This window comes from Ischnura elegans, chromosome 8 (genome assembly GCF_921293095.1).
Source record: "Ischnura elegans chromosome 8, ioIscEleg1.1, whole genome shotgun sequence".
Taxonomy (NCBI): Eukaryota; Metazoa; Arthropoda; class Insecta; order Odonata; family Coenagrionidae; genus Ischnura; species Ischnura elegans.
The window spans coordinates 88995759-89067847 of record NC_060253.1 but is presented as its reverse complement, the minus strand read 5'-3'; the positions used below and the strand labels follow the sequence as shown (position 1 = coordinate 89067847).

Genomic DNA, 72089 nt, shown 5'->3' with positions numbered 1-72089 from the left:
TTCAGTCCTCTTTAGATATTGACCTACGAAAATCGGCGTTAAAAGGCTTTCGGCATTGTTTGACAAGCTCTAGAAAAAAGGAGTGCATTCTCAGTTCTAAAACTTATACTGCAAGTTGTTTTTTTAAGTATTAAACTCAGAAATAAAATTTTACTGGTGAGCCTCTTTTCCTTTATAAAAATTCATGGCTTTAAAAAGTTAGTATAGACAAAATTTTCCCGAGTTTTTACGGAACGATTTTGACTGTATTTTATGATAAAAAAATTTAAAAAATTGTTTCAAAAGTTCTTTTCATGATGAACCCACTGGTTTTTATTTTTTTCTGATGTCTTTTAACATAGCTTTGAAATTAAGCTTTATGCAAACCACGTTTTTCATTAAAATTTTCCCAGCCGCCCTTTTAAAAATGGTTGCCAAAAATAGGTATGGCTGGTAAATGTTTTTCCAATGGTGTTTTGTGATTGTCTACAAGTAGCAAACCATTGATAAAAAAAATCAGGATAATTAAAGATGTCGAGCAACAAATTTCATTCATATTGGGTGATTTGAAATGGAATGACCCATACGGCTTCTACTTGCACCCGTAAGTGATTGTAGGTTACTCTGGGGCCCCCAGGGTTCTTTGGAAGGCGAGACAACCATTCTGCCGTAAACCAATCCACCTCTCGACATCGTTGAACCATCCCCGTAACGATTTTCATCACTATTATTGCCCCCCCCTCTCCTTTGGGAGTGGAACGGGTAAGAAAAAGGTAAAGGAAAACTTTTCAATTAACTCCCATGCCCATCACCAAGACCACGAGAGACTTCCCACCCTCTCGTGGGGACAACACCGCCAACCGTTCGGGGTGCGCGTCTACTACTCCACGACACGTGAACGGCTGAGAGCGAAATTGAAGCACGTAACACAAATAGGAGCGTGGTGAGGGACGAGGCGTGTGACAGGGGTTGTTTTTTTTGTCGTCTGGAAGATGGGACGATTAAATCAGCATGCGAAGGTCTCAGAACTGGGAGTAATGATAAAAGTCGACAAGGGTATGCATTTGTGGTTGTGATGATCTTAAAACTGCTTTGGTTTCTCAAGTAATTCTGAGCAATACTTTTATGCAATTATTCATGTTAAACTCCCTTAATCATCAGTATATTTATGAATAATAACAAATACGAAACCGTTAAAAACAATAGAAAGGAGAGCGGCGATATTCTGCAGCGCGTATACTGCTGCGAGCGAACGATGAGCATATTTAAGGACCTTTACAAAAATTTGGTCGAAGCCCATCGAGACTGGGAAGCTACGTGCTATGTTCAAATTCATCGAACAATTACGAACGGATATTTTTCAGAGTGTCACGTAGAAAATTTATCGTAGAACAGCGAAATATTTTCAGATACGATAGAAATGTCATTGAGAAAGGAAAGGTCGGTATATTGATGAAATGATAGGTGTAGGAATACGTTTTCCACAATAAAATGAAGGCCTTTAATACGTAAATATAGATGTAGATGTAATAAATATCTTTAAGAACGACACGGAGTACAGGAGATACTCATTCCTGTTAGAATCCCACTGCATCGCCAGGTCCGATAGAAACTAGAAATTTAGAGAGATATTTAGCCTTACGGATATGTAAGTGATTTTTTTTTCTTCGGAACAGTAAAGGAATTTAATAAATGGAAAGCGTAATTTCTTTAGAGCATTTCCTTTTTCTTTGTGAACAGGTGGTGTCCTAACAGCCTCCGCCGCATGCCTATTGAGGCAGCTTGGGAGGTAGTATGTACGACAACAAGCTGTTGATGAATTTCAACCGATTTGAAACCACGGGCATGAAGAAATTGAATCACTCCGCGCACAACAACTCGAGACGGAACAGGCACCGAGGTGGCGGGACGCGACGTCGAGGACTCCATTTCAACGAGTTGCTTTTACTCTGTTTTCAAGGCTACAGAGCCTATATCCCTCTCATTCTATTCGGAAGATTCCCCTCGTTTGTACAATGTAGCCACATGTGTCAAAAAGTGCCTCTAGCGATCTACACACCAAAACGGAACTTATTTTCTGAATGACCCTCGTAGATGAAATCAGTAGCGTGTCTAAGGATAGGGTCTGGGGGGGTAGAGGGGGGGAGGGTTGGCCTGGGGTGGCGACCCCAGCGTATACGATCCGGTTCAGAAAGACTTAATCCGCGAACTAAAAATAAAATACGAATAAAAACATATCAAAATACAAATACTAAACTACGAATTAAAAATAAAATACAAATAAAAATAAAAACGAAATAAAATACAAAGGAAGGCTGCGCGGTTCGTCAAAAACTGCTACGGGCGTACAGACAACGTTACCTTGATGTTAAGCGAATTAGGCTGAGAGCCACTGAAGACTCGGAGGCCGCACGCTAGCCTTAGATTGCTTGAACAATTGAGATTGGATATCTTTAAGAGCGACAAGGAGAGCATAATATTCGAGCCCAGTATACATATTTCCAGGTCCGATAGAAGCGATAAATTAAGAGTTTTGCCGAACGAATAGATATGGGAATTCGTTTTTCCCCCGAACCATAAAGGACTTTATTAAATGCTTGTCCTCAGTGGCGTAACTATGGTGGGATGAGGGGATGTATCCCCCCCAAAGACTCAAAAATAAAAAAATATTTTAAAATCTTGTCTGGATTTGATATATAATAACTGCCCCTGCTTAAAATTACATTTTTAAGTGCCAAAATGATGTAAAATACATTTTCAGACATGTTGTTTTTCAAAACTTTTCCTGAACTCTCGGTTTCCTGGAGCGGTAGTCCCCACTAACCCTCCTCATCCCCCTCCCCCAAATCCCCCACTTCTCCCCCAAAGCAGATCCCTAGTTACGCTGCTGCTTGTCCTAACTTCGTTAGAGCACTTCATTTTTATGTGGTAACGGCTGGTATCCTAACACCCCCTGCCACACGCCTGTTAGGCAGCTTGCGGGGTATTATGTAGTTGTAGATAAAGCGATAGGTTTTTTTAGGGACAAAAAGAGTAATCGTTCGACCCATAATTTTCTGGATCACACGTACATTCACACCATTCCCTTTTTCCATCGCTTATTCCGCCACTTTCTGTATTTACAGCTGCCATTCCTTTAGAACCCAAGCCATCCCGAAAAATTTAGTTCAAGTCGCGCAAAAACAATAATTTTTGTCCGCCGTCATTGGAACTATCCCTGTAGCTATCCCTTTAAAGAGATGAAAAAAATGATCGTGGTATTCAGGCTTAATAATACGAATTCGCGTGGTCGGTTTCAATGCTGGCCTCGGCGCTTTTCATCGAGCGCTCTTCTTGTGTTTATTCAAAGGCGTGGATGTGCAGTGCAAAATGAAGGGAGCAGTGGACTCGGGGTTAGGTTGAAGAGAAATAAAGATCGGGTGAAAAGAGGGGGGGGGGAGAAAAACGACGTATTAACTGGAAGTGCTCAAAGAATTAATCATCCCGACGTATATAAGGGTGGGGGTAGGATTTGAGCGGGGGAGGGAGGGTGGGCACGAGATGACTGAGGCAAATATTGACCTCGCATTACGTGGAGGCCAAATTAAGTCCGTCGCCCCTCTGACCCCACGCACGACCTCCTCCCCTCCCCCTATTCCTATAATCTACCTCACGTCGCCCACCTGCCCCCCCTTTATTTGTCCGCACCTCACAGTTCGTCGCGGAGAGGGGATGATAGGGGACGGAATGGAAGCTAACCATCGACGATTATGTCTGGATGGGGATTCCTGTCGCGTCATGTGAGGGTCTAAAATGGTATATGTTTCTATGAGAATTAAGGAGTTTTTTCTTTTTTTTCGACCTCAAAATGGAGTGTTATATCAGTTTCTTGGAGAGTAAGGTCACGAAAAAATTGAAATTCGATTTTTGTGAAAATGTCGTGTTATTGTTAAACCTTTATCGCGGCTTGAAAAGAGAATGGATATATTTTTGATGTAAAAACAGCATATTATAGTCATGCCATAGTCTTGTTTTTTTACAATAATTTAATGTGAAATAAAATAAAAAAATCAGTTGCGCATTAACATAATACTTGAATTTTTAAAAATCAGAACTAGAAATAATCAATGAAGAGGTCGCATATTTTTTCCTCGGTCCTTTTTACGGCTTTAAGGAATTCTGTTCATCGCATTGTGTTTGGGCAGACATGTGCAGATAAAAGTAAAATGGTGGTAAAGTAAATTAAATTGGTATCGCAAACAAAAAAAATGTTTTTATACGGGGGGAAAACTGTGGTGAAAATAATTATACTGCCTTGTATGCTATTGTAGTACATTTAATTGGAAGGGTGAATTTAAATGTTTTTTCTTACCCTGATGCTGGTAAATTTGCTTTCGGTGATTTAGATATTGATTTTCATAAAATAATTGTTTTGGAAGAAATCGATATTCAATTCCATATCATCAGTATGTTAAAAAGATTGTTAACTTAAGTTTTTGCATTAAAAAGAAAGAAACTAGTAATTTGTAAATGTACGACTGAATTGGTTTATTTTTTGATTAAGCTATAGATAAGCGTATAGTCATTGTTTTATCCCTTTATTTTGATACTTATTTAAGAAAATTGTATCAATTTTTATTTTTAGCCCTAATGAAGCTTTAAAAATATACTGAAACGTTGGCAAAATTGCATTTCAATTGTTTCAAGACCTATTCTACAAGAATCTGATTTAATATTAAGGAGTTAGGTTTACTGCTGCTAGGTTCAAAAGAAAAAATATTCTCATGTGCTATGGAAAAATGTTCAGCCATCATGGCCGACGTTCATCGAGGTTAAAAAAGAGAAAATATGGTGCACGGAAAGATGATAATTTAATCATAACTTTTACAAGTTTATCCTTTTTACAGCTAATTACACCGAGGATAAAGTTCGCCATGAAAAAACATTTGGCTTAACCGGGATTCAAACAATGCAGTTGCACAAAATTTCATATAGGTAGTGCTTGCTTTACTACTTTTTGAGTCGACCGCAGCGCCATTTTCATGTTATTGTAATTTGTCGCCTGTGACGAATAGATTTTTTGATAATCAAAATGTAGCTTGGTGAAGTATAAGCAATAGTTTTCTAAAATTATTCGACAATGTTATAATATTCATGTTTTAGACATTTTATTCTTCGAAGAACGGCAAAAATGTTAATGTTATTTGCATTAAACTTTTTATTACCTACCGGTGTAATTTTAATTATGTTACCAAACGCTGAGCGTGCTGAGGTTGTGCTACAAGTCGAATGCGATGGTGTCCCGATGGTCGTTCACCTTAGTGGACGTGGACGGAAGGGATTAGCTTTGGTAATAAAGGAAGTTAATCAAAAGTTCACAATAAACAAAATGAGATTTTTTTCTGTATTGTTTCAGTCATTGCCTATCTCAGGAAAGAAATACTATGGTCTTTGGATATTCATTTAAATCAGTTTAATTCTGTTATTTTTTGTCGACCCCATTCATTATACTTTATTACCGTCATCAATGTTTGTCCGCATCATGAGCTGATTTAAAGGATATTAACTACTGGATTACAGCCGTACGGAAGATTCATGTAGATTTGGGTGAACACCAGTTTTTGGATCTTTATGAGGTAAAAATCTTTTATCTAGACTACATCTCCTTGAGACTAACTTAAACTTAAACACCTACTTTTTATAAGTGTATATATATATGCATAATTGAGTTCCCATCTCGTGATGTCCAGTCGCATTATTTCATTTCTTTGTAAGCGTTGAAGGCGGTTTATAAGAATTTTTTTAAATAAATTTAAATCAAGCACTTAAAAAAAATTGGCTTCACAGCTATTGTCTGTTTAGGAAACAAATTAGCATGGAGTAGCCGCCATCTATCATTTCACACGCACAGTCTTATTGAAGTTGAGTGAGCTGTCTCTTGGCCTCCAGGGCCGGATTTTCCTATAGGCCGCCTTCAGCCAGGGGCCTCAAGATCAAGAGGGACCTGCATTCAAATTGTTAGAAACTGAAATTACACTATTCTAAACGCAGTGAACATAGAAATACTGAAGGGAAAACAAGAATTACGCATACGAGTGATTTAGACGTTCATACATTTGGACATTGTTAATCCTTAACCATTGACGTGTAATATTTGACACACTACCAGTGACGTGCGGTCTGAGCGACCGCAATCAAACGAAAATTCGTATAACGTTGCAAAGTCATTTTTATTGCTTAGTTTACTGTTTCTTTGACTTCTCAACTATTAAAAAACTTACATTTAATATTATGCATTCCAAATACGAACCAACTTTTTCAGTAAAAATTGTTATTTGAAACAGGATCAAAAAACTGATATAAAAAAACACTTCAGTTATTATTTTTACGATGGTACTTTTTTTTAAATCAGGTACTTAATTATCCACGTTATGCAACTAGAAATGCTTCCTTATAATTTTTTTATTATTATTATTCTTGAAAAATCACTAGGAATTGTTTTAACAACTTTTTGAATCATTTCCACCAGCATTACGTTTATTGGGTTTCCAATTTAGCGACGTGAGGTCTCACAGACCGCAAATCAAATTCAATTGCAAATTTTCAGAAATAAATAATAAGAAAGTTAAATTTTAAGAGTGCCATATCCTTATCATACAAAATTATGACGCTCACTAGGCTCATAGATATTTTGAAACAGCAATTCTGAAAATATTCATAATTTGAGAAACGCAGCGGTCTCTCAGACCGCACGTCACCGGTTAAGGGTTAATGAAAAACTAAGTTCACGAATAATAATTATGTTGAAATGGCATCTAAATTTTAATTTATCACAAATTAATTCATGCTCATAATTTTCTTATATTTCAGTGTAAGGATACTTGTAATCAGATGTACATTGCTCCTCAAACTTATCCCGTTTCGCTCACTCCCGAGGTAGTTCCCGCGTTACCTTTGGAGGAGAGTGAATAGGGTGGTTTCCTTTTATTTTTTTATTGCCTTAATCGAAAGATCCTGGGGTACGTATTTCACGCTTTTAGATTTTTAAATGACGATATCTATTTTTCGCGATTAAATGAAAAGTGAAAATTTTCAAGCGCGCGAAAACGCGACGCGTAAGTATGAATGCCGGGAAATCTCTCCGCGTGACGTATTTCTGGTTCCCGTTGCCGCCCTGCGAGGTGACCTTGAGGCGAGGCTTAGCGCTGATACGACGCAGGCTGCTAGCGGGTAGCCTAGTACCTTGCTGGCTGGTAGCGCTTGGCTTAAATAAGGATTATTAATAACTTATCAAACGAGGAAAACTTTCCGACCTTAGCCAGTTTTAATAAGTGATTGTTAAGACATATTTCCCTGAGCTCTGCGCCTCATGCATGCATTGGTAACCTCAGACGATGTATAACTCCTATCTTCTCCTATAGAAACTAGGTCTCTGTGACGTCACGTGTAGTGGCATCGCATGGGCGCCAATCTGGCCCTTTTCAAATGAGGATAAAAATGGACCATTGCCATTCGTCTAACCCGGTATTTCTAAAACAAAATAATTTGTATATTATGAATACACTAATGGTGGGTAACGAATCGCAATCAATGCCTTTCGTTTTCTTTGATGAAGGAAACCACCCTCGGAGCGAAGGGTGATAGCAAAAGAGGATGATAGGAAGCCGTGATACAGGTTTCTGAGGAGGATCCTTGGTGTTTGCTTCCTCTGGATCGGAGCCGGAGACTCGGGAATCATTGAATTGATTTCTTCCGCATATCCGTCTGCGCCTACCTCCTCCTCACTGATTCGATTACAGCAGAGGTGAGGAAGAGGGTGTCATCTCCTCGGAAAGATATCATTCATCCCTCTTCCTTCGCTCCCACACCAGAATACCTCGACTAAACCGCCTTTGAGCGCATTATAAAGAACTATTACAAGAAAAAATAAATACAGTGATACCTAGAGATACGAGTTTAATTCCTTCCGTAACCTTGCTCGTATGCCATGGTGATATGCCATTAATCCGTTCCGACCCCAAAAAAATAACCTCAATTATTTTTTTACGTATTTTTGAATAAGAAAAATTTATTCATAAATGACAATTATTGTAAAAAAACATGATGAAAGAGAATGTGAAGAAAAAAACTTTATAGAGTGCATAAGTATTTTGGTCAACTAAATGCAGCTTACCCACAACTTAAATGCTACACTATGCTTTATTTTAGTCACATCTCTTCTCTTCACTGGCCTTAAGCGCCGTGTGCAGTGCCACAGCCGGCCGTTCCCCGTATCTCAAATTTCGCTTGTATTTCAAAGCGATATTTCGCTCGTTCAACGGCTCGTTTCTCAAATATCTCGTATGCTATGGTACTCGTATGTCCAGATACCACTGCATTTACAAGAAAAAACTTATATCTCTCGACAATTTTTCATAAAACTTTGATTTAAACAACTTTGTTGCAACGATTTTCTATCATTCTCCTTCCTTTTATGGTCGCACCGCTGCCATCGGATTTTTGTGGTCATTTTCAGAACTAGTCTCCGATATTTAGTTCTAAATAAAAATCGAGACATAATTCCAATCATAATTAAAGTGCTTGGATATTGTATTGTCATCTGGCTCTGAGTTAACCTGAAAAGTTAAGTTTGGTAACTAATCGGAAAATGGGTAGGAGTTGAATAACAAGATTTAACCGGGAAAAGGCGGTAAACAACAAGGCGAGTTTATAAACTTTGAAATATAGGCCAGATAACAGGATGCATAAGCACGGGCGAGTTAATGCGAGAATGTATGAACGTGAAAAAGAATGGAACATGTGCGAATGGTTGAAAAAAATTAGAACTGGCGCTATTTTCCGTTAAGGGGACACATCTCCTCCTCTCTTCCGGGCATATTTTGCTGTTTTCCGCTACGAATTTCCACTTGAAAACTTGTTATACTTGTGCTGCTCCTAACACACTGCAGCAACACCTATTTAGGAGGTGTCTTCTCGTGAATTTTGACGAAATTTTCAAATGGAAAATGGTTCATTTCTTCGTTGTTTTCTTTACCTACTTTTTAATAAATAATTTTAGCCTTTATATTTTAATAATTATTTAGTAAAACTTGCTATAATAAGGTACAAGTTTCCACGAAAGTAACTTTTGATTCGACCTGGTTTTAATTATCACGTGGAGTTCAATGTAGCCAATACATACATATGGTGGTATATATGTTGGTCTAACGTGATTTTTTTTGTGGCTTAGGGCTGGGTTGGAAATTAAATAAGCTAGTAGTAGAGAGTTGATCAGCATATGTATGCAATGGCTACATTCTATGCCACTTATTCCCTGACGATGTAGTAACATTGAAGGCCGGGTCAAATTAAAAATTATTTTGGAGGAAAATCGCATGTCATTACTTCAATATGGACGTATTCAGCTCCATATCGCTATAAGCATCTGATTTTAAATGAAATAGAAACTTAAATAATTTATTCGGTCGAGCTTCAATAGAAACAGAAAAATACCTCAGTCAGTATTTGGTTATAATACCTAAAACACCTTCGTCCACGCCATTGCTGCTCTGTAGAATAAGATAGTAGTGGGCCGTTGTCTCTATGGCAACGCGGGTTTGTCCATATCCGCTACCTTTCTCTCATCCTATCCTCACCCCGGAGGCGTCGACTAGCTCCTATCGCGGCGGCGCACAGTGGGCTAGAATCGAAAAAAGCTAGCCAAAAATCGATTTTTTTGAGCTAGGAAGATGAAACTTCGCATACATATTTTCAAATAAATTGTGAATAACTTTTATATTATTTTCATCCTGCGTTTTCACGTTAACAATATATGTGAGGTCAAAGTTGAACAAATTTAGCGAAAAACGACCACCCTCGATTTTTTTCTGAAAATTGCCGAATTTATCCTCATGCAGTGGTTTCATGAATATTTTTATCGAAACTGTTATACCATCTTAATTGACACTTCTTTTTCTTTCATTTGAAGGGTTTTAAAGATTTGGTTTCATTAATAACCATAGATATACTAAAAAATGGCGGGGCCTGTTTTCAGCCCTTTTTTTACATAAACGTAGAGAAAAAGTAGACATTACCCCGGACTTCCGCCAAGTGACTGATACCACGTCGTTCTATGAAGCTTGTACATTAGGGATCTAAAGTAAAACCTTGCACCAACTTGCAACCCCGAATTTTAAATCGTTTTTTCGAGTGTGCGGTCGACTCCAGTTCTGGCCGGCGCGGCGGCGGCGGAGAGAACGGCGACGCGGCAAGCGTGTGGATGTAATATGGTCTCATTCACTTTTATATGCAGATAACAGATATGATAGTGATAGAAAATAATCACCAGAAAGTAAAATTAATAAATATTGCTACGAATGACTCTTATTATGCAATCGCTGGACACTGCAAGAGGTTTTCTTATCTTTCTTCGTCTGTTTCTTTGTTTCACCGATGAATTCTTCTAATATATTGAAGGTATGTATATTTAATCTTTGAAAAGTTTTGTTTTCGGTGTCTTTTATTTATCGCATTTGATCACAAATCCTCATTTACGAGTCATCGGCCGATTTGAGAACTATTCCAAGACAATTATTTAACTGACATCGAGGGAATTTTTGTTCAGCGCAATGCTCTGTTAAAACTGAGATATTTCGGGGTTCAAAAATATAAAATAGTTATTAATTTCGCGGTTTATTGCAGATGGTTTGATTGTGATTCATCTGAGTTACGTACCAGGGCTCTGGAACACAGGAACATATTGGTCCCGTTCCTCAGCACCTGAAAAGAGAGCGATTGCATCATGGTCTTGGGAGAAAGGAATCGATATCGAACATGCGATATGAGTTTACCGTCGTAAGTTTTCGTGATGATGGAAAATTCAATTACCGAGTATCAAAATTAATTTTTCACCGTTTAACTCTTCAAATCTTCAAAATAATTCCGGCGCTGTAACAATATGATATAGGTACTTAGGCGTGAATTTTCAATGTAATTAATTTATTTTCAAGTTTTACGGGTTACTCGTAGAAAATTTTTCAATGCGTAGATGGAAATTTACGGCCTCGGTAGCGGCGTAAGTAAGTCCTTCCCTGCCAACTCGAAGGTCGTGGGTTCGAATCTCGCTTGCGTGGGATGTCCCTAACCGGGGCTAGGGTGTTTGTGATCGTCCTGCGTCAGTGTGCGTTGTATTACCTCGCTTTAAATGGCCTTAAATGAGCTGTTTTCAGGGTGATGAAGATAAATTTAAAAATAAATTAATTGAGTGTTTAGTACATTAAAATCCATCATTCTCTGCTGTAATTTTTCAGCATGAGCCTTATGGTTGTACATTTCCTATGTGTGCAGGGTAATCATCAAGAATTCCTCCTGCTTAATGCGTGTTACTTAAATGCGTTTTCTGCTCAGTTTAATGCTGAAACCATCGCTTTACATTCAGCAGGCATGTTAATTAATTTTAAATACTAATTTCGGACACCTCTTCATATATTAATCATGCATATCTTGACCCTCGTAGAGAGGCTGAGTTGCTCATCATATTTGAAGATTTATCACTTTTTCAAAAACATTTCTGTATTCGTGGTAGGTAATTTTATAGACCCTATTACAATAGTTTTTCCTAAAACCTTAATAGAGGACGGGAAAACTTCACATCGCGAGACATGATGGTCTGATGATGGAAATCGTCGTAGGGTAGGTGGACAGGAAAAAGGGAAAGGATGGCCCCAATTCAGTTATATGAAAAAGATTACCAATCAATCATATCAGTGTTAAAATAACTGAAAAACTAATTGAAAAAATAAAGCTTATACGAGTTATATACAATTGCTAGCAATTAGTTGAGAAAGGAATGGCAATGGTAGGTGCCAATATTATCTATTGATCCGACCGGAACCGCACTGTATTTTATGGGCCAAAGGCTACGAGGAAAATGAAAAAAAAAATAAAATACCCTCTAGAATGAAATAATTCAATGAATGATGAGCAAGACCATGGCAGTAATTATCCGTGATTTAAATTATTATTCGTACGAGTTGAAGCATAAAATACTATGGAGTTTTTTAGCTTTAGATGAATTGATCTAGCTTACATTGATTTTGGGCCCCTGCTCATTATGACACGTCGCGAAACCCTTCACATCTTTCATCTCAGAAGCGTATCTATCTTCATTGATCGAGGAAAGTCATGCGGTTACTACGGAGCTTAGCCTTGCATTCTTTTAATATTTATCCTGAGGTTGCGAGCAAAAATGCTCATCCTCTTTACACGCTTTTTCTTAACTTGCGTCGCGACATTGTCTCATCGATGAAATATTGTAATTGATTTTTAACTATTGTCCGATCGGCTTGAAGAAACAAACACGCTTGGTTGCTTCAGATGGCAATACAATATTTAATAATTAGACACTTGAAATATTGTCCCCTTAAGTTTAATTTCTCTAATTAATTAAAGAAAGTTCCATATGGATACATAGTTCTAAATTGCCTCAGTAGATTGCGTTAGATATATGAGTATTTTGGCAGAAATTTCTTTTCCAGCTCTGGTTTAATGGATTACACGCTTCACCTCGGAAAAGCATAAAGTAAAAGTTAAATATAATAATTTAAAAACTACTCTTTTCCAAAAAACAGTTACAAATGCTTTAATAGTAAAATAATAAGCATTTCATTACTAGAAGAATGAAGCGTGAGTGCCAATCCTTCAGGCCCTTCTACACTCATTTATAATACACCAAATCAGCCGGAACCGCACTGTATTTTATGGGCCAAAGGCTACGAGGAAAATGAAAAAAAAAATAAAATACCCTCTAGAATGAAATAATTCAATGAATGATGAGCAAGACCATGGCAGTAATTATCCGTGATTTAAATTATTATTCGTACGAGTTGAAGCATAAAATACTATGGAGTTTTTTATCGAATAATAAACGAATTTATTATTATTATTATTATTAAATCAGCAGTTTTTAGAAACGCGTGTCATTAAAAATCTCCCTTTATCCATTAATTTATATTAACCCTGAGGTTACCAGCACAAATGCGCATCTTTTTTTCAATCAGGAAATCACAGTTATCTACACTATACAATAACACCTCCGAGACACCCTGAATAAAAGGAAGAATCCGAAAGGTCAGATGGAGAAACAAACACGGTGCAGATCCCTTTCGTCGGCAGCTAGGAGGACATCAAATGCCGCACAAAAGAGAAGTCGGCCTTTTCTTTCCGCGGTGGCACTCTTTGAATGGGAGACGGTGACAAGCGATTCGTCATCCCTCCTTTTCACGATTACCGCGTCACACTCGTCCTTCTTTTGCTGCCTTGTCCGCAACAATTCTTTAGATCTCACTCACCCCCGGGGATTGTTGTAGCCTCGCACCCCCTGCCCGCTCTCCCTCCCCTCCGTCCAACCCTCAGTCGTGTCATCCCTCTGGCTCGCCGCTCAAAGAGCCACATTACCGAGATTGGCCGTGTCGCCGTGGGAGATATCCACTAAGGGGTCGTCCCTTGGGGAGGAGTCGTGAATGGGAGGGTGGGCTAGGACATGCCCGCGACCGCGGTATTCTTGTGTTGCATTGTCGTATGAGTTGAGATAAGAGTGCCGCGGTAAAAGTAACAAGAATTTGATGAAACTTTGGTCACACATTCTTTGAAAGATTCACTTTCAATGATACAAAGGAAAAGAGATTCGCGTTTGCCGTTTTTGAGATAATTGACGGTAAAATTAAGAATATTTAACATGAGCTATTATGGAGAAATACGGTTTATTCGAGCCAGCTGTTTGTAACAAGACGTTACAAGATATTTACGAAAAACTGCCTGAAACTGGCAAGATGGACTGGGATTTCTGATACCAACATCGCATAACGACAACCACGACACCGACTTCGCTTAAATTACTCAATTATATTTCGTTTCCCGGCTTTTTTCGTCTTACATGTCTTTTGTTTATAAATAAATGTATATATATTTAAGATTTACCACTTAGATTGTGAATGTTTGGTCAAAGTGTGTCATTAACAGTTCAGTGTGCAAAGGTTCGAAGCAGTGTTGAAACTAGTCAAGTTTCTTTATTTTATTCTCAAACCACCGAATACAGCTCATATTGGCCATTTTACATCGGAGTATTTAACAAATTTAACAAGTAAACGTTCATGAACAAGCATACCCTGGACAGGGGAAACCAACCTAGGCGGGACTCGAATCCTGCCAGGCGAGGACGTTACCCCGCCGCCGCCGAGGCCGACAGATTTATTTATTTATTTATTTTATTTTTGTTTTCCGTATTTATGGCCTTTATAACGGGGAATCAACAATCAAAAAGGGAAGGCACTCACTAACGCCCATGCCCTGGATAAGTGCAACTTACCCAGGCGGGACTCGAACCCGCGACTTTTGATTTGGCGGGCGAGGAATTTACCCCGCCACCACCGAGGCCGGCACTACTGTAAATATGTTTACTACAGAAAATATGTTTAAAAAATAATTTTTGACGTTTTCATTCTGCTGAGGTGCAAAATCGTACTCACATTTCATTCCTAATTATGTTTTCTTTACATTTTTTACGACTCTTTTGCGTAAATAATATGTAGCCCGATTACATCACTTGACAGCAGCCGATGCCGCCCTAACTACCTAAACGGACTCTGCCGTGGTCTGCTGTAAAGTGAAGACCTGAGAAATTTTACCTAATGAGCGTACTACAGACGAACGTTTCAAAATGCATCGCGTAAAACGGTGAATTGCTTGGAGGCATGCGCAAGCCTTCATTGTCAACGACGCAACGTGTAAAACAGCCCCTGCGTAATTGTTTTAGGTCCGTCTAGCAAAAATATGCCGCCTGAAGACTCGGCTTGAAAGCCAAAATAAGGCATTCTTTTCGGCGATTCAAAAAAGCCCGCGGCGCGGAGATGAGCGCTATGTGATCCACTTTTTTCCAATATTTTGCAACATAATGTCTCTCATTGCAAGGTATAGCATTGAAATGTAATGGATTTGATAGGCCACGTCAAAATGCGTGAAAATTTCGGTTAGCATCCCTAATTATACCTTATTTCCCCGTGAAACTCGGATCAATTTGTCCCTAAGCGACACTAATGGCGACTTTTGTAAACCCATTTAAATGCGCGGTGGGTGACAGCACTTGAGTATCCTCTTTTGTAATATTCGAGGCAAGAGGACTGCGTAGAGGAGGACCAATTCCATCCAATAGAAGGCTCATTTCTATTGCCACTTCGGTTGCATTTTCATCGGCTTGCAATAATATCCGTAGCGCGGAATATGAGTGCATTGCAATCCACTTTTTCCAATATTTTGTCGTAAAATGTTCGTAATTGCGAGGAGTAGCATTGAAAAGTTATGAATATGTTATATCACATCGTCAGGAATATAAATGTCGATGAAGATTCCTTGTTTTACCTAATTTCCCCGTAAAAACTCGGATCATTTTGTCCGTCTGCGAAGCAAGTGGCGAATTTTGTAAACCCATTTAAATGCGCGGTCGGCGACAACACATTTAGAGGCCTACTTAAGGATGCTCTTTTTTAATATTCGTGGGTGAGTACGTGGGTCCAATTGCAATCGTAGGCAGATTGGTTCCCCTGCAATACCCTCTCTCTATCTGCATCGCTTTCTTCCCCTCCGTCTCTTCCATTCACCCCTTCCACGTCTATCTGCCCTCCCCTCCCCACGCGCATGACTGCGCCAGTTTCTTTTGCGATAGCTATACTCACTATCAGATAAGGAACCACACAATGTGATTCAGCTATGCGCTGAGATCATGTTTCCCGGAACGCCGACCGATAACATTTCCAGGAAATGTTCGCCCAGACATTACGATTTCCTATCACGCAGATAACGTCACAAAATAAATCTCACGGACGGTCTTTATTTTTTCAAATAAGTATCTATCTTTATCAGCGACTGTTGAAAATGTCTCCGTGGTGTAATGGTAGCACGCCAGCTTTCAAAGTTGGAGGTTTCTGGTTCGAATCCGGGCGGAGGCATTTTTAGCTTCTGCCAATGAAAATTGGTAGTATTTTCTCATGATTCAATTTTCGTTGTTTAGATGCCAGATGAAGTATGAAGATTTTGCTGTGGTTATTGCTCAGATAGGAATTGTCTATGTCTTAAAAATCTTCTCCATCACTTTTTTTTGCTTATTACGGAATGTAGTGCAGATAAATTAAAAGCAAGTTCAAGAGGAAAAAAGATGGGCATAATTCTTTAATAAAAAAATCTCTTCAGAATTATATTATCGGGTGTCTTATTATATTCGCTTCTTATTTCCATTGGTGGAAGGATTTTGCCTCGTGACAATATTTCATCGGTAATATCCAGCTAGCACTCCAGTAGCTATTTGCTCGAAAGTTGTCGCATTATTAAATTACATAAAAAACATCACTCGGTGCGCAAATAAAAATATATCAGTGGAAATGATTTAATCATTTGAAGTTTTTCTTTATGCAGCATCGAAAACTGCTCTTCAGCTGTTATTATTGTCCCCTTGGTGGTTTTTCTCTCCCTTTATAAGTACAACTCAGAGAATTATTTGGATAATATAGGAGAGTATTCTTCTGTGGTGAGTTTTGGGCCATGCAGAAATATAAATTTATTCTAGGAGCTACATTGTGGAGGAGGCTTTATCAGGATTGAACCTGGGACCCTTCGATATGTAGCCAGTAGCTGTATCCTCTACTAAGATCAAAATGGCCCCTCATCCGTAAATTAACCCGGTAACGCCTGATTTAGACAGTTTCTGCGATTGTTGTGGTGATCGTGTACCTAAATATCAATGAAATTCGTAGGCATTAAGCGCAAAATTGATTCTTTTACCACTAATAATTACGCCTTATGGTAAGTTTCCACTTAAAGCGGTACCATGTGGTACCAATAAAATGTTTTGCATAATTACATCCCAAATATTAGGCCCACATCAAATAACCATACTTTATATGAGATGTACATGTTATAACAACCATAATTTCATAATAAAACCTTTGTACGTATTAACAGTACATAAGGCGTAAGTAAAGAAAATGGAAATGCTGGTCTAAAAAATCCGTTTTTTTGGGCTAGTCGATAATTCACAAATTTCAAACGGCACTAAATGCGTTAACTACGGATTTAAAATACCAAACTTTTTCGGAAAAATGTTATTAAAATATTCTTATCAATTTAAAACCCTAATCAATTACGATGAATGACAAAAAAGTTACGTTTAACACTGCACTACCAGCCGGTACCATTTGGTACCGCTAGGCGTGTACGGGTTAACGCCTGATAGAAATAAAAAAATCGTTTAAAAAGGCTATAAGTTCAGTTATTGTACATTTGTAAATATTATAAAAGTAAAAAAGAACAACATCTAAACCTATGCCGAATGAAAATGATTGCAATACAACGCTGTGCAATGTATTTTTTAAAGGGGGGTTTAAAGTATACCGGGACTAGGCGCGGTGATAACTTTTACGGGAGTCACCCGCAATGCGCAATCGTGCGAAAGATCCACAGAGAAAAAATCATTCGGTCAAGGCGAATGATTTTTTCTCTGTGGATCTTTCGCGCAATATTTTTTAAAGAATTTTTAACAGCTCAAACGGTTATACATTTATTCCCAACGTTTCCGCTGTTTTAACGTGCTCCTTTTTCGATTACATTCCATTAAATATTATTACTTAAATATTTTTTACCATGAGGTGTTTAAAAGGAACTCTTAAAAAGAAGATTACAGAACGCATCAAGAAAGAGGTAAATGGAAACGATACTCGAATAATTTGGTGAGATATTATTTGTGAATGGTTATAAATTTACCAACGTCATGTGGAATGAGAAAGCATATATATGGATCAAACATCTGCTCCGAGTTACTATAATCGGGGTTGGGAACATTGGGTAACCGAGAGCCGGAATTTTAAGTTGGAAAATCCACGCGGTAAGCAAATAAATATTGAAAGTATTCTTCCTGGCATTGTAGGTTTGTATGGATCATTTTTCAATCAAACCCTTTTATTCAAATAGGACTTCCCTCTTTAATTTACAGTGAGGCTAATTCCCCATCATTCTACCGGTAAACCTTATTCTACACAATATCTTGAACTCGACCTTTGACTGCCCTGAACTCCTCTCTCTGTTGAATTTTAGAATACCGACTCGCTCCACCCGCTCGCTCTCCCTACTCCATCTGCCTATTCCCAGAATTTCCCTGACCAAGCGCTCACCTTTATATCGCCTCTCCTCCCTTATAAATTCGCTCCCTCCTTCCATAGATCCTTTTTACCTGTCACGCAAAAAAATTACCTCACAAGCTCTGACCCATGTGTCTGCTAATTGAATGTTTTACTTCCTTACTGGTTAATTCTTTGTTTGTTTTTATGTTGTTATCGTATTGTGTCTAATTCATGTTATTGTTAAAAATTTCACTGTAAATTGGCGTCACAGCTGTATGTGAAACTTACTTAAATAAATTTAAAAAATAAAATAAAATTCTCTTCCTCCCCATGCCCCGTTTACCTAGCATTATCCCTCCAACACTGCTTTGAATATCCCTTTCTTGCTAAGTCACTCCATCGAAACCCTCAGTTTCCTTGGTATCTCCTCAAGACTTTTCTTATCCTCGCCCGCCATGTTTCTTCGTCATTCCTCTTCCTTTCTGTCCTCTTCGTGTTCTCAATTTTTCTCCATACCAACATCTCGTGAGCCTATAGTCTTATTGTTCTCCGTCCTCAGCCTCCAAGTGTCCTGGATAGCAATCGAACCAGAGACCTTTTGCCTTCCGGACCACTACTCATTGAGTAGTACTCATATTATTACTACACACTATCACTACCCAGTTAATTCTGTACTAAAATTTCAATGTTACTTAGGAACATTGATAGCATAGTGGCCTGTGCAGTTTCCTCGGATGGCCAATGGGTCATGGTTGGATCCCCAGTCCAGGATACATTGTATTGAAATAAATATTCGAAAATTTCTACGACTATAAAATTTATTACGACCTTGGTTTCGATGTTACTATATCAATTTCGAGGGTCATAATAAATTTTCAATTCGTGGAAAATTGCAAATATTTATTTCAATATGAAAAAAATCACTCCATAACGCTGGCCTCTTCGGATTTTATTCATGATACCCACACTGCATTTTATGAACTCAAAAACAGAAGAAAATTGATTGCCGAAGAGATTATTGTTTCCATGCATGCAGTGAATGCGGCATGAGTGTGCATCCATCCACTTTTCGCATCTCTTCAGCGACCCATCGGTGCACTGGGGCCTCCTTACGGTCACCTAAGCCATGATACTCGCCCCACCCTCTCTCTTGATCTCACCCCCTGCGTCCATCTCGGGGCACTTAGCGGGTAGACGGGGTGTTCTCGCGAGGGCTCTTCGGATCCCTGGGGACTTCAGGGAGCAGGGATTAGCCATGGAGGGTGGACTCACCCTTGTTCCCTCCCCTCGCCCCACACGCTTGAGTGGGCTAGAATGTTACTCTGTCGAGGGGGATTGATACGCGTAATAAGGATCGGCGTCCGTGAACAGAACTTTTGAATGAATGGAGGTTAGCGCCCCTCTTTAGAAGCTGTATGAATTGGGAATCATCAAAACTCTTTGTAGTGTGTAGGGGCGGATTTTTTTGGGGGAGGGGGGCCAATATATTATTATTATATATTATTTTTGTAGGTAGGGAACTGGCCCCTACCAACTTAAATGTTAATTTGTCCGAAAAAAGTACGAACCTGCATATTCAAGTACAATGCGAAAAAATATAAATAAATAAATAAATTCTAGTCTTAGACAGGACTTAAATTGCTGTTTTCAGAGGTTAATTTAAACAAAATTTCCGGGGAGGGCCCCGGGGATCTCATTGTTCAACCGGGGGATATTCTATAGCCCCTAAAACTCCGGCAGGATTGTGCCCCCCCCAACATAAAACTCTAAATTTCGCCCATGGTAGTGGGGAGATTTAGAATGGGTTGACAAAGAAATACCTGGGGTCACTTGATTTTCGTGAATGCGAATTATCGCGATTCATTGATGCATCCAATTTTTACACAATTTTTATTAATTTTGCTGGAATTTTATGTTATATTTATACAATATATTATATAATTTTTCTCATCGATTTACAATGAAAACGTTGAGATAAATGACTTCATGGAGCAAGAGGACGTGCATTTTAAGCCACTTTTTCGAGATTTCTTCTGTGGGAAAAATTAATTCTTTTAGTAAAAAAAAATTCATCAATTAAATTATGATACGTGGGATGTTGAAATGTGCTATAGTATCATAAAGTTTACGAAGCGGTTCATAAACGTTCCAGTTCACCTGAAGAAGTTAAATTGAATCTTGCTGCGACGTGATATGCCTTACGGCATTTCTCTAACTAGGTACAGCTAATGACGGCATTCACTGGAAAAAAGTTGCAAATTTAATTCGAGAGCATTAGAATGACGTCTAAAAAACTTTGTGCGGTAAAATTCGTGTGAACAACAGCGGGGCCAGATCCAAGATTTTTTCTGAGGAGAGGGCATTAGGGTCTGACAAGCAAAAGATTTTCTTATGTTCAGCTTATTAAAACCACTTGTCTGTTTCCACGAACTTTTATTTACACCGACCATGGTTTCGGCAACTGGTGCCTTGATAATGGACCTCGATAATGGCACAAGTTTCCGAAACCATGGTCGGTGTAAATAAAAGTGTGTGAAAACAGACAAGTGGTTTTAATAAGCTGTATATAAAAAATTTCCACCGTATGACGCCGGACACAGTATCTTTTATTGATTTTCTTATGCTTGAGATTATTATAGAAGCTATCGAGACTTTGTGCTGGCGGTGGAGAATGAAGATGAAATAGATGGAAAGGGAGGGAGAGAAACGAGGAAGCTTCGTGGAGAACCACGGGCAAAAGAAGGAACTGGTCGATAGGCCATGTGAAGAGACTTGGTAATTACGTGAGAAAAATAATGGAGGAAAAAACTGACGGAAAAGTCCCACCGATAAGGGCAAGAGATAAGTACTTGGGGAGAGTAATGAAGGAAACAAGATATAAGAACGCCAGGGAACTGAAGAACCCTTGCTTGGAATCAGGTGGAATGGGCTACTGTTGGCCAGTCTCAAGATTGAAATCCTGTGAACGAATGATCTACTGCTTAGGTTGGAAATCAGTGTCATTTAGCAAACGGGTATTTTAGATCACTCATCAAGTCAAGATCAAGTTCGTAGGTAAGAGCTTCAATCTTCAATACTTTTAAGCTATTATGCTGGAACTCTTTTTCTCACTGGCTAGCTTTACCAAGTCTTTGTAAAAATTTTATTATTGTACAGCTTTACATGGATATTAAATATTATTTCATAGCACAGTTCACTGTCTCTGACGCCAAATAGCGAATAATGAACTTAATCATGAAGCCTCGAAAGGTCTATTTCCCATGCGATGTAATCTATGAAGTTATATTTTCAATTTTAAAAGCAGAATATTTTACCGAAAGGGCGTAGTACATTCTATAATCAGCATTGAGACATTGTAGCATTTTTATTTTCGTATGAAGATTTTCACGGCTTCTTTTCTCAGTGCTGGTGGTTGCTTTCGGGAAATGCTGCGTAGGTAATATTATCTGCTTGACGTTTCACTCCTCCTACTGGGAGCGTATGAAAACCATTCTCTTGAAAACGATCCCTGTCGGAGGAGTGAAACGTCGAACAGATAATATTACCCACGCAGCATTTCCCAAAAGTAACCACCAATATTGTAGCATAATCTCGAAATATATGTAAGTAAATGATTCTGGCAACTTAAGCTTCAGCGCTTTACATTTTGTGGTTCTTAAACATGACGACGGAGAGGGCAGCTAAATGATAAATATATTGAATTGGTATTAATTTTGCGAAGGTATGAACTTGCAAACATTTAATACAGTTCATATTTTATTTATGTGCTAATTATGATCATTTTAGCGGGATGCTCAAATTTTCCATGTGAACCTACTCCTGTGGATTAAGTCGCGTTGGGGTAATTTTGAGATCAATAAATCATTCCGTTTAATAAATTCATGCATCAAGTCCTCCCTCTACTGCATCGAATGAAAACCAATACTTCTGCTTGGAATATCGGAGCCCCGTGTTCCTCATACCGCTGTTAGAATCACGGCTTGCGCAAGGGTCAAGCCATCGTCGTAAACCGCTGTTGTGCTAAGGAATTCAGGTCCTGCGATCATGTTTGCGGCAAGGGTAAAGACGCTCTTGTATGAACGTTCATTGTCGAAAAGGATCTGTTGGGTTGGATCCAGATCTTGACGATCAGCTTCTGAGGTTTCCCATTCACTCCATTATCATTTCCTGGTGGTTCGTCCGTGGGCTATGCACTGCTTGAAGGGATGGGTTGAGAGAAAACATCATTCCCTCTCGACGAACGGTGGGCTGAAATCGAGAATAAGCTGGCCAAAACCTTAAATTCGATTTTTTTGTGCCAGGAAGTTGAATATTCGCATATATACTTTAACATAAATTTTGCATTACTTGTCCGATTTATTCTTTCTTGTACTCACGTAAACAAATATATGTGATACTTAAACGATTTTAATTTTTCCTGGTGAATACTTCTGACGAATATTTCTCGGGTTTGCATCCATGTTAAAGCTTTTATACAAGCCGACGTTTCGGAAGACGACTTGTCTCCCATCCTCAAGGCTGTGTTACTTTATGGAAGTCCAATTTCACACTGAACTGGATCGACCGTTTACCGAGGACAACAATACGGCTCAGGTGTCGTCCGATTGGCTGTAGGTCTTTTGAAATTCTTCACGTTCAACCCTTATGTTTTTATACGGCTGATTACAGGTCTCCATATATTGCTTAGATGAAAGCCGGTGTCCCGATTGAAATTTTTGGGATTGAGGCGGATCTCTATTGCTTCCTTAATTACGCGGTCCCGGTAACGTTGAGTGTGGCAAAGGATTTTAGTGTCTTCCCATTTAATAGCATATTCTTCATTAATGCTGTGTTCCGCCACGGCCGACTTTTCTGGTTGCGCTAATCTGAAAAATCTTCGGTGTTCTTTCAGCCTCATCTCAATCGTTCGTTCGTTAAATATTTAATATGAGGTCAAAGTTGAACCTTAGCGAAAAACGACCACCCTCGATTTTTTCTAAAGATTATCAACTCTTGCATTGGTTTCATGAATCATGTGAATGAAGACTTCTTTGCCGATTTTTTTAGCCAAGCTGATGCGAAGGTTTCTGTTTTAGCTAACTATTTTTCGCCGTGAATCAAAGCATTTTAAACGAAATTTTCGAGATATCGTCCTACCCGAACACTCCCTTTTTCATGTGTTATGTGTAATCAAAGTTGAAAAAATGAAATAATTATTCAGCTAACTTAAATAGTTTGTGCAAATTGTCAAATCTTATATGTTTCTAAGCATGCAGATTATGAGGTAGGTGCTATTACACTAACTTTCTACGTAGCACTCAGGGAAAGTGCACGACGAACAATCTTGAAGTTTTCAGCGTTTATAGAATAGATAATTAGCAACATTTTCCAGAATTCCAAATATTTAAAATTTTAACCCCCGAAAATGATGAGTTGCCACCTTCAAACTTAAGACGCAGTCATATGTTAACAAAGGTTTACGCTGAATACACTGAATGTTAAAAGATAATAGAGTATATTTTCAAATCAATCCCTCGCTACAAAAATACCAGACAAGCGGGAGTCATGCAACCCCCTTAAGGACGTCGTTTTGGGATTAGAGAAGTTACTGTCTGTAAAAAAAGCAAGATACTCGAGTTTGAGGAGCTCTAGCGTCTAAACGGAGCAATCGATTTCAATGCAATAAAAAGCATACGAAAGAGAGTTTAGTTCTACGTTATATCATGTACTTTGAAAAATTCTTCGGCTAAATAGTATTTCCTGTACTTAATTTTTTCTCAAAAAAGTAGGCCCTTTTATGTACACCTGGCTTCTATCATCCTAACTTTCTCCCAGTATAAGTCTGCTAATCCTTAGCAGTTTTTATACTATCGGACCATTCTCCATTGTATTTTATATGGCTCACGGATTATGATTTCTGTTGACTACATCCTGAATACTTGTTTCGTATTCCTTTTTAATAAAAATCTTTGCATATTTCACGTTAATACAACTATAGCCGACCGGTATCGTCGCGGTGCGATATCATCTGGAACGAAAAAATAATCTATTGTTGTATTTATGTGACATTTACCAAGTTTTTTTAATGAATCAATTTCTCTTTGTGTCGCCTCAAACAATTAATTATCGTATTCATGACTCGTGTTGTTATTGAAACCGGTGACGGCGGGGTAAAGTCCTTGCCTGCCAAACGGAAGGTCGCGGGTTCGAGTCCCGCATGGGTAAGTTACCCTTATCCAGGGCATGGGCGTGTGTGAATATCCTTCATTGTTAATTGTTAATTTCCCATTGTAAAGGCTATAAATGTGCTGTTTATGGGGTAGTGGAAATAAATAAATAAAGCACTCATTAGCCTTAAAACCATCTTGCTGGGAGCTGGGAGAATGATGTAATCGAAGTAGCTGCCATCCCTGAAGCAACTTTTAAGACTGCTATTGCCTGCAGTGTAGGTGCTACTAACTTTGGGACGGTGAGGGATGAAGGGTTTTCAACAACCTGTTTGCTTTATAATAGTTGGCTTCCGTCTTCTTTGGCTACCTATCTTCTTACGAAGTTCTCGGAAGGTTTACCTTAGGGTACTCCGTAACATCTGGCCTGCAATATAAGCTGGTGAACTTCTTCTCTGCTCACAAATACTCAGGATCTCGCGCCAAAACATGACTGCGACTGTTTTGTTTATTTATCCCTTTTCCGTTTTCACATTCCTCCTCGCCCCTTACGAAATAACTCTCTGCTTCACATTCCGCGATTCCGTATTTCCATCCTTCAACGCTCTCTTTTCAACCGAACCCCACCCTTATTTAACTCCATAGCTTCAAAAATCCCTTCCCTGGAATATTTTCCTCTGCCAATAGTTACAAATCCTCCTTAAAATGCTATCTTAATAATTCACCATTTTCTAATCAATAGTGCCCCTTCTTATGTTTAAAAATTTTGTTTTCTGTTAGTTTTTATTTATTGTGCTATTGTTTGTTATCTTTTAGGTATTATTTATTTAAGGAACAGCCAATGTAAAAACCTGTGTGCCGTTTTTGGTGATGAAATAAATAAATAAATTAAGTGAGAAATTTTCATGGCTTAAAAGTCAAAGATTAGAGTAAATATAATTCGACAGCAACAGAGTTCCCGAGAAGGGAAAGCCACCCTGAAGAACCACCCCAACGGGGTCCTATTTCTTATTTCGACCTATTTCTTCGGTCATGACACAAACCTTACATCATCAGAGATATCAATTTTAAGACGCAACTATCTTCATTGCTATTCGTTAATTTCCAAAGGAATTGGAGCTTTTCTCAAGCAATCCTGAACCGAGTTACGCCATTTTAAGTTACTGTGGATCAGCAAATGTCCATTTTCAATTTTTCATCTCCGCAGTTACGCTAAGTCAAGTTAAGTTGTTGTGGACTAGGCTTAAGGGTGAATCATGAGTTAACTTCACGTAAAGTTAAGCCTTGTTCTCAAGAACTTAACTTGACACGGTTCAATTAAGGATAGTCAATATTTGGTGAAAACTTCAATCTTTATTGAAATTAACCGTTACCAAGGATGAAATTTTGTCTACCGAGAGATACAAAAACTATTTTATTCCTTAAAAATCGATTTCACGATTGATACGATATTTATACCGTGATTTAAGGAATGCGTCATCCACTGGTGTGGCTTATAATAAGTCAAATTACGACAAGTTAAGTTGTTTTGAAGGCAATATAGAATTATGCAATTACAAACCAAATTTCATTGAACTGTACGTATAATTTGAGAAGTTATTCAAAAATTTTTCCCGTGGATAATTAAAAATGTCATTTAACATAAATAATCTGCGTGAATGCACAGGAAATTTCTATCGGAGTAAGAAATCTGTAAACTGTGATGACACAAAAAATGTCATTAATATGCACGTAATATGCTAGAAGTTATTAAAAAATTCTTCCTGTGAATATTTAAAATATCACTTAACATGAATAATCTAGTAATAATACACCAAATTTCATATAACTGCACGTGATATGCCAGAAATGATTCACAAATTTTTGTCGTGGATATAAAGAATTTGAAAAATGCCACTTAAAATGAATAATCTGCCGAAGTAAGAACTCTGTGAACTGTGATTACGTACCAAATTTCATCGATATGCACGTAATATGTTAGAAGTTATTCAAGCATTCTTCCCGTGGATATCAAGAATTGAAAAATGTCTCCATCATAAATGTTCTGCGCGCACGTAATGTTAGAAGTTATTCGAATAGTCTTCACGTGAATATCAAGAATATTAAATATGTCACTTAACATAAACAATCTGCGCGCATGCATACGAAATTTATACCGGACTAAGAACTCTTAAAACTGTAATTACATGTTGGAAATAAAAGAATAAAACTCTGTAAGGTTCACTTATATATTTAAATAGGCACGACCCGGGTTTCGCAACGTAGTTACATCTTGTCAATATAATATCATATATATACAAAGGTTACACCTGAAGATGTAACCACGATTTCTTATTCTGAAGATGTTACTACGTTACGAAACCCGGGTCGTGCATATTTAAATATATAAGTGAAAATTACAATGTTTTATTATTTTATTTCCGATATGGAGATTCCGATAAGGTATCAGTTGTAATTACATACATTATTTCAAGTGAATACACTTGAACTCTGATCTATGAAATCTGTAAACTGTAATTGCACGTCAAATTTCATTGACCTGTGCGTAATATGCTAGAAGTTATTCAGGCCTTCATCCCGTTGTGTTGTGAAGGGGTGGTCAAAATTCGTCCGCCGGTTTGACCAAAACACGGCAGGGTGGTTCATTATCATTCATCGTGGAGAGACCTCGGTCGCGGTGCGCAGACTCGGTAGCCGCGGGCCCGACCGCACCTCATGAATCCGAGCGAGGACGACGGTTACCAAAACCAACACGACTCTTCTGGGGAAAATCCTTATCCCAAACTCCCCCTTCCAAACCAATCTAGTTGACGGCGCTCATATCATCATCCCCCTTCCCCTCTTAACCCGCAACGCTTTCTCCCCATGCCTGGATGTGGCCGACGGCCCAACCTACCCCGTCGACCGCTCTCTCTCTCTCCAACTTAACCCCAGCTTCCAAAAGCCACCTTCGTGCGGGGCGGAGGGTTCGTTTTCCTCCCTTCCCACGCCACAGGAACGCCTTAATTAATTGGCCACAGGTGATTCTGCGAAAACCGGGACGCTGAACCCTTAGACTACCACGGTAAGTAGATGGGTTTCCTGGTGGCCCTTCACGTTTTAGCTTCATCCCGGCTCACGCTGTGCCTTCTTCTCGTCCGCGTACTGCTATAGCCGCGAACGAGATAGAATGATTTGAAAGCGATATTGATGCCTTCTTTTGAGAAGGTTACACTAACATACTTGGCAAATTTTGCATAATAATGACACGGTCGCAACCGGAAAATACCAGAAAAATCCACTGGACCATGACCCAATAACATGTACTGTCTGTAAAATGAAGCAAGGCCCGGGCTTGTTTGAGGAGCTCTGGCGTCTAAAGGAAGAAATCGATTTCAATGTAACTAAAAGCATACGAAAGAAAATTTATTTCTACGATGGATCATTTACTTTTAAAAAATCTTCGGCTCCATAGAGATATGTACTTAATATTTCCTCATAAAAGTACCTCGACGTCATTTTTTTGACCGTAAATTTGATTTGCACAACTTTTAACGCTTGGAATTCCCGTAATTTTCGTTTCAGTAACTTGTAATTTTGATATAAAAAAGATAAATCTATTTAAAACACTTTTCAGAGAGCAAATTGTTTATACCACTAAAATTGATGGACTAGTTATAAACAACGCAATTTTCTGCTCACTCAAGAAACGTTTATTTAGAAAAAAATGAAATACAGGAAATACTATGGAGCCGGAGATTTTTTATAGTAAATGATCCAACGCTGAAATAAATATTATTACGTGTGCTCTTCGTTGAATTGAAATTGAGTGTTTCGTTTAGACGCCAGAGCTCCTCAAACTCGGGTGTCTTGCCTTTTTTACTGTCAGTAAAATGTGCTTCTCACGTTTTAATTTCTACGGGACTTTTCTCCTAATAAATACTATGTTCCCTGGCGCATTAAATGATTTATTTTAAAAGGCATGATTCATTCTTTTAAACATCAGTCAGACAAAATATGCTTTTTATGATTTCACAAACGGTAGTGAGAAAACGACGCAAAGAATTTTTAGAACATGATCACAAGTAGCACTACGGGCTTTGTAAGCATGAGATGCGCCTACGTACAAACTCTGGTTGTAATCCTTGCAATCGTATGATAATGGATAGCGGACAAACAAACATGCATCCCTTTCATGTATATATATCTAGATATCGTATCTAAATTATTATTTTTCGCTTTGGCCTTAGTTACGCAATCACTATCCTTACACCATGGTAGTCTAACATTTTTACATTGATCACTTAATTTAACTTATTTTGATCGCCATTGTTATATTCCTACATCAAATCGCCGTATTATGAATTTAAATGGGTTGAAACCCCCCACTCCGATGATCTTTTCACCCCATTTCTCCCCCTTCCTATGTTTTACTCTTCGCCCCTCCTACTTAACCCCCAACCTTTCCACCGATCGATGTTCATCGCTGTCCATCTCGCTGCTTTAAATGCCTCTCTCCCCGAAATCTCCGGTTTGATCGTCCAAGCCAATTAACAGCGGTGACTTTGCGGTCGGATTGAGGTCTGGGATTAGGGTGGCCTTCGAACCAATGAAAAGCACAACCGTTCTGACAGTTAAGACATAAAGGGCGCTTTCAGCGTAATTTTTTACCGGCACCACCTAGATTTGTTTGTAATTGATATAGTCAATGTTATTGAAGAAAAAAGTGGATGTCCATGTTGTTAGATACAGTAATTTTGCAGGAAAAATAGAAGGAAGTATCCCAGAGGATGAAGAGGAGATAAGTACTCGGGGATGATAAAAAGGGTGATAAAAGGCAGGATTACAGGAGGGCACTTATGGAACTAATGGAAGGAAAGGCAGGAGGGCTGCTGTATTCCAGCCTTAAGAATTTAGTATAATGAATGAAGTAAATACAATTTTTAACACTCAGTGATGGTGGTTTTGTATAGCTCATAGATTTCTGTTAAGGATGTTGCACCGTAAATTTTAATGAAAGTGTTATAGTCGCTTGTAAGTGATGGATTTGATGGGTCTGATTGCCAAACTACGACGAATGCGTTTGTTTTCGTGTTTTTTAAATTTCTATTGGAAACTTGTTTTTTTTTTATTAAATCAATTCTCGTCAATGCAAGCAAGCATCAGGGTATTCATAAGACGTATACATAGGCAGGTACTTCATTTGCTAACTTTTTGCTTGTACCGTAACAATGCGTCAGTTGGGGTTTCACTGTTGACCTCAGGATTTGGTTACTACGCACCTTGAGCACTTTTTTCCATACATTTACTCTGAGGTTTTCTTCTCTCGAATAAAAAAATTATTCGTACTCATCCCACCGAAAATACCACATTTTGTTCATTTACATCAGGATTTTTCAAAAAGTTAACAATTACTCGTGCACCAACATCTATGCTCTGGATAGGGGCAACTTACCCAGGGGGAACTCAAACTCGTGACCTCTTGCTTGGCTGGCGAGGACTTTACCCGCCGCCACCAAAATATGAATAGAATCATCCAATTTAAATTATACCTACTTATTTTACTTAAGCCAAATCCCTAATTACAAAAAGTAGCGTGTTTCATGTATAAAATAATCTCTTTATTAAGCCATTTAAATTATCTATATTCACAATAATAAAAATATTGATTTCATGAGCTCATTGATTTGATCTCTATTAATCGCTCGGGCATGAGTGAAGCCATATTTATTAATCCCCTTCTCAATGCCGTCTTCCTCAAGCTCTTCACCTTCCTTCCTTTGAATTTCCTCACGATGGTTGAAGACGTATTGAGCAGCGAGGGTTGCGATTATTAATACGTAATGGTGAAAAGGCTGTTTGGTAAGCTGGGAGGGGGGAGGTAGAGAACAGGGTTTATGCATGGGTTAAGAGAGGTTGACCGCTTTCCATAATGTGGAATGAAATAGCGTCAGAAGGCAAGTTTGTACCGTAGTCCAAAGCACAATATGAACAATGAATGGACTCTCATTTGCTATTACAGTCATATTGAAAAAATACAAGCTAATGGTAACTATGTTTGACAAGTTTCTAAGCAGCAGTATCTTTGTAATGTTGTAACGCCCAAATTTTATGGTACAGGTTTCCGGCTCCGATTGTGATGTCTTTATGCACTAGTAATTGGTTATGAATGTAATATTGAAAATAGATAACAGTTAAAAATGAAGAATGGGAACTTACCGTCTGGAAGCCATGAACCTTGCACATGGTGGAAGTCGTCAAGGAATAGATCTGTAAGGAAAAAATTGAAATTAATCCATCAAACGGTAGCTAAAACAGGCATGTGTGTGGAATTGATTCTTAAGTTAATTAACATATTAAATATTATATACATTCTATAGGCATATCTTCGCACAACCTAATATCGTGCCCATCCCTCTGTTGAGGGCGGTTTGTCCTAAAAAGCCCTTTAGCTGTTATTAGTAATGCGACACACACAATACACCTGATTATCACTGTCGGTGCAGCATCCTAATTAAACTGAATACGATTGATTTGTTTTTAAATCGGCGGGCAAAAACACTTTGATTTTTTAATCCGAACATTCATACTGCCGTGATAAACGTATTATGCCACCTTAATCATTGATTATTTGTCAGATTTGGGTGCATGAATGCCTAAACACCTCAATCAAAAGAGCGCCAGCCAGTTTGGTGAACAGAGAGTGTGAGTTTGTCCCATGTTAATTTTTTCCCAATTTTCCCAGAAAAATGATACTTGAATCACCATTTTACTTAAATTTTTGCGGTCTCGAAGGACAAGCAGGCTGGAAGAACAGTATTAGAAAGCCTCTCATGAATTATGTTGAACAACTAATGAAAGATGTGAAAAAGAAGGCATTACTGGAATGCGAATAGATGAGCTAATTGGAAAGTAGTGGAGAGCTTCTTCCAACTATCTTAGGATTGCTGATAAATGGTTGTGACGAAAAGCAAATATTAGTGAATACTATCCAAATAGTTATAATACGTTTTATGTCTACCAAGCTCAAATTAATATACTCCCTAAACTAAACTAACTTTATGTGTTGGTAGGTGTGCCAAGAAGGTACTCGTTCACTTCATAAATATTGACATTCACTTGTGGAAAGGTCCATAATCCCCACCTTAGAAAATCTGCCCCTCCTTTCCAGGCATATTCTATCTGTGATTCCGATCTTGGTAAGCGATATCCGGTGTGCTATTCCGTAGACTTCGATGGTTTCGACGGACGAATTCGAGGGATCCTGGGAAGAAATCCTCCGTCCAAATATCTCTGGTGAAACTCCGGAGAAACGGTCGCCGCGTACATTTTTGATGAAGCCGCGACAATGTCTGATAGGGAAAGTTGATTCCTTGAACCCCGAATTTCCTCTTCATTCCAGATGATAATCCTCTCCTTCGGCTCAAGAACCAAGAGATTGCTCTCTCGCTAAACTGGAGAGGCCGAGAGAGTATATGTATACCGATTTCAATCAGATCAACTTGAGGAAATGTGGTGTCGCGATGCGTTATAGTGTCCGTCCGGGACGTCTCATTTGCCATTCCGCTGACCAATCGCGTATGCATTTGGGGAGAACGGAGGGTTGTGAGGGGGGTAATGGAATGGAAAGGACGGGGAGGTTTCGAAGAAAAGGCGAAGATGGAATTCTGGGGAAACGGAAATCTGGTCGCTGGGAAACAAGAAAGCGGTCGGGCGGTCGGAGGATGCGTGTTTCGTTGGGGAAGGTTTCCAAATGTCATTCGGACAACGGCAAAGGGACAATGCGACCCCGGGAAATATTGATGGGGTACATCGTTCATCAAACGCCTCGGCCGTCAGTGGTCCTCGATCCGTTTCCTAAACATCCTTGTCTCTCTCATCGATTTCGCGATGTCGTTTTAATTCCCTCCTTAGAGGAATGGGGAAGGATGCGGTATATTGGCGTGACGAAGGTATTGCTACACGGGTTGGATGGCAAATAATTGCCGGCCTTCCGTTTACTAAGAAATATATTGCAATAGAGTTACGATTTATGAGGAGACCATGAGTACATTGTGTTTATATATATGTCTCGATAATACTGGAAAAATCATAACCAATTAGCTTTTGATCTAAGTTTTTTTTGCATTGCTGAACCATGAAATTTACGCTAATAAATGTGTAAAAGTAGTGTCTTTTTACAGATTTTTATGAACTCGCTTTGCTGTTTGTTGTCACTTGGTGAAATGTCTCCACTTTAAAAATAAAAAACTTAGAAAATTACACATGCATGCAATGTTGGAAAAAAGAGCAATGATGTGACTTTGCCCAATTCTATAGGATCGTAACACTGATATTAATTATGTAAGGTATTCCACCGGTTAAGTTTGGTTTGCAAAAAACATTTTGCAATCACTCATCCAAAAATTGATCTTTCCTTTTCAATTCGCTGTAAGGTGTACTCTTTTTCACTCAATCTATGAATTCTATTCTCTTTCCCCTCTTCCTCGATTACTTCACATTGTTCCCTTCAACACGAATTTTAACACAGCACCCCGCTTAATGATCGAGCCACCTAAACCCTCTCGTCTTTTCTGAATCTCTTCTTAAGGTTTCCTTTCCTTGCCCACAATGTCCACAACTTAGTAGTTTATCTTCCTCTCCGTTCTCTATATCTTTCCATTATCCTCCATGCCAGCATCTTGACTTCCTTTAGTATTTCCTGTTTCTCTTTCCACAGCGCCTAATTTTCCACCCCATACAGCGCTACACTAGAACTTACTCTCTTCACTACCTTCTCTATTTAATATTGCAAAAAAATATTCCATATACTGTTTCATTTTCACAAATGTTTTCTATGATGACGAATTTATATTCCTGATACGCTAACTGCTGTGTCCTTTTCCTTCTAATATGCTGCCTAAACCTAATCAACCAAAAATACTGCTTAATACTGAAATATGTCGTATACATATACATGTATCGTATATAGTATAGTCGGCGATGTCATAAAAGAGCATAATCTTATCCTAGTGATTACTCTTGACAACTTCAGATATGATTTCCACGTTTTTGACTGCAAAACATCTCTATTTCGCGTCATTTATCGCATGCATAGAGTAAAATGAGGCGGCGTGTTGCCTGTTTCCTACTCCACATCACTGCTTTCGGGGATACGATAAAAGGTCATTTTTTCGATAATGAAAAGCAATAGAGCTGACGTATTTGATCCAAAATATCAAGCAAAGACCAATATTATACACCATTGGAAAAAATGAGCGCTTGCTAAAACCAAATTTAAATTATTTACATTTTTAACGTTTTTCGTTAAAAATTTGGAAATTTCAAGACAAAATGATGAGCAGAAGATATTAACCGATTTTGAAAAAAAATCATATCTGTAATACCCGCCCGGGTACGCAAAACTTGCTGGGTATTACGATTCGCTCCTAAAAAAAGTGGCAAAACGAGGCACCCTAGTGATTACTCGGTGCATTTTGGCGTTCTCGCATTCATACATTTAGACATTAACATGTGTGAGCTGATGTACCATGTAAACAGGCCTTCATCCAATGGATGTTGTAACTGGAGTCAAATTATGTCAGTTACATGAAAATAGCTCTACTGTCGGTTCTAACTGCTGGAAAAAGTTTTTTTTAAACGTTTGCGGACTATTTTATTTCTAGAATCGCGCATTTGTGAATCTAATTCCTTACAGGTGAAGCAATTTCATTCAATTTATGTGAAATTTTTAAACTCGCCTCCTGAACATCGATGAATTCGACAAAAATTGTAATGAGATGATACTCGCGTCAGGGTTTGAGCCACGGATGATGGCTGCCCCTACTAGAGTAAATCTAATAGGGTAGTTAAGTTCATCAAAGAAAACGAAAGGCATTTATTGCGATTCGTTACCCACCATTAGTGCAGTCATAATATACAAATTATTTGGTTTTAGAAATCCCAGTTAAGACGAATTTTTATAGTCAATTTTATCCTCATTTGAAAAAGGCCAGATTGGCGCCCATGCGATGCCACTCCACGCGACGTCACAGGGGCCTAGTTTCTATACGAGTAGATGGGAGTTTTACATCGTCTGAGATTACCAATGCATGCATGAGGCACAGAGCTCTGGGAAATATGTCTTAATATTCACCTATTAAAACTGGCTAAGGTCGGAAAGTTCTCTTCGTTTGATGAGGTATAAATAATCCTTATTTAAGCCAAGCGCTACCTGATAGCAGCCTGCATCGTATCAGCGCTCGAAGCCTCGCACCAAGGTCACGTCACTTGCGGCAGCGGGAACCAGAATGACGTCACACGGGGTTTTCCCAGCATTCACACTTAGCCGTCGCGTTTTCGCGCGCTTTAAAATTTTCACTTATCATTTTACCGCGAAAAATAGATATCGTCATTTAAAAATCTAAAAGCATGAAATACGTACTCCAGGAGTAATAATCTTTCGATTTAGGCAATAAAAATTAATAGGAAACCACCCTATTGTAAGGGTTGCTGAGGATCAGAGAAGATAGGGGTTAGAGAGAGAGAGAGAGAGAGATTGAAAGTGCTTGGGGTGAATTTCAGTCGTACATATTTAGAAGAAGGGCCCTGCGTGCATGAATTTCGGCAGACGGACCAACGAGGAAAATAAACGATGAGCATTAATTGGTTGCAAAACACCCCTTTGCCCGTGGGCAACTCTGCTCTCTCGATCCATCTTCATTAAGGATTAGACACGTTAACACGGACCGTAGGGACTATAAATGAAGGCGGGACCGAGGATTAAGAGAACCGGTTTAAGCCAGTTTCGGATTGCGCCGTTGAGGGGATGGATTCATTAGGGAGCGCAATCGAAGAGCTCCGATGGCGTCGGCACGCTTGTTCGATTAGTCGAAATCATTTAATCTATCGATAGTTTGGACTAGTTGGCGGTAGATTTTTTATGAAATCATACTGTATGTTCAAATAGATACCTGTCCATGGGCGTACCCAGCGAGGGTACGCAGCTGCTGCCCCCCCAGAAGCAAAAATCGCAAATGCCTTTAAGGAAAATAATATTTTTTCAAGCAAATAATTTTTAAAACTAATAAAGAGCGGTTACAGTTTCCTTAAAATGTTGGTTTCATTCACCATTTCCATGCTTAAAGCTTACCTATTACTTGAAAAACCTTAGATTGACTCCCCTCCTTAGTTTTGACAGGGGCGCACCTAAGAATTAAGGCTGTGGGGGTTTTAGATGCAACTGATACCGGGGTGTGTGGTGGTATGGAATATCCACCAGGATAAGCGGTAGGTGCAAGATTAATAAATTACTGAATTTTAAGACAAATGGTTCAAAATTGTGAGTTTTACAGCTTTGTGAGGGATGTTTTATTAATCCTTACACTATTCTATAAGTAATATCAATCCAATTAAGTAAAATGGATTAAACTTAAAAATTTCTCTGATCTCTGGGGGGGGGGGGTTATCCCCCAGAACCCCCCTCGCTGCGCCACTGAGTTTTGATCCTGGGTACGTACTTGTACTTGCCCACATCTACATCTACATAATACCCTGCGAGCCACCTCTAGGGTGCTTGGCTGGGGGTGAAAAATCACCAACATGCAGCATTCAAGTGGACCGCCACATGCACACCACACGGTTGTAGAAATATTACACACGCTAGAAAAATATACATGCTTACTCATTTTAAAAAAAATGCTAATGGTTAGTAATTCCTAGAGCAAATACATGCAAGGTTAGAACTATGAAAAAACATGCAATGAGTGATCCTAGCGAGCGATGCCATTAATCCTATCAATTAAGGCAACGTTGCTATCCTTAACAGTACGAGGGAAAATGACATTTTAAATCTCTCTGTTTTGCAGTCTATTTCTTTTATTTTATTCTCATGATCGCGTCTACTATAGTGCGATGGTAACGAAGGTGATATAATTCACGTCGTCTGATAAAATATCTTCTTCGAGTTTCCTAAGTAAGTTAAGCCTATACTTCGATCTACGCTCCTGTAAAGATTCCCATCGTAACTCGTGTAACATACTTGAAACGCTGCACTTTTTGTCGTAACAACTCATCACAAATCTGGCCGCCCTTGCGCTGTACTCGATTGATTTCAGCTATTAGTCCTACCTCCTAAGGGTCCCACACGCTAGCAGCGTATTCCGAGTGAGGCCTCACTAGAGTCAGGTAGCTTATTTCTTTCACCTTTTTTGCGTATTTACCGAGAATTCTTTTTACAAATCCAAGTTTACGGTTAGCGTTCCCGCTTAGCCATCCACATGAAAGGTAATTACCTGCTTTTATTTTCACGAGAGTATTTTTATGAATGAAAAGTTAACGTTGAAAAATAATGTGCTCTCTCGTGGAATCCTTCCATTTAAAGTCGAAGTTTGCAACAATTTCTTATCTTGGGGCCACACTTGCAACTAGAAAGTGCTACGCGGAACGAAAATTCTTTGTTTAAATAACGAGTATTTATAACCACTCTTATAGTCACATGAGGTTTACAAATCGATTCTATTATTTTCCGTCCTCTATCATTTCATCTTAGGCAAAAAATAAATTGGAAGGTTTCCGTGTTCTATAACTTTTTTCTCTATAAACTAATAATGCGCTGTAATAATTTTCTTAAAATGTTGGTTTTATCCACCTTTTCCATGCTCAAGTATTAAGTCCGTTTTACACGGGGCACGGAATTGCGCAGGCTAGAGCAGCATTAATTTCTAATTTCGGGGCGTGGAATTGCGCGAATGCATGAACGAAATTAGAACAGGGGCTATTTTGCCGTCTCGCATCCACGCATTCTCGCATGTGTTCCAGCAATTCACCGCTTTACGCGACGCAATTTTGATTGCGCCTTCGCACGTACGTCAGATTGCGTAATTCCGTGTACCGTGTAAAACGGTCTTTACAACTTGAACGACCATGGCTTGCCCACCCCCCTAGTTTTGATCCTAGGTATGCCCTTGTCTCCATTACTTCAAAAATAAAAACACCCACTCAATGTTTCAACCCATGAGGCTCGTTTGGTTTGGTGAAGTTAGAGTTTACCCCGGGCGAGGCCACCGGCGTGTGAACAACACACTTTCAGGGGAGGATAGTCGACCTTTCCTAAGACCACCTCACACACCCGAGGATATTTGATTCGAATATCTGAAGCCTTCAACCAGGGAGTCGAACCCCGAGATCCCTCAGTCGGCAGCCATGTGCTGCGCTACCAAGCTCTCTTGAAAATAATGTGACATGAATTAATGAAACTAGTTGATTGACTTGCCTTCTGGGTTTCCAGGTGGCGGTGGTGGAGGGGGCGTTCCTTTGGCTCTACTCTCAGGATGCTGCACACTCGGAGACTCGGAGGACGAAGCTCGGGCATACGGTGAGCTCTGGAAATGAACGGAAATCACAACATTGCTCATTAAACTCAGTTAAATTATGCCTACAGCATAGGAAAAGTAAAGTAGGTATTGGCTTGTCACATTTTTGTAGAAAATCTAAAAATCGCAATTATTTACAAGGCACTGAAACTCGAAGTTGGTGATTTGAGGCGTCACTTTGTGGAATTTACTCATGATGAATGAAAATGAACTTTGTTTTTCCACATTAATATTTATTTAATCACGACCGCGGTTTCGACGCACTGCGTCATCCTCAGGCATGATGAGGATGACGAAACCGCAGTCGTAATTAATTAAATATTTATGTGGAAGTTCATTTTAATTCAGTACTGAAGCTCGAAAAAAGAGAATGCAGATACTCACTCTCTTATTGGAGCCAAGAAAATGCGTATCTAGTCATCTTGAGAGGGAACTCCAATGACTGTTTTACACGGGGCACATAATTCCGCAGTGTAAAACTGTATTAATTTCCCTTTTATGGCGTGAAATTGCGAACGTAATACACGTGCGAAAATAGAACACGGACCTACGTCCATGCATTCTCATATGCTTTCTTGCAATTTACCGCTTTATACGACGCAGTTTTGACTGCGCCTTCGTACACAGATCAGATTATGTACATACGTGCCCCGAGTAAAACGGTCTTGAGAGTGAGGCACCATATAAATACATGGACATAAAAAGCAACTTCGAAAAAAATTTCCAGCTCATATATTTATGATTAAACTGTTATTTTATTATAAAATACAAGTAGTCTATGCCATAGTGTAATCAATTAAAAATTAATACCGTTTCATTCAAATCATACGCATTCTCTCAATTAAAATCATGGTGCCTAGGACTACATCCGGCCTGGCTCCAACCGAATCCGTGAGTGGTGTATAGCGAGCAGGATTGTATTGTGTAGGATTCCGTGATATGAGGAGCTTTTTGAAGCCGAGTATTTTATTACCCGGAAGTTCATCGGCAAGCTTAAACGTAAGAATTTCGTGACATATAAATTGGTAATGTAATAAGACCTTCATTCAATTATTTTGTGCCCGATATCACCGTTGTGAACATCCATGTTCACATTACAATTACAATTGTAATGCTTGTTTTGCAAATCCCAACCTAGAGTAAAGTCACAATTGTGAACGGCTGTCATTGAAAAACCTCAATTTTTTATCACAAAAATCTTTAGGCCAAGCGTTAGTCTATAAGTTACAGACAATGAGACACAGAATACATAGCAAAGAAAAATAACAACGGCATTACTGTTTTAGTTTTAAGGTATAAAATTTTGTTTGAGATCTTATGAAATATTTTCATTTGACCCAGGTTGGATGATATCTCCTTTACATCCATTTATCTGACTCGTTATCTCCATGATTCCTATTTATGGGTTCCGTGCACTTTTCCATACTGTGCGCTTTAAAATTTCATATAACTCCTTTGGTTGGTATTTAACATTGGAAAGATTTGGTTAAAGCTGTTTTAGATAGTTACCCTGGAAATACAATCTTGGTTTTCGCTAGCTTTTGAAAAGAGATCTGTATCATAAAACACATCGACGATGTTAGAGTAGGAAATTTGAAGAGGCTCTGTCATTTTCACGCGATGAATATTTTATGTATAATTTCCTGGAAATTTTTAATTTATTATTTTGATAATGAAGAAAAATGTCATGATGTTGTTATTTATCGTACCATTTTTCAAAATTTATTTATTATCAGTTTAAAAATTCTTTAATAAATTTGCATCCCCACTTCCGATGCAGGCGGTCCGGATTCGATTTTCAGTCATAGCTAATATTATTGCCGGCCCCGGTGGCGGCGAAGTCGAGTTACCGCTAAATAACTTGTTCTGGTCTTCTCATCATAGGAATGAATTTCTCACGAGAGTGTGATCAAAAGCAAACAATGTAAGGTCGATGCGCTACTCTCAGAAGTAGCTGATTTCTCGGGAAGAGTAGGTGACGTCATCAACTTACCCGCGAGTAGGTTAAGGCCGCCGATTTTTTCGTACTGGCACCTAGAGATGTATATAAAAATAGGCTTATACGAGTCTCTTTATTTTTAAAACTGTCTGAATCAAAAATTTAAATAAATGGTAAACCTGCCGGTTAACCATTGGTTAAATAATGGCTTGCCGGCCTCGGTGGCGGCGGGGTAACGTTCTCGCATGCCAAGCAAGAAGTCGCGAGTTCGAGTCTCGCCTGGGTAGATTTCCCCTGTCCAGGGCTTCGTTGCTCGTGTACGTTTAATTGTTAAATTTGTTGAATAACCCGATATAAAATGGCCAATATGAGCTGTATTCGGTGGTTTGAGAATAAAATAAAAATAAAATAAACATTCAATGCTTTGTCTAGAGAAGTGACTTCTATGACCTCCTATCCCATCTCAAAACTCCGATAAAATCTTCGACCCTACCTCTCAGCCCCAGGAAGGGTATGAGAAGAATAGGGTGGTTGGAACCCCTCGGAAAAAGGGTCTCACCCCACTTTCGATTCGGATTCGAGGATGAAATATTCAAGTCAGGAAATCCAGCCGAGGTTTCGCAGAGAGGCAAAATAAAAGGGGAGATGAAGAATTAACATGTTGCTTGTTCTCGAGTCTTTCTCGAGAAGACATTTGAGACGAGGCAGGGAAAGAGACGGAAAAATGACTCCAAGTCCCCTTTCAAAGTTACCCTAAATACTCCCGTGCTTGCTCACGTTTTTCAGTCCAGAAACCTCATTTTTTAATTACGGAGCTCATTTTCGTTTTGATTGACGTTGATTGCGGCCTTCATTTCATTAGTTGAGCAGTCTTCGTGGCTCTTTTCGTCATTCTCTTCCCCTCGCATAATTAACTTTTACCTCCGCTTGATCCTTCAAAATCACCCAGAATGTAAATAACATCATTTGCGGTTGATGGGTCAATTTGATAATTACAAGACGCACAATTTTTTTGAAAATCCTGGAGAAATTTGCTTCTGAGACATTTGTGCGGACGGCAGTAAAAATCTGAAGGTGGGTCTTAAGGCCATTTTACACGGGGCACGGAAATGCGCAGGTTAGAGCTGCATTAATTTCTAAAATGGCGTGGAATTGCGCAAATGCATGAACGAAATTAGAACAGGGGCTATTTTGCCGTCTCGCATCCACGCATTCTCGCAGGTGTTCTAGCAATTCACCGCTTTACACGACGCAATTTTGATTGCGCCTTCGCACGTACGTCAGATTGCGCAATTCCGTGTACCGTGTTAAACGGCCTTTAGAGACATTTTTGCGGACAGCAGTCAAAATCTGAAGGTGGGTCTTACGCAGCCCTCGTACACGGAAAAAAATATTTGTTAAAAACTATCAAACTGGAATGATAGAAAGGAAGTAGGTGTCTTTCTACTCATATACTTAAGCTTGTATGCAAATAATGAAGCACTTGATTAATTTTACCAAACGTTCTTGGTCGAACATTCGACTTTTATCGAAGATTTCGACATTTCATAATTTGGTCAATTGTAGGAAAGAGTTTGGTAAAAATAAATGCAGAAATTCGATACGCTTCAGAGTTTGGTAACTTTCATAGAAGTGATGATTTATTTTACGAAAGTTTTTGCTTGTTTGGTAACAATTATCGAACTATATTGTTTGAATTTACTAACCGTTTATCGTAATCTGTCGAAAGGACTGTCGTTCCTGTTTTGTTTATACCAATACACAATTACAGTTGAGGGATTCCTAAACAGAACTTACTAAAAAGATAGGTTGGTAGAAATGATTTTATTTTCATTAAGTGTAATGGCGAGAACGCTTTAATCTTGTTTACGTTCAGTTTTCTGTATATTTTTGTTTTAATGTGCAATGTTATCCGTAAGCTGGTGCATTAAAGAAACTGAATACTAGAACACGTAGGATACGTGCAATGCTGGGTTTTTCATATTCAATTATTTGCATGTATGTATGTAGACAAAGATCACGTTTCATTAAGTGACTAAGTTAAGTAGCAGTTAACATTTTCAGAATCACAACTTTAATCAGAATATGATACTTGTAACTAAGTTTTTTTTTTCAGTGCATCAATACTGCTATCAGCTTATCTTTTAGCACTTGCATAATTTTTTTAAAGTATCCTTTGTCTCCTTCATTAGATATCTCATTCGTGGCCTTCCTGTGTCGTTCTTCCATAACGCGAATGTCCTTCTCTCCCAATAATGTATCTCACAGAAGCTATTGCTGCATGATGTCTTTCTATTCATTGGCTCAGTTATGAACCATTTTACTTCTGCTGCAGAGCATACTAAATGCCTTCAGCCAGTGACAAAAAAATCAACTTTTTTGTTAATTTCAGTAGGATTTTGTGTTTAAAGAGGGTCCAAAAGTTACAGTATCTCACAATAGGGTGGTTTCCTATTACATTTTTAATGCCTAAATTGAAAGATTATTACTCATGGAGTACGTATTTCACGCTTTTAGATTTTTAAATGACGATACCTATTTTTCGCGATTAAATGAAAAGTGAAAATTTTCAAGCGCGCGAAAACGCGACGGCTAAGTGTGAATGCTGGGAAAACCCTGTGTGACGTCATTATAGCTTCCGCTGCCGCAAAGTGAAGAGACCTTGGGGCGAGAATGTGTGTGCCGCTGCGATGCTGGCTGCTAGCAGGTAGCGCTTGGCTTAGATAAGTATTATTAATACCTTATAAAACGAAGGAAACTGTCCGACCATAGGCAGTTTTAATAGGTGATTATTAAGAGATATGTCCCTGAGCTCTGTACCTCATGCATGCATTGGTAACATCAGACGATGTAAAACTCCTATCCACTTGTATAGAAACTAGGTCCCTGTGACGTCATCTACATCTACATAATACCCCGCAAGCCGCCTAAAAGGCGTGTGGCAGGGGGTGTTAGGACACCAGCCGTTTACAGCTATTAAAAAAAAAGAAGTTCTATAACGAGGTTGGGACAAGTGGAGTGGAATCGCATGGCCGCCAATCTGGCCTTTTTATATGAGGATAAAATTGATCATTGCCATTCGCCTAAACTGGGATTTCTAAAACCAAATAACTTGTATATTATGAATACACTAATGGTGGTTAACGAATCGCAATCAATGCGTTTCGTTTTCTTTGATGAAGGAAACTACCCTATTAAAACTCTTAAGAATGTTCAATGGTCTTGCGGAAGCAACAGAATCCTACTGATGACTGCTACCTACTTCGGCTTTTGTTAAGGTAAAATGATTTCAACGAAAAAACAGTGCAATCTTGAGTATCCGAACAACATTCACTCTGTGATTCGTCATATTTCATGTGGCCCGGATACGCTTGTGCCACAGCCTCCACAGATCTTAAGCACGAATCACACGATCATTTTTTTCGTCATTTCCGAGTGATCACTCGCAAATGATCGTCGCCGGCAATTGTTTTTCGCGATCACTGCAATGATGAGATTTCCAATCACTTTTTTCATCACTCGTCTGGTCGCTTTTTCTGTCTCTGAAACCGTCACTGAAACACCATATCAGCCAATCAGAACGCACGCCCGTGTGGAGCGATTGCAGCGCAACGCTTGACGATCGTGGGAACGACAAAGGTAAAAATAAACACGTTATATATTTTCGTGATGCGGGTCCTATGGCAACGAGCTGTGATATCGGAAATGATACGAAAAGCGACGGCGGGAGGGACCGTGTGATTCAGAAAAATGATCGTGTGATGCAGGCTATAGATACGGACGACAATGATGACATAGATTCTGTACAGAGACGGATGATAGCTAGGTACTTAGTTTGATGTAGTACCTGTAGTTTTACTCAATCAGTACTCACAATTAGTAGTTTTCTCACGTTCACTCAGCTAGGTACACATTATTTATCCCGTGATCTGGGACTGGCAAAGGATGAAGAAGAGTTACTAAGATCGATATTGAGGGAAAGACGTTTAAATTTATCAGAAAAGACACTTGATATTCGCAAAATAATTTCATCTAATAACTTTTTACCGTACTACACTGATCTTAAATGTTTGATGGGTCGGATCAACATTATGTACGTACCGGAGGATGCTCCTCAATTCGTTAAACCATAAAAAATGAATATTAGCTTTTTTATCTTTCCCGATTTTTTTTGCTGTAATTATGGGGCTTGAAAAATCTATTACCTTCATGCGTAGAATCGAGAATTTTTATTTCCCTGTGTGTCAATCAACCGAATATATGGAAAATATTCCTACAATTTTTCATTATGTTTAGCAATGAAAAAGTATGATTTTAAGTTTATCCGAAATTCAAGAAAGCTGAAATAACACTTTCCCATAATATAGTGACGTGAGAAGTAAACATAAGGTATTTAATGTACGCATAATCATGTGTGGAATATTATAAGGAAAAAAAACGGAAGAATCGTCGATCCATAGAGAAAATTGCGGCAAATAACACACAGCTATTTTGTGTATTTATCAGATGCCACAGTGTTTCACTCAGGTAAAAATGCCTTATTAAATAGAGGAAATTTAGAAACTGATTTGCCACTATGTATGATAATTAATAATTCATCTAAATTTATAAACTGATTTTCCATAATTTATGACAATTACGATATTTAAAAAAAAATTGTCCTGTATTTATTTAAGAAAGTTTAGCTACTTGAATCAGCCCTTTTTCATGCCATACCATAGCCGTGAAAAGTAAATATAAAGCTTTTATTATGCATAATTTGTATGCATACATTATATTATCAGTAATGTTTTGAATTGCAAGGAAAAATAAATAATTATATAAGTTGTGAAAACGGAGGAAAATAAATACGGCTGTTTTAGTTATTTTTCCGCCTTAGAAGCTATCGCAAACTCTTACGCGTGAGTTAAAATATCTCCTGGAATACTACAGAGAAGGGGAAGAGGTGGAGGTGGTGGGGGAGATGCAGGGTGGTAGGGGTGGGGAGGGAACGCTCTTAGCCTCCCCCCCTCCCCTACCTCCCCCTCGCACTCCCAGCCATCCTCATTTCCGGTTCCCAAGAGCTAGTGTCGCTCTTCTTCCGGTTCAAACCCCATCCTACCCTACTCCCAACTTCTCCTCCCTCCTGCCTCTACTCAACCTCCACGGAGTCGCTCTAAACCTCCGAGGGAGGTTGCAGGGAGGTCGCAGGGAGGTTGCTGGGACGTTGCCGAGGGAATGGGATGAGATATCACTCCGCCCCTCCCCCACCAAGCCCAGCACTCCAAAGCCAACCGACTCATGGCGTACACTTCACATCTCCACCTCTCTCTTCACTATCTATCATCCATCTACACCTCTCTCTCTCTCTCTCTTGAAAAAATGTAAATAAAAACACTTCCCTCCACACTCCCTTCGTTCTGTACGCGGGAAAAAATGCCTTATTCGCTATTCCAGAGAAAACCAAGCCTCGGGAATTGCGAAAAAAAATGAGTAAGCGTGGGTAGGGGGGAGGGGGATAACAAATAAAAATGAAGGTTTCATGAATTTCTACGTCGCTCGAAAGTTTTTTTTGGCTTGTCTCTTTCCACTGTGTGCCTCCCCTTGGCTTTTCTCCTGTTTCTCCCCGTGAAACACTCCGGCTACGTTGCGTTTCCTTCTTTCCATTCCTCCCCAACGGTTTGCCACTAGGGTTGCCGATGTGATGGTGGCAGCGATGTCGCTGACCCAACGTTCAATCAACAAAATCCACTCAAAACTCATTCTTAACTGTGCGGTATTCCTTTATAAGATTTCTTGAGATAATGCAAGGATCTGATAGATCAATTAGACAGATGCGGAGTGTACTCGCAATTGCAATAATCGCGTGTAATTGCAATGGTATGTACGTGGGGCAAACAGTAAGAAGCGTCGATGTTAGATTGGAAGAACATTTAAGTGCTCACAGAAACCACAAAGTTAATAAAACTAATGTTACTAAACACTTAGAATGCAACTGCCATGGGAGTGATTTTAAAGTGAATATTTTAAAATTATGCAACGACTGCCGCGAATAAGATTCAAGAGAGCAGTTAGAAATTTTAAAAATTATTGAAAACCAGGACAACACCCTGATAAACGAATATCTTTACGCATCCCTTTTCCCATTCTGGCGTCCGTTTCAAAATTCATCTCTTCCTCCGTTAGGTAACTAGGTTACAATAATAAGATAAATAAATAATAATTTACGCTTGATAATGATGATTACTCATCGTAACCTTGGTCGCTTTATTAAAAAAGTAATGGTTTAAGTAAAAGTTAACTCACCAAGGAACATTTCATTCAACAAATTGCTGCGCTGGGCTGTAACTAACTTAACTTATCAACACGAAGTAGTACACGGGTCAATTAATAGTAGCTCAACGCAAAAAGTATCATTTTCAACCCCACAATCTCCGATTACTCTCAAATTTTTCATATATAGGAACACTTAACTCTAAAATTAAAAAATATGAATAATATGTGGAGTTTTGCAGAAAATGACAAGAAAGTGACGGAGCACCTAAGCTGAGAAATTTTATGAAATTTGAGCCTGTTTAACAAAATATAAACGTCCATAACTCTAGTAATACCATTTAAGTATAGCTTAACTTTTTCTAAGGGAATAAATAGACATACAATTTTTTATGCGTTGGTACTTGTTTAAGTTAGTTTTTTAAGGTAATTAAACTGGCTTTATTTGAGTTATATTTCAGTAATCATTCCCTAAGTACTCAAATAGAAGCCCGGTTTCAAGCATTGGCTTTATTTTTCTATTGAAACTTAATAGGTATTTTATTTTTAAAAATAGTGTGCACATTACAGCAGTAGTCAACGCTTTTCGTATTCATTTTATAGTGATTATGAAAGCTATTTTAGATGTAATGATTATTTATTTGAACAATTCTGGCGATAATTATCACAGTATCTTCACCTCGATGAAAGATTTTGCAACGGAACAACAAAATTCGCCTCGTTACATTCTTTTGTTTGCCAGAGAGATGCGGGAGTAGGCTTGAGTTTCCTCGGCGGATTTTTCCCTCTTGACCCTTTTCGCCTGTTGTTTAACAGCAGATTGGCCAGGCTCTTCGCATACACGTCTGTCCTATTTGATATACTACTACACTATAGCTATTCCAAGCGCAGCCAAAGTTACGTAACTCAAAGTAAACATATGAGTGCTCAATATATCTGCCCAGTAACCAATAGCTGAGGCCAGTTTGGAAACACCCATCTTTAGTATTATCATGGGGAGCAAAAAAGTTAGCAAATGAAATACTTATAAAAAGACAGCTTTATGATGCAATTTCTTCATCATCTTCGTGGGCAGTATACTAAATTAAAATGAAGTTCCTAAAGGAAATAAACTCGTGATAACAAAGGCTACCGTCCTATGCAGCCATTTCGGCGTATCACGTTATCTTGGAGTCATCCGTTTCAGCCTTGGTCGTATGAGCTAAAGCCTTTTTATATTAAATCTTGCATGCAAAATTACGAATGGGAGAGGCTAAAATTTTCTATTAATTTAAAATTGATGACATTGCTGCGGAGTTTTACAATTTTATCGCCTTCTGAATAAGTAATAAAAAGAGCCTCTCATTGTAGCTCGCACCGCTTATGTGAACTGGTGACGACCCATACTTGGCCTACTGAAGATAAAGAATAGATATAAAAATTCTCAACTCTTCCTCCCAAAAGAAACACCTTATGGGTGACCACCATAGGTGGAAAGCTCCTCGAAGATAATGAAAAAATATCATCATCTTTCAGACGAAATGGAAAAAGCTTATGAAACCTAATACGGAAGGTAACACAATCATTTATAGTAGCAAACAGACCCAAGTTAATTTTATAGAAACGCTGTTTTCAGCATTTATATAAAATAAGATATTTATAGAGATATTTAATTTAATTATTAAGATATTTAATTTACTGCCCACTAGAATTAAAAAAATAAAACCTCAAATGTAAAGCTAAGACTTGCTGAAGACTGGCTTTTCTCTCAAGAAATAGTTGAAAATTTATTTTGATGTTATTTATCTAAAACACTAATGCATCGTTTACTGCATTATTATATTTTTGTTGACATACATTTAGTTATTTGATGGTGACTCAATTCTGGTCCTATGACCTTGGATACCACCTAAGGCTCCTTCTCTTGTTTTTTTGTATAAAGATGTAAAAACAAAATGTAGGAGTAATAAATTATTATTATTTACTTTTTGTATGTTATGTGAGGACATAGGTGCGAATCTGGAGCCCCACTGAAAACTGTTTCATCATCATCTCTTGTCCACAATCCTGTGATTGGTTTGAAAAGCTCACCACTCAATTCTTCTGTCAGCTTATTTTTTCACAATTACGTATTTCTTCTCCTTCATGTACTTCTTTACCTGTTCCATTTATTCATTCGAGATTTCTCTTTTTCGTTTATACCATCTACTTGTGCCTCGACGATTGTCTTCATCAAACCATCATGTTTCAAGATATGGCCTATAAGGTTGTTCCGTCTTCTTTTCAAGGTTTCGTGAGACTTTTCTCCTATTCTTCGTAGAACTTCTTTATTACTTAGTCAGTCGATCTATTTGATCCTCGTACTATAGCTATTATTCATTCTTCTGTAGCATCACATTGCGAAAACCTCTACCCTTGATTTCTCCGCGCCCATCATTGTTCGTACCTCACTTACGTGTAGAAGCATACTCCATGTATACGCTCTGATATTTTTTTTCTTTCCTCTATTTTTAAATTGGCTGCTGTAAGTAGTTCTTTCTTTGGGTGGAATGCCTGGTGGCTCTCTCTTATCCTGGGATATTCTACTGAATTCAATCTATTTCTAAATGTGCAAGTACCAAGAATTACAATTAAAGAACTGAAACACAATTATTGGTTGTTACTTATTTATTCGGGCATTTTTAAGGCCAAAGGACAATAAATATTGCTTATTTGATTCTTAAATCTTATAAGAAATAAGGTGGTGCCTACCTTACGTAGCATTCATCTTTTTTTTTAAGTAGCAGACTAAAAACATCAACATTTTAGCTCTTATAATTTCATCGGTTTGTTGGCCTAATGGTCGGTCATTCTGAAGCAGGGTTTGGTGAAGGTGTCGATTCACTATCCCCTTACAGCTAATCCTTTTAAAATGATATATTTTGGTCCTGTTACATCCTACACGATTTGTTATGCTTAGCTCATTCGAGTCCTGCCTTTGTATTTCTTTCCGTTCTCATATCCTTCAACGGTTCTCTTTATGACACCTGCGTTAATTATGCTAACGAGGATAACACAGATAATAAGTTCTCGCAAAAATATTGAGAAAATGGAATTTGAAAAGAAAATATTTTTTTTACCCATCCAGTCTCGAGTATGGGTCCTGTGGCATCTCGCCTTACACGGCAATGTGTTGCGTACTAGTTGATATTTAGTTTTAATCTACAATGTACCTCCATTTGGCTCATTGGTCCTCCGCCTCGTTCGCGCTTGTCCTTCTCCAGGTCGTCTCTCATTTGATTTCTCCAACTCAGGCCAGGGAAGGATTTCGGTCATTGCTTTGGGGGGGTTGTTCATTATATTCCTCGGAGCCTCAGAGGAATGCAATAGGTACCTATCGGCTTTAATGCGTGTAATGGATGGAAATAATGTGAGTGAATAGCCGAGGGGTACAATTGATTTTTTTCTAAACAGGGTTATTGACAGACATTTGCTAAAGAAAACAAACGAGGTCAGCTAGATATTTGGGAGTGCATTTGATTTTCCACTCGATGTCAGTACAGAACAGAGACTCTTCCGTATCCCATGGCCACCAGGTATATGTAAATTTTTAAATCAATTTCTGTGCCTATCTCTGTTTAGAAAAAATCACTCATACCCCTTGGCTTCTCACCCCCTCATATTACATATGCCTAGAAAATTAGCTTTTAGATATTCATCAATTACTTTTAAACATTGATCGCTAAACTGGTGAATGAAAAGATTTCATTGGGGAGCCAATTTAAATATGTTCATCTTTTTACCTTTTATAGAAATTAGTGCAGTGCTGGGGGAATATGTGTTTTAATATATCGCATATTGCTGGAAAATTTAACGATGCTGAGTATGGCGTCCAATAATTTCTTCAATGGTTGACCCTAAATGAAAATTTGAACTCTGAAATTATCCGGATTGCGATCCCAGCAGGGATGACAATTGAAACGAAACGAAAATGTTCCGTTTCAACCCGGAGGGAAACAAAAGTACGAGGCCTAGGTTTAATTTCGTTCCCGCACGAAATTAAAATCACCAAGGAGTTTAGTTTCAACCCGGGACGAAATTTTACACCCAGGATCCAAAATAAACTAATCGAAACACAGCTGCTCATTGTTGAGTTTCGATCCTAGAAGTTTGTGGGGGTCCTAGAAGAAGTGGAGGAGGATAAGAGGGAATAGTTTCGACCCATTACGTTCGACATTAGTGTAGAGAGGTTAAAACATTGAGCTTCAAAATCGAACGGCCGGTTTGCGTTCACCGCTCTCCTGTTAGTGGTAAAAATATGAGTGTCCCATGTATCTAATGGCGGTAGGCCGAACTTCTATTTCATTCAGCCATACTTTGTACTCGGTGTGTGGGTCGAAACTAAACTGCTCGAAGGTGAAGCTCGTGGTTCCAACGGTGCGAAACGTTATCTGCATTTCGTTTCGTCCCCGAGTTTTAGTTTATTTTCGACTTGAAGTAGTTTTGACTCCGATTTCGTTTCGATCCCGAGTTTAGCTCCACGGGTTTAAATCCATTTCGTTTCGTTTCTACATCCCGGGAACGACACTATTGAAATTTTACTGGTTTTGACTCTCGTTTAGTTTCGATTTGCCATCCCTGGATCCCAGGTGTTAATTTTCCGATGGGTGTTAGTGGGGTCTTGATTTTTTTCTGTGCATTCCTTCCGCTGAAACTCAACTTTGTTATTTAACTCTTGGTTTCCTTGCCATGTCGCATCGCATGAGGTCACCTTCGACCCTAGTCTGTGCAAAGGTAATTTCTATCGGTAAAATATTAAAGCGAGCAATTTGCAGCGTCAGCGCTTGAGGCCACAGTTGAAATGTCTACTCAAAGAACGTGTGATGGGGACGATGAGTTTGATTAGCTGGCTGTGACAAAAATAAATCTAATGGAGGGACAGCGACTCCTTGGTGTCCTTTTTACTTAATCCAAGAATATTTATATTGACCAGTGAGCTTCTCTACCTGAAGTCATAGATCACCTCTTTCCCCTTCCCTCGCTTTTCCTGACAAATTCCGTCTCCGAGTACGTATAAACACGAGGTTTTTTTTGCCATCCGCACCAAGGTAGAAATGTGAAAATCCGAGATTGAAGGGTCCGATTGGCTGACTGAGATGATTGCGTTCGTTTTTTACTTATTAATATTTTAGTTTTTAAATACATTACACTAAGTTCCCTTGAAGAAGGATGCTTGGCATGGTTTAAATAAAATCTCTAAACATTTGTGTCTTGACCGATTTCTGTAATAATACGTGCGTTAAGTCTCAAGCGGCTCCCTACCTAATTTGTGTAAAATAGTGTATTGCTCTAAGTTAACACAGTTTTTAACGATGGTAAACCTGGACTAACTACTTACGCCATTTGTATCTCAAAGAGAACAGAACAGAAACCTACAGGTTTCGTAGAATTTATATTCTATTTTAATTGACTGAGGGATAATCCCTCTCTTCGGAAATATTCGCTCTTCCTTTCTCTCCCGAGTCGGCTGTTAAGTTCCTCTCCACAGGCACACATTCCTAACCAGCCAAACCACCCACCGTTAATGCCATACACACCGCCTTCCCCACTCTCTCGGTACAACCCCTTCGCCCCCGCCTGCCGCAACAACCCTCTAGACTCACCACCCCCGTTCCTCACCCCATTACAGAAGATTCGAAGCGCCAACCCCGTCCATTAGCGGAGTTGGCAGTTGTTTGCGGGGTGGCGGCGTGATGCTCAATTGTCTAACCGACGAACACCATACAATCCACTCTCTCCCCCCCCCCCCCACTCCACCATCGCTACATCTTTGCCTCGATACCATCCCCCATCTGTCCACACCCCGCGGGGGGTGTTGCAGGGTTTGATAGCTTTCAGGTAAACTTTACCGTAACTACTGCGGTCTATCCAAGGGGTTATTAATCATAGATGGAGACTACTCAACCTGATGCAAGATACTAAATATGCCTCCTCCCAAAATATCTTAGTTTTTTCAATAACTCTCGCTATGAATAGTCAATTTATTCTACGACGTGTATTATGATTTTACTATACAATATTTTGATCGGCTGTTTGTTTGAAGGTGAGTAGAAACTTATGGCAGAGTTTGATTTTGCAATGTAGAAGCAATACTATATTTTGGTTCAGTGGGTATTAAACTTCAATGACTTTGTATTTCAATCATATGTTGTGATGCAAAACATTTCTATAACTTTCAGCGAGGAGGTTGTTCATCCAGAATTCACTATCCTGAGCTATAAAAAGATATCGAACCATTCGATGTTAGGTCTTTCAAATGACTCGCTGTCCACGTTAAAATAAACCAATTATCATGCTTACTCCTTTCCCCTAAATTTTAAATCTCGAAAGCATTGAAAGTCAATAAAAAGTCTTGTGAAATTTTTTTGTAATTATATTCAGAATAAATGATTATGACCATCATTAGCCAGCGCATGAATAGATATATTTTCTATCCGATGAATTTTAGGCGTCAGATGCTAGGAAATCAACACTAAAGTTAATAAAGTTTTTATTTGGAAGTGAATATTTTATGCAGGTAAGATAATATACTTTTCGAGTACAAAGTATTTGGAAATGCTGATGAGCACGTACAGTGGTTGATCGGCATAGGCAAATTGCAGTGACACTTAATTTCACCTGTTTTTATGAATGGGTAGAATTATTTTGGTCCTTATTTCGCTGCTATTGAGTAGTGTACCTCTGATGTGTTTTTATAGAACTTCCTACCCGTTTTCCCATTGTTTAGTTCGTTAGTTAAATAGTAGTTATTGAGTAGTGTACCTCTGATGTGTTTTATAATGCTTCCCACTCGTTTTCCCATTGTTAAGTTATTTATTTTATTTTATCATGGATTGATATTTTTTTCTACCACTTTGTTGATAACATAGCAACATGCTAACTGTAGAATTCATGGCCAGCAAATAGCCATTTACATGTACAACCTCTTATTTAGAAATTTTATTTTTATTATTTTCTCAAGGATATTTTCAATTTCTAAAGCACAAAAAATAATATATTCTTTTGAGGCAGAGAAAAAATGGAAATGCATAAAAAAACTTGAAATATATATTCACCCTTTGAGGCCTATACCTTGTCATAAGGTTGGCGACTCGATGAGGAAAAAATGATTTGGCGTTTCGTTCCCGGAGCGGCAGTCTAATAGCACTTGGTTTTTGTAGCATATATTACACCAAGAAAATTCATCATTAATTTGAACACATTTTCGTAATCTAATCTAGTCTGATATATGGGTGCAAGGTTCGAATGCTTGGTGGAGTCTTCGAACATCCCCAAGCGAAAGTCCTCAAAACATAAGATAGGTCACAGGGGACCCAGAATGTGCTAAGTTCACACGCCCGTGGCTTAGTTCTGGATGAGCTCTGCCCTCACCTATCCAAACAAATTTTCGGATTGAATCACCGAGTGTGTGGGTTACTCTTCCACATTCTATCAATTTCTGCGGTAAATATTTCGTAAATGAGACTGCAACCTTAAGAGCACGAATCAATTCCGCTCCATCAGTCGTTTTACGTGCGTATCCTTAATTATAAACAGGCTATCATCTTATACTTTATTTGGTCTAAGTATTCATTCTCACATTTATCTTGAAGTATACTGAAATTGAAAATAGTGCAACCAAATTTTCTTTGATAAAAAATTATATGTATATTTGAGATAGCTAGCGGCAAATATATGTAAAGATCTAACCTATGAATAATGTTTTAAGGTGATCACTTATGTAATTAAGCGAGTGATGTGCTACAAAAAAGACAAAAAAAAACCTGTTCAGGGGGAGTGATGCATTCTCATGCGGAAGATGAAATGTTTTAAAAATATGCCATTGTTTATATTATATTATTTCTAATTTATATTCCATACATTTTACCATAATTGTACATACACCATGGCCTCAGAAACCACATTGAGCACAAAAACCTCTCCGTTCCACATTTTCTGGAAAATGGAAATGGAAATCCATATTTTTATTTAGACCCCTATGGCAATACTAATCTAAGCATCACGAATTTTTTTGTAATTCTACACAAGCCTGACCGTTTCGACAAAAAACTTATGACATTTGTCATACCGTAAGAATCGCATTAAAAATAAAACATAGGGTCATAACTGGACTACGTTTTGTGTTTATAACAAATTAATGCTGTAATTGAAGTCAGATCACGTTATTTACCGGAAAATGGCGATACATTCGGCTCAAATAACTGCTAAAAATGTTAAGTGCTTTAAGATTGAATATGTGCATCATTTGTACCTTATTTTTGCTTTTTAAAATCGATGGATGACGTCTTTGACGTAAAAAATTATTATCACAGGAACATGCGAAAATTATTTGCTATGAATCACGTACTTGTGACATTACCACCTCAATACCATTACTCAATACTACTCAATATCGAGTCAATAGTATTAACCATTAGCTACAAGCGCCCGCGCGAATGGCGCCGGGACACGCTAGGGGCTTTTTTTTACCGCATTTCAATATTTCTGGTTTTCCTAAATACACATTAAAACTTTAGAGTATTTTAACGCATTTTGATAACTTATAATAATTAAAAGCACTTTAAATATATTTCTCTTTCATTTATAAACAAAAGTAGAGCATATTAATATGCAATTTTCTTGATGAATACTTTGAATATTTTTTCTTGAGGAATTGTAATACACGATAATGTTTTTGGCCGCGGAAAAAGTACGGAAATAGAATACTAAAGTCTGCCACCAGTGACCTAAGCACATTAAACACGTTATTTCGAATTTTCGAAAAGTGCGGCGAAATCGCCGCTTAGCGTGTAACTAAGGGTTAACGGTCGGTCTCCTCCTTCGGCACTTCAGTCCTGACGGTTGGAATTCAAAAAGACGTGGAACGACATGGGCGGGAGCGGGTAGAGGTGTGATAAAACCCACATTGGTTCTGATGCGTCGGCGTCCTTTTCCACAAAACTTACCGGTCAAAGGTTTGAAGGTGCCGCTAAAAGGGGACGAGGGTGGGGCTTTTGTTCTGTCGCCAATTAGCCTCCTTCTATTTCTCCCTCTCACGACCACTGTTCCTCCACCCCCGTGCTCATTGTGTCGGGCCTAACGAGATGGACCGCCTCCGGAGACGAGAGAAAGGACAATGCGAGTGTGTTGACCCCCAGGGCCCCTCCGAGGCACAATCCAAGAAAGGCCTAAGGGGAGTAGCGCAAAAGAGGGGTGACGATGGGTGATTAAGAAGATTGCCCCTAACTAAGTAAGCGAGATTCTCTCACAATCAGATAGGAGTCGAAGTGTAGGGGAGGTTTGATGACGGCGCGGTGGCAGATGTTTTTTTTTTCGTATTTCTGGGGTTTCGATTCAATAAAGCGTGGAAACTAAATAAAGAAGGGTCCTTCAAATAGAAGCTTGGTGTTTACCGACAGTAAATACTATTTAGCAGGTAATATCACAACTACGCGATTCAAAGAAAATACTTTACGGATCCTCCTCCTGTGAAAAAATATTTTCACGTCAAAGAAGATATTTATCTCTTTAAAAAAGAATAAGACATTCATCTGTCAAAAAACAAAAGTAAGGTTCAAAGAATGCACACGTTAAATCCTTACACACTTAGGTTAACAATGTTAACAGTTATTTGAGTCGAATGAGGCTCTATTTTCAAGTAAATAATGTGATTTGACTTCAATTACATCATGTATTTGCTTTAACTCAAAACGCTGTCCGGTTATTACCCTAAGATTGCCCTTACTCAGTAAGCGAGATTCTCTCACAGTCAGATGAAGAGACTAAGTGTAGGGGAGATGTGAGGGTGACAGATGTTTTCTTTTCGTATTTCTCCGGTTTCGATTCAATAAAGCGAGGAAACTACATTGAAAGGGCTTTAGTCCTTCATAAAGAAGCTCCATTTGTTTTTTGCCATTTAGCTTACTTTTTTACCATCCCAAACATGGCGATGAGTGCAGAACTATCCATAGTATTGAGAAGTTAAGAATTTCAGTAGAATATCTCTCCCTCTTTCGGGTTTTCTTCGCGTTTTTAGTCACAGGGCGACAAAATTTTAATAAGGAAGAGAGTGTTTCAGAAACCGGCCAATCACAGCGCATCAGCGAGAGAATCCGGCCAATCACAACGCAGCAGCGAGGAACGAGGGCTACATGAACGCGGCGAAAATACCACACACGTAATATCGGCACTTCGATCTGAAAATGCCTGGTGGAAATCAGGCGAAACTGTTGTCACACTATGACTGACAACGCGGCGACAACCCGAAAGATGGAGAGATCATTTAATCAATAACGCCACGGAAGGCTATGAGATAACATTATGAATTCAATAGATTACACTATCATAGTTTCGGTAGAAAACCCTAACTGTAGCTTGTAAAAAAAAGGCATGCGCGTAATCTAGTCTGATGGAATAATCTAGGGCTCGAATCCTAAGTAGTGCCAACACCCCAAGCAAACTCCTCAAAATATAAGCAGGGTCAGTGGGAAAAGCGAGGAAACTGCAAAAGAGGGGTCCTTCAAGTAGAAGCTTGATTTTTACCGACAGTAAATACTATTTAGGAGGTAATATCACATTCAAAGAAAATACTTTACGAATCCTCCTCCTGTTAAAAAATATAATAACACCAGACATGCCTCATGTCAGAGGGAAAGACATCTAATAAAGTCTCGAAAAATATAATTATTAAATAAGTGTTAAAACTCGTCAAATTGGTAGTTTGAGGCGTGACTTGGTTCAATTGCTTCATGTTAATTAAAAAACTTTGTCAATATCATATATGATTTTAGTAACAATCAGTTTCGTCGCTGTGCGATATATTCAGGTTCAAATACAAGATACAGGGAGAGTATGATCTCATTTTCATTGAGTCTGTAGGGGTAGAAGGCTGACCAAGGTGGGGAAGTTAGGGAGAAGGGTTTGGTGGTACTTAAGTCACAAACATTGCATTATCATTATCAAGTCATACAGTAAATTTGTGTTATAATATTTCCTGGAGTTTAGGTCAACGTATTTTATGAAAACAAGTTATAGCCAACGTTTCGATTTATTTTTAATCATAAATAATTACAGTAAATTTGGCAACTTTGTGTTTCATAACATATTTGTAATTCAAAACATAGATATTCGTGATTGCAGCAAATTGTTTCATTTTTCGAAAAGTCTCCTATATTTGATTATTACAATTATTTTTCTATCGTGGCTAAGTTTGCTTGTGTTTTTAAGAACAGACGTAATTCAGAGCGACACGGTGAATTTAATTCTACAAACGCACAACATATCCAGGTCAGAAGGAAACGGTAATAAAAAACATATTTTACCGAAAGAATTGTTGTAGGAATTCGCTTTTTTCCTGTTTACAATAAAAGATTTAAATAAATATGAAGCCATCGCAAAATCACTCTACCAATTCACAGCTTAAAATTATATGCATACATAAAATCAAATGACTGGTGTCATAACATTTCCGACCAAACGCCAATTTAACCGGCTTGCTGGGTAATATGTAGATTTAGGTATCTTGCAAAGTTGGACTAGAAGATGGAATATAAGTTTCGATTATGATAGGATGATTAACTTTCTGTCAGGATTTGGGAGGTGGACGGCGATAGAGAGAGCTACATATATTTTTTCGTGTTTGGGAGCATTTTATCGTATCAAACCAAGTTTGAGTTACAAAAATGATATAACTTAAACATTTTAAATTATGGAAGGATCAACAACTTTGCTATTTCCACGTAGTAATTTATTGACACCGACCATGGTTTCGTTACAGAGTAACATTATCAAGGTGATCTTACACCTTGATAATGTTACCTACCTTGATACCGTTACCTTACGGTGACACCTTGATAATGTTACTCTGTAACGAAACCATGGTCGGTGTCAATAAATTACTATGTGGAAATAGCAAAGCTGTTGATCCTTCTATTCCTCCGATTATGGATTTCCACCAAGTTACTCCCGATACTATTAATTATATTAATTATTTTAAATTACGTTTTTAACGCGCAGAGATGGTATTTTGTATAAAAAAAATACTGGAGATTCATGATTAGCGGTGTCCTTGACGTTGATGATTGAAAAATACAAGATCCTTACGTACGCTGCAAAATAAATAAGAATTCGAAAAGGGGCAAAATAAAATCACTTCCCTCATTCCTTTTCTTGGCGCTCTCTCCCTAGGATTGGGGACCCTAAGGAAAGAATCCCTGCGATGCAGCGGCCACTTGGGGATACTCTCAAGGATAATCCTACTGAGTGTTCGTCTTTATACTTCTGGAGAGGGCTCTCTCAATCTTTGGAAACACTATCCGCTTGATGATGCGATAAGAGGATCATCTAATGATCTGAATCAGTCATCATGCTTAAGAGGTATATTTTCATGAACCCCCTGCAGTTGCTAGTGACAGGTGCCTACAACTGCTTTCTTCATTCGTCTTTTTATAGAAGTTTCTGCAACCCACAACTCGCATCTAATTGGTGCTTGGTTTAAATATTTCCACATTAATTGTAAGTGTCTATGTAATGGGAAAAATATCGTGACAAATGCAAGAATCGAGAAAGTGGCAAATTTTATTAGCCGAAACTCATTTCAAACCTTATCGAATTAGAAATTTCAGAAATATTTGGGGGTTTCAAACTTAAAAATGTTTTTTTTTGCAGTTTTTGATGGTTCATTATTTATTTCATCGATGATTTGAGTAAAGAATGTTTTTCGATGAAACAATTTGCATAAAACGTGTAGAGAATGAGATTTATATCTTACTGAATATTTAATCCGGAAATTGAAAGTTATAACTGCAATAGAAAATATAAAAGAAATCGGGTCAAGATTGATAGATTCAAAACCATAAGAAATGTTCATAATTGGCGCATGAACACTCATAGCAGTGTTTTTGCATTTAGAAGTGCCCAGTAATTATGGTCTAATTCATCTAAATCATTGTAGTCGCAAATTATCCTTTGATAACCCTCAATCCAATTTCCGAATCGAGGAAGATAGCTCTTAGAAGCAAAAAAGTATCGGATATTGGTTAAAAGTTCTCGGGATCGCCACCGGGTCAAAAACTGCATAACTGCCGACGTGTCGATGAATAAAATGACATAGAATGGGTGGGGAATGAGATTTATATCTCATAGCATATTTAATCCAGGACCAATCCATTGGGGACAGCCCTGAAGACGATGGCCGATTCGGACATCGAGACGTTGGCAGTTATTTAGTTCCTGACCCGGTGGCCATCCCGAGAAATTTTACGAAGTCTATTCAACGGGAAAGCACTAAATCTTTCTATCGGATATTGGTTATCGTTGGTGTCAATTGTGTAAGAAAGATCGAAATAGATCATTGGGAAGCGAATGGCAAATGAAAGCTGCAAAAGCGGACATTGGGGAGCGTTATAGGTGTACGTTGTGCAATGGAGTAGATCGCCGATGTTCCGTCTATCATTATGTTAATAAGCTGCACCCCTTAGCACCTTTCGTGGCTGTCGCTTTTCTCATGCCTACACTCAAAAGCGATTCCGTTCCCACTCAGCATTGGTGTTGAGTCTAAAAACCAACACTTATGCTATTGCTAAGCTAACTTGACTTAATGAATAATAACTTATTGTTAGCTAATTGACTTAAGCTATTTCCCGCCCATGAGCTATTTCTACCGCAAGTAATTAAATCGTTGACATGGGTAAGGCAGCTAGTCACTAAATGTGAATTTTACAGGAGACAAAAGAGAGAGGTTTGCCTACACTGTAAAGCTAATGCTAGTGTACAAACTTTGTCAATCGTAGCAACGGATATACTGTACCAATAGACTTTCTGCCTTGCCCATGCTATTGGCATGTGTATGTACTGCCTTCTCCAAGAATAAACGGAATATCGATTTTTTCTGAGTTACTACCTTTCCCATGTAAACGCTTCAATTCAGTGAAGCAACTTTACATAGTATTTGCATACTGATGGATGCCAATATTTAGATTTCAATATTATTAATTATTGAAAAGAACCGATATATTTGTTTTATTATACTTTTATATGTGATTAATGATAATAATTCGTCTTTTTTGGGCGAGATTGGGAATAGAGAGTCCTATCTTCCATTTAACCCCACGTCATGCATTACGTATTTGCAGAGTAATACATTGCCAAGTTAATCTTGAAATTAAATGAAGCTAAAGTATAACGAAAGAGCCATAGAAGTATGCTTAAAAATGCAAAAAGAACAAATTTACATGTACCAAGTGGAAAAGATGTGAACAAACATCGGAAAACCTAAGGACATTGACTCTCATCCTTACTGGAGAAAAACCACTGTAGGAAGACGGCCGCACAAGGCGGGGAGGCATGATTATCCCACATCGAAGATGGTGTGAATTTGGTATTTGGGTGATGTACTCACCACTGGTGCCTGGTAATGCGAGGGCACTTGGGCGTGTATCTGGTGCTGGGGTAGTGCGGCACCCGGCTGCTGGTGGTGTTGCTGCCGGAGGTGGTGCAGGTGATGGTGCGGGTGAAGGTGATGGGTGGTGACACCCAGGAGCCGCGGGTCGGTCACCTCTGTGGCCATCTCCGCCTCTGGAGGTCACACACGATTCAGGCAATCTACATTGGCACCAACATTTTGTCCTCGACCAGGTGCGCAGGAAAATAAGTTTAATGGAACAAGCAAGCACCACCTATGGAAACAGAGATTCAATTCAATTTATTCAGTCACCATAAGCATATGAATTATGCATGGCTTTGTCAATATATTACATGTTTTACATTCCATATATATAAAAAATATTATGCACAACATCAAAACAATATGAAAAATACAATACATACAATTTACATTTTTTTTGGATTAGCAACATTTCAATTATACATTTAAATTAGTTTCAATTAGAAAATCATCTACACTATAGAATATTTTACATGAAAGTAGTTTTTTCACAGCTTACTTGAATTTAAATGAAATTTTGACATTTTTAATATAGTTAGGCAATTTATTGTACATAAGTATTCCCTGATGATCTATCCCTTTAATCGTTTTATTTACTCTGTGCTGACTTACATGGAATGCATTTTGGATTCTTGTATTATGACTATGAAGGTCACAATTAAAAGGTCATGGCATGAAGAAGGCGATCCAGAGAGAAACATCCAGATCCTTCTCGAAAAATGGTTGAGGTTTTTTTCATTCGTGCATAAATATTCATGGTTTATAAGGTTTTACACGAATTTGAGTGCTTTAGCAATTTAAGATAGTACCTTTCAGACCCACACGCCCTCTGAGGCGAATGAATGTGTTTCGATAAAAACTTTTGCATAAAATGTGCCATGAGGTTTATATCTGTTTGCATATTTAGTCCGGGAAAAATATGAATGCTATAACCGCAATTGAAAATATAAAAATGAAATTGGCTCAAGAGTAATAGATTCAGACGCGATTGAAAAAAGTACATGATTGGCGCATTAACTCCCACAGGTCAAAAACCGAAAATCGAAGGAATGCCGTGGGTTCGAGTCCCGCCTGGGTAAGTTGTCCCTATCCGAGGCATGGGGGTCTGTGATCATTCAACGTTGTTTTTCGTTAGACTCCCCTGTTATAAAGGTTTTCGTGGGGTGAATATGAATAAAATAAATAAAAATGAATTTCATCCCTCAATCACTGGCTTAGCAAAGAAATACCGTCCTTAGTGTTTTTTTTTCTAATCGAAGGATTTTTGACTTTTTTTTTAAATAATAAAGTATATTTTCGCTTGTGGTATCTTGCGTCCCCTCAATTACGCCGTTAGATCCTTCAATATTTTACATTCCTCTACTATCCCTACGTTAAGATGAGATGTCGGGCTCATGATCGCGGCGGCGCGCAGTGGGCTAAAATCTAAAAAAGCTGGCCAAAACATCAAACACGATTTTTTGAACTAGCAAGAAGAAACTTAGCATAAATATTCTCCAATAATTTGAGCATAATTTTCCCGATTTATTCTTTCCTGTTACGCTTCGCCATTTTGTTATATATCCATGATTCGTACAAAAATAAAATCTTTGAAAACTATCTAAACGGAAGAGAAAGAAGTGTTTAGTAACATATTAATTAATTTAATTAACATGATTAATAAGTCATTCCTCGAAACGGCGGAAATGATGGAGATGGAGGATCTAACCCGGATGGAAACCAGAAAACTGTGTATGTAGAGACTTGGTAGCTACGTGCTACGCTTAGATCGCTTAAGCAATGGCATGTGTATCGCTTATACCGCTTAAGTGATGATAGCTTTCAGATCCACACGCTCATCGATGCGGCTTGCAGGATAGTACGTGGATGTAGGTTTTAGAGAGGGTGGCTCAATTAATGACAAAGCCAGCAACCAGTAAATAAAGCACTGTGAAATAGTCTTCAAGTAACTGTCAGGATGGCCGAGCGGTCTAAGGCGCCAGACTTGTATCGAGCCCGAATGTATCGGGCAAGGTTAACCTTGCCCGATTCATTCGGGTTTGAGCATTCTGGTCCTCGTATGAGGGCGTGGGTTCGAATCCCACTTCTGACAAACTTTTTCTCCATGTGCAATCACTTTTTCTGCTACAGATTTTCAATTCTATACCACAAAAACTACAGAGAACTGCACAATTTTTTTTAACATTATGAAGTACCCTTTTTGTGTTTAGCTGGCATCGAAGGGAAAACTTTCGCGGAGTATAGCACCAAAAAGTATAGGTTTTGCAATGAATGTCGGCCTCGGTGGCGGCGGGGTAAAGTCCTCGCATACCAATCTAGAGGTCGCGGATTTGAGCCCCGCCTGGGTAGGTTGCCCATTTCCATTGCACACATGTAGGTAAGTGTTAAGATAGTTGAAGACTCAGATGTAAAAAGTTAATTTGCGCTGTTTTCGGTGGTATGAGAATAAATAAATACGAATGAAAGATACCCACAATTATATCTGTACGAAAGTTTTGTTTATTGTTGGTTCGCATGGTAAAATAAAATCTAAGATAATCTTACTAATTACGTACATATGTGTGAAAAGAACGCCGTGTTATGAAGGGTCAATAAGTCTTTGCTGGAAAAGTAAAAATTAAAGAAAATTACTTACCTAAAATGATATGTACACTGTTAATAAAATAAACAAAACCGCTGCCACCAAGGGAACTGGCACAGGAAATATACCACAATTCCACGTACCAGATAACCTGATGCGATGGGTTTTCACTACTCACTACTAAGAGACGAAAATCGCCCCGCGGCCATGCACACCACCTAAATGGCGATTTTCGTATTTGTGGTTTATTTTAAGTAAGAGGAACAATTATAAAATTTTCTTGTATGAAATGTTTGGAAATATTTTTTTCGATCAAGCATACGTAACTTCAATTTTTAAATACTTTCCTACACCTCGGAAATTGAAATCTACCTTTCGGCCTTTAAAAAAATCAAAGAATTGGTAAAAATTTAATTTTAAAATTCTTCTTGTAATGCGAATAATTTGTTCTCTGGATAAAAAATACATTGAAATGCGCCAATTAAATATTTTGCCCAAGATGAGATGAAGAATACGACCGTTTCGCCGTGCTCAGAGTTTCTTTGCATGTTCTTCATCGTTATTTCGACCGTAGAAATACACAATTGTTAATGATTCATTGTTGCAGTCGAATAAACAATGAGTAAAAAAATCTACCGTAAGCAATGTTGTTGCCACGAGCTATATTTTCCAATACGAACTGATTTTAACAGGCTACTGAAATCTACCCAGATAGTTCAAACGTTATCCTAAGCTAATGTTTAAAAGTTAGAACTGCTAATACGCAATTCACTTTGTGGTAATTTTTAAGATTAATTGTATGCCCCTTTTTTAGTATGTAGTTTTTTTGGAAAGGTGAGGTTTTGATAATTTTAACTAATATAATTCCTCTCACTGGTTCACCGTAAAACTTGAAAATTTTAGTCAGTAATGAATACTTTGCAAAATTATACACTTTAAGAAAAATTTTCGAGTTATTATGTACGGAAAAGCCCTTCCTCAGTACCTATCTTGCCGAAAAACGCCACAATTTATGTATTGCCTGGCCTCAGACTATTTTAATTATAAAGCACTGAGCAAAATTTTTCCGGGTTTCAGCCCATTTCCCATACTTAAAAAATATTTAAGATGACCATTTTTTCTCTAACGTTTGACCTTCAGTCACTGCAGAGTGGATGTGAAATGCCCCAAATTACTGCGCATGTATTTCATCAAAGCCTGCCTCGCTTTGAGTCCAGCCGGATTCCCATCAAAGCATCGCGAGTCACCTGGTGCGTCGAAAATCAATGCTAACGTGCAGAGGATGCAACACCCATCATCGCGACACCTTCGATACATTTCGGAACGACTGGCCAAATATTCGCTTGAAAAAAGATTCGAGAAATCAACGTGATTCATATCAGCAATATTTTTGACTAGACTCATAATCATTTGTGTTAAGTATCCTCTCTGAGGCTATGAAATGGAATTAGTAAACTGTATGGCACCGTTTTTTTTAACAAGTAATGTTGGTCTAAAAAGTTCGTAATATGATGAAATATGAAAGTTGTGGATTAGTAGCGCGTGGGAACGACTGAGTTTAATAAAAAAGATATATATTTTAAGCGAAGATATTGCCTTGTGTTGATTTTAGTAGATGGTTAATACGTACAGTGACACAAAGATTATTATAAAAATAAAGGGATACAACCTACGGCACACTCCTCCAATGATTAAAATGCGTCAGTATTTTTAACTAATTACTTATTAAGTTCTGAATTAGATAGATACTGTTCCTCTGCCCTCCGGTCAAGAATGAATAAGCAGTAAGAGGCCAAACGTTACGCCAAAGTATTTGCAATTAATTTCACCGAAGGACATCGCGACTTTGTTTCAATATTTAGATAAAATACAGGATGTTACCAAGTGGGATAATCTTAGCTTTTTCCCTGACTCATTTGATGTTGAATTTCCCGATCCAAGCACAAAATACAGGCCAACTGTAGGCAAATATTATTTAAACGATATCTCGTTCTCTCGTTCAACAACTTTTCCATAGGAGTGAATTCTAATACCTGGGTAGACATCCAAATGCATATATATTTCGGAAGCGCAATCCAATATATATATAATCTGGCAGAATCCTTTACACAAAATTACCAAACTTCAACAATGCAACCCTTTACTTCTCTTATTCATAAACAGGAGTCGGTGCCGCCAGTACACGAATTTTGTCTTCAGCAGACAAATACTTTAATCTTTATATGCGTTTTTAATCTTTATATGAGTGAAACCAACACCAAATATCGCTCTGAAAACAATTAAAACCACGCTTTAAAAGGGAGCGGTGTTATCCCGGTGAGTGAGCGTATGGTTTCTGACCTAAGAGACCAGGATTCGAATAACGGGTGAAGACTTTTGATATTCCTGATAGTTAATTCTTTCAACACAAGTAACAGGGAATTCAAGAGAAAGGAACTCGTACGCCTGTTATGAATGTGTGATACTCAAACAATTTCGGTTGTGATGCGTAAAACGGTTTAACTGTAATTTTATGATCAGAAAGATCATAAGATCAATTGAATAAATATTTCAAGCAATATTTCTTAATGAAAACATTAGGAAAAAAAGATGATAGAGATTGATATACAATTACATGAAATCAATGGAGATAAAATGAAATCAAGTCGTCCATAAAACGATTAAATGTAGATATCCAACAAGGCAATATTGCGGCATAAATATTATAAAAGACGATGAAATTCAAACAGGCGTAATATTACATTTCCCGCAGTTCTACGAAGTTTCGTGAGAACGTAATATTACATCATTAGCACTCAAAGTGATACGAACTTTTATATGGCATGTATGTATAGAAATTTTTGTTATTTTACTACTGTATATAGAAAGCTCAAGTAAAAACTCCTGTGTCTAAGACTCAAGCATCTCATGTATTTTCGAAGCACAAACTCGTCTAAATAACGATTCATAGTAGATGTCCAACCGTAATAAAATTAGAAAATAAGAAATTAAAAATATAAACAGCTGTAGCAATTTCCGCACTATCTCATTTCCTCAACAGGTTTCAATTATTACACATTATTATCAAGAGCTTTATAAAAGAGATCTATAAAAAATAAAAAAGAGAAAATGGGAATATAATAGACAATCAAACTCAAACAGATGTAATATTTCGTTGGCCGCACTTCTACGAAGTTTCGTGAGAACGCAATATCACGTCATTAGCTCCCAAAGTGTTAAGAACATATACATATATGGCAGTCGCATGTATACCCAGGCGGTGTGGGCTGGTTTTATTGTGGGGCGTGCATCGCAGTCAACCTCGCGGTAGACGGCCGGGGAATCGCCGGTGCTCGGCGGAGGCGATGCCGCCATTAATCGTTCCCTGCGGTCGAACAGAGTGATCCGATCAATTTTTAAAATCTCATTTGCGTGAGGCGGGGTCACGGGCTGACCACGTCGTGACCGCAGCCACCCCCCCCCCCCCCCTCATACACCCTTATTGTCCCGCATGTAGGACATAGGGGGGAGGACAAAAAGCCGACTCAGCCACTGGCCGATAAATGATTTCTTCCGGTGAAAAAAGGCCAAAGATATTAAGCGATATACCAACACAATCGAAAATTGCTCGGGCAATTGAGGAAAGCCGTGTTTCGGAGTTGCAAAGATGCGAAATATTTTTGTGCGTAGTTTTACATCTCATCAGAAGTAGTAGTAGCGCGGCTGCTTCAATTTATTCTAAACGTTTTAGCACGAAAAAAGTATATTTTTTCCTCGTAAATTTGAGCAAAAATTTGCGTTTTTCTTTGCATTTTGATATTTATTTACGTTAGAGCCATATCTTTTTTTCTGCAGCTTTGGTCTGCTTAAATTATGAATTAAAAAGAATCGTCTTCCATTGCAAACTTTTGACTCAATTTTTCTGAGACTTAACGCTTAAAAGTGCGACAAAATGCTTGATGGCTATAATTTTTGAGGTAACTAAACCTAAAAAAGATGTTAAAAACAAATCATAAGTAATTACTGGCATTGATTTCATGGCACTCTCATGAATTTGAATGGGCACTTACATTATTTCTGTCTTTTATTTTCCTTTCGAACCTGATCTGACCACGGTGATAAACATCATCCATGCGTTGGTATTAACTATTTCTCATACCAAGGTGACAGTATTCACAGCAAAGAATGTGTTTTGTAATAACGTAAAACAATAGCGGCATATGATCATTAAAAAACCATTTATCAATGTTAGTGTTTCTTCAAATTTCTGTCTCGATCCGTCCATCATTCAATTCTTATCTTTAATGTATTTATGTATCGGTTTTTTGCCTTATTGTTGCAAGTAGCATTTTATCATTTATCAGTTTTTTTAATTTTTCCAATTAAAAATACGTATTCAACAAATGGCATTGTCAAAAATTGAAGCGGAAAGGCATAGAAAATACTCGTCTGGTGCTAATGTGAATGCCGAGCTATACATTTGAAGAGCAACGAAAGAATGGAGAAAGATCATCTGACAATTTTATGCAATGATTTTTTTTTCTAATGTGAATGAAATTTTATTGGTTGAATTGAGCCCTACAAGATGGCACCCCGTACTTCTCATTGCATTAGCAAGGCATTGGGATATTATTAAGGCAATTTTTCTCCACAATTACTGCCTGCAAAAGAGAAAAATAATAGTGATAGTAATAGAAAAATGCATGGTCCATCTTAAAATAGGATCGGAAAAAAATGGAAAAGAGTGGCAATTGTATTTTTGTAAAAAGATCAGTCGAGCTTAAGAATGTTTTGAGTAGAGGGATGTATTCCGCATTGTCTGCTAGCACTTCAGCTTGGTTTCCTCCGAGGTTGTGACTCACCCGTGGGATCCGATATCTTTCACAGTCCATCAGGAGGTGTCGTACTTTTAAAAGACAATCGTAATCTATGCTATGGGGCTGAATTTTCTCTTCCGCGAAGAGGTGTGACTGGATTAGGATACAGTGACCTATCCTCAAACGTGCTAAAACGATATCCTCCCGGCGGACATACCTCACGGAGGTCCGCCACGCAGATATTACAGGCTTAATTTCACAAATTTCGTTGTTTTGGCTATTCAATAAGCCATTGAGTATTCCAATTTTTTCGAATAAGAACATTCCTCGCAATATATATCACTGATTACTCTTCCAAAGCATTGAAAAATCGGAAGTTTACATTTGAAAAGCTACGACAATCTCCATACCATGAATTCGATGCCATCCAAATGTTTTTTCAATACTTTAGATTCATTAAGCGTTGCCCAATGCGATTGGTAATAAGATAAAGCTTCACCCTAACATGTTGGAAATGAGTGGCCGCTAGAGGATGAGATAGCCGTAGCTTTATCTTCATCGTGGCTTTTGAGGTATGATGGACATCAGATTTTTTTATTAAAAAAACGGCACGCATATTCTTACAGAAGTCAACATTTCTCGTGAGATTAGATAAGTATCCCCATTAAGGTTAAGAGTTCTGAGAACTAGAGTGGATTTATTAATTCCCGAGGTATAGGTGAAGCAATATCGGCAGTAGCAACCCGCGAAGGTGAGGATGTGGTGCTATTATAATTTCGAGCTTTTGAAAAACCCTTTAGGCTAGTCGTGTAAGAATTTACCGTTGTTTTTCCATTTTTTCGTGTTGCACCGCATCCAGTATTGCCGTCGACAGCAGTGTCACCAGTGATCCTGCTGCCTCTTCATGTCGACGATGTTGACGGTGAAACTTTTGTCAACGGAAATACTGGACGCGGTGTTACATGAAAAATTGGAAAATCATCATTCGCTCAGTGGAAACCTGAGGAACAAGGAATTTACCGTTGCCCTGTAAAACTGTGGTCGCTCGCGATTGAAGCAGTTGGTAGTGGTTGGAAAGAGGATGGATTTAAGTTACTTATGCGGGAAATACATTATGTTTCAGGAAGAAAAGCTCTCTGAATAGAGCTGAGCGTTTGGGCATGTTTCACCGTGTATTGGTCTACTACGTATTGTAGATTATAAAGGCCGTTTTACACGGGGCACGGAATTGCGCAGGTTAGAGCTGCATTAATTTCTAAAATGGCGTGGAATTGCGCGAATGCATGAACGAAATTAGAACAGGGGCTATTTTGCCGCCTCGCTTCCACGCATTCTCGCATATGGTCTTGCAATTCACCACTTTACACGACGCAATTTTGATTGCGCCTTCGCACGTACGTCAGATTGCGCAATTCCGTGTACCGTGTAAAACGGCCTTAATAGAAGGTTTATTTACTGTCTTTAATAAAATATTACGACGCATCGGCATTCTTACAAGTGATTGCCACCGAGGCGAAATGCTTATTTTTATCATTATTATTAGTCCTTTAACGTTTGCACTGATGTTAGGTTAAATCCTCCGCTACTCGCACGGCAAGTGAGTCACGGGGTTGAAATAAGTTGTGAATGCAGACAAATAAAAATTATTAATGCACCGAAGATAATATATTTTTTTAATCACGAGGAAGAATTATAAGGTAAAGGCGCCAAATTTCGTCCCCCAGTCTGTTTCTGGCTTGTAGATATCATATTTTTAAGTCAATCATTCCAAAAACATCATATAACTCCACCAACTAAGCCTACGCATGATATTTATCTCAAAATTTATCAGATACGATTTTTTACCTTTTAAGAAAAAGATTTTTAAAAATTTCTGCTCAACAAAAATTGAAAAAGTGGTCCTATTTTCGTCCCCTACCAATACATCTTGTAGAAGAGGTATCAACAGTTTAAAAACGAAGTAATTATAAAAAAAGACATGTTACCACATTTATTTTTATATTTTAACGTTCATTTTTGGATCAAAAAATACTGTTCAGTAGCAGTAAGATTATTTTTACCCTTCCAAACAAGAGACGTATGTGAATTTCTATTTTGTTCTTTGCTCTAGCGCACATTTCGTGTAGGCACGAGGAATACCGTTCGAATTCCGTTGAATAATGGAATGAAATGGACGTGATAAATGTTGAAAAGGTCTTTCAAACAGTATGAGTGAAATTAAATATTATGTAGAGCAATATGCATCCAAAGAGAGCGAGTGATAATTACTAGGCTTCTTTTCAGCATTAGGAGGTTGGTCGCAACTATAAGGTCAAAAACAAATACCTTTGTTATGCCTTTGTTATCCAAATGCCTTTGTTATTTAAACTGTTTGACTGTCATTAACAAAATGCATCGAAAATCAAAATAAGATCACGGACATCATGGATAATCCAATCAATATATTTTTAACGCTATTTTCATGTCTCTAACATGAGTTGATTTCAGTTACAGCATATATTCGTTATAAAACTATAAAAATATCGGTTACTAGCATTATTATTATTATTTCGTCTTATTTTATCAAGCGAATTTTAGGACATTGTTGTCCTCTCTTCCAATTAACTTGATGGACAATCACAAACATCCATGCTGATCAATCCACCCAGGCGGGATTCGAACCCGCGACCTCTAGGTTAGCAGCCGGGGACTTTACCCCTACGCCACCGAGGCCGGCTATTTTTATCAAAGTAGCATTAGTTTCATATTTAATATGATTTTTAAGGTATGTCGAATATTATAGCATTCTTTAATCTAAACGACGTGCATGTTTTTTTTGCATATTTCCAGATTTTTCATTAGATTTGATAAGTATACCAACAAGAAAAAATTAGAAAAAATCCTGATTTTTAAATTCAATTCTCAGAAAATATAGCGCGGAAAGTGTTTTTGTGGCCAGACGATAAAGTAGAATTAAAAGGCCATATTTTGAAATCTTATTGAAAATGACATTTACCTCGGACCAGCCGCCGCATTATTTCTTTGAAATCAATAATGGAAGAATAAAATAAAAAGAAGAGTTCTGAGAAGAAACAAGGAAAAGCTATAGCATAAGGAAAGGAAACATAATTTGGTTGTTGATTGATTCAGAATTCGGCGAGTTTATCCGATGAAAGACTTGGCTTTCAGCATATACTTCATGAAAATTCTCTTCAGGTTTATACACCTTCGGGTAATGTATAAAAATTTTCAGAAGAAAGTCCGAAAGCTTCAATATATTTTCGTGGACTATTTATTCGTGGAATATAATTTCAATATATTTTTTTTCAACTCGACATAGTGTTTTAAAATAATTCCGTTGCATTTGAAAGCCTTCAGAGAACTGGGGAACTAATTTTTCCGAGAAACTATATCTTTTGGGAATAGTGGCACAAAGACTTACAGCTTTCACCCTTACATCTTTTAATAATGATTTCCATTTTGCTGACTGCAACGATAATAACATGGCGATGGTCATGCTGTTTGGTAGAAAAACAATGGCAACAGAGTGATTTCGAAAGTTGAATCTAAGTTTTACTTCTATCCAGTATCAATGGCACATAAACATGGACACTGGCAATGGCCTATAGCTAAAGGAGAAACTTGAACTGAACGTCGTTGTGGGAGAAGCCAGAATAGTGGAAGGAATTAGAATAGGTGAGGAAAAGTTGCTAAGTATTACGAGGTAAGGTTGTAATAAGACCAGACTATACCTATCGCACTTATGCGAGGCATGGACGTCTGCGAAGAAAAATACAGAAAGACTGGAAATATTTGAAATAAAAAAAGTGAAATTGGAACCAACATAGGATAGAGGCGTACGGATAATGTTAGGAAGATAGGTTTAAATAATTTAAAATAAAACGAGAGACTAGAGCGCCAGGTAACTCAACGAATCCGATAACTGTGAAACGCAGGGCTGGTACAAGAACGACAAAATAAATCACAGTTAGACGTCAACGAAAATATATTTTAAGGAGAGCCCCGGAAAAGATAGATGGATGATAAGATGATGGATGATGATGCAAGATGTAGTACAATGTATTTAGTTGATTAGAATGAACTTGCGTGGGATAGTGGAAGGGAGGAATTGTTTACGAGTTAACAATCAACCTTCTCCTGAGTTACCTATTTCGAGGGAGAGAGGTAAGAGAAACTAGAGGATAGTATTTACAGTTGTACTATAATGAAGTTACAGAGTCTAAAGAGTAGTCTTAACTCAAATTTACTTAATGAAATGAAGATATGTTGGTGGAAAATTGTAGGATGTAGCTATCGCAGGAGAGAATCAAACATTACATTCACTTTTTCAATCTCAAATTTTAGTGGTTAATTACTGATAAATAGTACTTTGGACCGTCATTCAGGTACTTGTACTATGTTCTTGCCTATTTTAGCTCTAGAAATAGCAGCAGAAAACTATCTCGTCTGCTTGTTTGCTTTTATTTTGCCAGTAAGTTTTTCTAAGATATTCGGCAGAACTTC

The 72089-nt window shown here is 38.3% G+C and overlaps 1 non-coding gene across 1 annotated transcript; it reads left to right on the top strand.

Annotated features, from left to right (window-relative positions):
* Window positions 1–62160: 62160 nt before the first annotated feature.
* Window positions 62161–62301, top strand: Trnat-ugu. Its single transcript has 2 exons — window positions 62161–62198; window positions 62256–62301. It is a non-coding gene; the product is annotated as a tRNA-Thr (tRNA).
* The last annotated feature ends 9788 nt before the right edge of the window (window positions 62302–72089 follow it).